The sequence below is a fragment of the Mustela nivalis genome (genome assembly GCF_964662115.1).
Source record: "Mustela nivalis genome assembly, chromosome: 8".
Lineage (NCBI taxonomy): Eukaryota > Metazoa > Chordata > Mammalia > Carnivora > Mustelidae > Mustela > Mustela nivalis.
In genome coordinates, this window is record NC_139027.1 from 80753215 (window position 1) to 80825303 (window position 72089).

A 72089-nucleotide genomic window follows, 5' to 3' on the forward strand; every position below is an offset into this window, starting at 1 on the left:
TATACAAAACCCTCAAGTGCAATATGATCCCATTTGTGCAAAAGGACTGTAAAACTGGAAATTAGGTTATGAGAAATGTTCTTGTTCGGTGACTCGCATTTAAACAGTTTAAAAATCACCAACAGTCACGTATAGATATTGAAAAAACTGTTTAGAATTTAAGACATTCTTCCAGACAATACCGTGGCCCACATTGACTCGGACCGTCGTCCGGTGCCAGGCGGTGCCTGGGGAACACCTAGGCGATCCGCCTTGGGTCGCCGAGGTGCAGACCCCACCCCCAGTGCCGGCAGGTCTCGCGGCGGGACCTCCGCCCCGCGAGGCCAGAACCTCGCAGGCCCCCACCCCACTTCCGGCCGCTTCACCCTGCCCACCCAGCCACTAGAGATTTCCCTAGTCTCGTTCCTGCCGCCTCGCGTACGCTCTGAGCTGCCTCTTCGCTCTGCGGCGGTCTGGCTTCCCCGACGTGTTTTGTTTGCGACGCTGTCGTGTAACAGCGCGCTTTACGGCCGTGGGGACGGGACGAGCAGGCGCCAGGGCTACTGCGGCCGGGAAGCAGGGCAGGCGGGTGAGGTTGATGCCCGGTGGCGGGGTGAGCTCGGCGTCTGGCCGGCTACTCACCGCCGCGGAGCAAAGGGGTGCCCGGGAAGCGGCGGGGTCGGCGTTCAGGAGCGGTGCGGGGGGCTCCGTCGGGGGCGGCGGCAGAAGCGGAGCAGGCGGCCCCGGGCTGGGCAGTGGAGGCCCGGGGGGGCCCACGGGCAGGATGAGCCTGACCCCGAAGGAGCTCTCGAGCCTGCTGAGCATCATTTCGGAGGAGGCGGGCGGCGGCAGCACCTTCGAGGGCCTGTCCACCGCCTTTCACCACTACTTCAGCAAGGCCGACCACTTCCGCCTGGGCTCGGTGCTCGTCATGCTGCTGCAGCAGCCGGACCTGCTGCCCAGCGCGGCGCAACGCCTCACCGCGCTCTACCTGCTCTGGGAGATGTACCGCACGGAGCCGCTCGCCGCCAACCCCTTTGCCGCCAGCTTCGCGCACCTGCTCAACCCGGCGCCACCGGCCCGCGGCGGCCAGGAGCCAGACAGGCCGCCGCTCTCAGGTACGCCGGAGGCGCGCCGCCCCTGGTCCTTGCAGCCCCTCCCTCCCGAAGACAGGTGTGCGCTGTGGATAGACTGGGCACTTAACGCCTGAGCTTGTGCGAGAGTTCATCCCCAAGTGAAATTGTCTCTTTTTGAAATTATCTAACCCCCCCCCCACCCCCGCAAAGTATGGAGAAGGGGTAGCTTAATTACAAAGTATGGAGAAAGGGCACCGCAAATTATTCCTCTCCACTGTACCGGCCGTAAAGTCACGCAGCTGAGTGGAGCTTGACAGCTTTAGCAACTCAGTTTCAGTTAATGTAGAGCCCATCTCAGGTGTGTGACGTTGTAACTAATGACACTCTGCCCGGGTTTTAAGTCTCAGTCGAGTAAGTAGAAGTAAATAGAGTAAATAAAAGTTCAGAACCCGAAGAAGTTGTTGTACAGAAATAGACATTATACGGTGTTTAAGGACTTTGCAGCCACCTTCCTTGGTCTGATGCGTGTTTCTGAATGATGTGATGGGGAGAGGTTATAAGGTAGTCTCAAGTTCATGGCCTAACTCAGGAAAGGCATGACTACTGGACTTTACGTAAAATGTATATTTGTGCAGTATTGGTGAGGTCAGATCAGTGGATTTCATTCGAGGCTGCCTTTTTTTTTTTTTTTTTTTAAACTCAAAGAGATTCTTTGAGACTTGACTTTGGGAGAACAACTGAGCCAGGAAAGGAGAAAGGCACAGAAGGGATGGTGATTAGTGGTAGAGTACATGGAAAACTAAGACAAAGACCAGTGTACTGGGGAAAGTAGGTAGAGGCAGGGAACAGTTTGACCTCATAGTACTAAACCAGTGGGAAAAAGAGCACTGTATAGGTAGGGGCCACTATACAGAGTTAAAAGGTGAAGGCAGTGGATTTTGAGATAATACCAAGTTTTTCATAGCACAGGAGGCTTCTTTGTAAGCTAGTTGGTGTTCATGCTTGGCACCCCTTTTGGATCTAAAGTATCTTCTGGTTGGTTTCCTGCACTGCTCTTATGTAAGAGGGGCAAACTTCATGTTGGATAAGATGCCCTTAGGGTACAAGTACTGAACTAGGCCTTCAGGAAGTTTAAGAATGCCCAGAAAGTAATGGAACATGTCATGGGAAGTCAGAACCCAATCCACCATCCTAGGGGACCCTTAGCAGAGAATGGGGACAGTGTGGGATTTACTCAGAGAGCCTATAGGCAAAGGGAGGATGACTTATGGTAATTCTCCAATGCCATGAGTCTAAACCTCGATTCAGACCATAGATTGCATTGTAAGCAGAAATTTGCCAGGGAAAGACTCCATGGATAGGTTATTTTACCTCTCTTTGCCTCAGTTTCTTTGTTTATAAAATGCAGATAATAATTCCTAGCTTACAGGGTTATTATGAGGAATGAAAGTATTTATAATAATTGCTAACCATTATTAAGTTTCTCAGGTGATTCTGATGCAGAGGTAGGATTGAGACTGAATCCAGATGTAAATAAGATGGCTTCCCTGCACTCAAGTTTGCGGTCTGGTTGGGGAGACATAAATGTAGCCATAAGCTGATGTAGTAAGCTTTGTACTAGATGTCACATACGAAATGCTCAGGGGCACAGATGAACAGCTACCTTTGTGGCTGCAGACATTCTCAGAGGGAGTAATGTTTTTGCTGGGTATTGATTAGAGATGAGGTAGGGGATGTGTGAGCGAAGTGTGTGGTCCTGCCAGGTATTCTTAAAAAACTGGGTATATTGGATGTTTTGAAATCAGGAATATCGAGAAGCTGGGAGATTCTCTGCAACCGGAGTGTAGGATATGTGGGTTGGAATGGAGTTCAAGAGATAAGGAAAGTGGATCAGGACTAGATTATAAAGGGTTTTATAATGGTGCAGAATTTGGGGTTTAATTCTGTTTAAACAAGTTAAGTAACGTGCAGATTTGTACCTAGAAATAGTATAACTAAGTAGTAGTGGAATGTGGACTGTGGGTGATGGATTGGTGGGTAGGAATCAAAACTGGGAGCTGGGGAAATTAGGAAGGCTGGCCTAGAGTCCTGGCCAGAGAGGAGGGGAGGGGATGGAGGTGAGGGAACAGAATCTAGTGACAATGCTGCTGTGGGATGGATGAGGCTTGGTGAGCAACTGAATGTGGGACAGAAGAGAACAGCATTCGGCACTGTGGGAATTTTGTAGCTGCACTGTGCATTGAAGCAGGTATGAGATGCGTATTTGTGCTGCTGAGGCTTCCTTGTCTCTTCTGCTGGTACAGTTGCTCACAGTGTTGGAGGAGAAAGAGAAGCATTTCTGAGCACTAGGTTTTTAATTTGTTTTTGCTTGCATGTTGGAAACAAAGTTTTTTGGTTTGTTTTGTTTTTTAAGATTTTATTTATCTATTTATTTGAGAGAGAGAGTGTGGGAGAGAGCGTCCAAGCAAGGGGAGCAGCAGGCAGGAGAAGCAGGCTCCTCACTGAGCAGGGAGCTGGACCAGGGGCTTGATCCTAGGACTCCAGGATCATGACCCGAGCCAAGGGCAGCCACTCAACCAACTGAGCCACCTAGGCGCCCTTGCAACAAAGTTTTTCACATTTAAAAAAAAAAAACTTAAATATCACTGATATTGCCACAAATCAGAGAATTTCAAATGGCATGTTTACATTTTCATAAATGTATATATTTGATTACCTGAAATTTCATTATAATTTTGTCTTTAAAATATGTGAGTGGAGATGGCAAGTAGCATATGTTAATTTTATCAGAGTCAAATCAATTTTTAAAAAACCATTGGAGAAATTGTTATACGTTTTTGTTTACAGGATTTTTGCCTCCTATAACTCCACCAGAAAAGTTTTTTCTTTCCCAGCTGATGCTGGCACCCCCAAGAGAACTCTTCAAAAAGACACCTCGACAGATTGCACTGATGGATGTTGGAAACATGGGCCAGTCTGTGGATATTAGTGGGCTTCAGCTAGCCTTGGCTGGTAAGGAATTGGTGGGCTTGGGTATTCTTGTGTAGTAACATTAGGCCCTGCTCCCCCCCCCTTTTTAAGGGAGGTTCTCTAGTTAAAATGAAGATCTTTGTAAATGTGCTAAAAGCTTGGTAACTTCCATGAAAAGCTAACTTCAGTACTGGATCCTTGCTAATATGGCATATAAATTCATTTTGAGTTTTCATTTGAATTGATTGCTTTTCCAGTTTAAGAAGAATGCTGGATAAAATTTAGTAGGCTTAAAAAAAATTTCCTGATGTCAAAGTGATCTACAAATTCAATGCAATTTCTATTAAAATCCCAACAATGTGTTTTGCAGACATAGAAAAACCCATCATAAAATTCATACAGAATCCCAAGGGACCCTGAATAGTCAAAATGATTTCTTTTGGTACCCTTGTTGAAAATTATTTGACCATAAATGGAAGGGTTTATTTCTGGGCTCTCTATTCTATGATCATTGCTTTGTCTGTCTGTATTCCACTTCCCCATGTTTTATTACAGTAACTTTGTAGTACCTTTTGAAGTCAGGATGTGTTAAAACTCCCCTGTGTCCTACATTTCAAGATTGCTTTGGCACGTATAAATGAATGAATGGGTTCTCTTGAAGCAGAAGTGTGTTGTGATAGAAAATAGAGGGACTTTCTTGACTTGGATGGCCAGACAGAGCCTCTCTGAGTAGGGAAGGTAAAGAGGCACCTTTCACTTGACTATTCTTTGAGTATAAATATGGATGAATGGGTCTTACCACTTGAGAGTGATTCATTAGGGAAATTCTAATATATAGGCAAATTTGTGAACCCTCGACCTTGTGATTGAGCTGCAGTACTAACTTTGACAGTTCCCCATCCTTCTTAGACTTAATGCATCTGTGGTATTTGGTTTCTTACATAAGGTGACATTGTTCAATAAACTACTCTTTCCTTGGAGCATTCTGAACCTTTGAACCTCACTTTTTAACTCCTGGGTATCAACAATATAACTAACAATGGTTATTATCTGAGACCAAGAAAAAAAGAATTTTTAAGACTTTATTAATTGTCAGGGAGAACGAGAGCAACAGGCAGAGGAAGCCAGCTCCTAGTTGAGCAAGGAGGGGGATGTGGGACTCAGTCCCAGGACCCTGGGATCATCTCCTGAATCAAAGGTAGACAGACACTTAACCAACTCCACCCAGGTGTCCCAAGAGAAATCTTTTTAAGACTTTTAAGATTGAAGGTTTGTAGAAATAATCATTAGTCTCTAGTGCTAGATACAATCTATTCATGGAAATAAAACAGTTTCTTTACAGATTGTATGAAATAAAGAATAAATAAATACAATTCTTTACAGATTGTATGAAGCTGGGTACAGAGGTGACAAGCAGTTTCAGTCACCTTACCCTTGGAAGGGATATATATTCTGAGGGTTCTAGCTTTGTGAGAATCAGGTCTGACCTCCTTGCAACTTACAATGACTTGAGTTAGTCTGTGAGAAAGTTTTTTTTGTTGTTTGTTTTTTTTTTTAAATTTTTTTTTTTAAAGATTTTATTTGTTTATTTGACAGAGAGAGACAGAGAGGTCACAAGTAGGCAGAGAGGCAGGCAGAGAGAGAGAGAGAGACTCTGAGAGGGAGAAGCAGGCTCCCTGCCAAGGAGAGAGCCCGATGTGGGGCTCGATCCCAGGACCCTGGGATCATGACCTGGGCCGAAGGCAGAGGCTTAACCCACTGAGCCACCCAGGCGCCCCAGTCTGTGAGAAAGTTTTAAAGTATATCAAGCCCGGAAAGCAGTATGTGCTAGAGTTTGTCTAGGAAGAGCTTGGCAAAGTGGCTAAGCTTGCTGTTTGCTATTCCCCCAGACCGAAGATGCCCTAATCCATTCATTTTCACAAGTACCAGGGAAAAAAAGTGATAGACCGTTCTTCTCTGGAGCTGGCTACCACAGATCGCCTTTGCAGGGACCTGCAGTTCATATCTTATAGTAGGATCCATGGACCAGAGGTTATTTATGGAGAATGCAATTGCATTTTTAAAAATTTTAAATAAACAAGCAGACAGGTCAAACAAAAGTTAATCACAAAAGGCACTTTTACCCTGTTAATAATGTCAGTATTCATTTCAGAGGTCTTATTAAAAGTTCCTTGGGGCGCCTGGGTGGCTCAGTGGGTTAAACCTCTGCCTGCGGCTCAGGTCATGATCTCAGGATGCTAGGATTGAACCCCGCATCAGGCTGTCTGTGCAGTGGGGAGCCAGGTTCCCCCTCTCTCTCTGCCCACTTGTGATTTTTCTCTGTCAAATAAATAAATAAATAAAATCTTAAAAAAAAAAATCCTGACAAACAACCTGCACTTACTAGTTTACCACTCATTGTGCCAATTTAAACATTCTTCCACATTTTGGTAGAGAGTATGTTAATTTTTTGTATTTTAGCGATCAGAAAACAGCATCTCAGGATAATTTTAATTAGCATTTTTCGTATTAAATGAATGCATCTGAACATGTTATAGTTCTAAGGCATCTTTCATGTCTGGCCATTTTTCCATTGGATTGATGGTTTTTTAATGAACATGGGTAGTTCTTTAAGGAATCAGGAGTCCAGCTGTGTTTTCAGAATTATAAAATCTGAAACATGCAGTTCTAAAACCTGCATGTATTAAGGAATTACAAAGTGGTCCTGGAGCAGCCATCCTCTAGGTTAAGAAGTGGAAAAGTTTAAGGAACCGGAGGCTCCCTGTGTGTTTCTCTTACTAGCTACTTCCCACCTCCTCCATCACTAAGCTCACTTTTGTGGTAATAATCATTCATAATTTACTTTATAGTCCGCCCTCGGTACGTGCCTGTAGTTTGACTTTGGATGTTCTTAAACTTGATGTATATGTGGAATCATACTGTGTTCTTTTGGGTGTTAGTTGTAAGGTGAATCCATGTTGATGAATTGTAGGGCTTGCTTTTCGTTGTTGTGACATTCATACAATGTAATACCAAGTTCTTCATCCATTTTACTTGATGGACATAGTGTTGCTGTGAACATTTTGGTACATTCTCCTGGTGTACATATGTGTTTCTTCTAGAGAGATAAGCCTATGTAAAACTTGACTAGCTAATAGCACACTACTTTTCAGAGTTTCTGTGCCATGTTTCATTCCCATTAGCAGTGTGCAAGTTATATGACATTCTCTGCATCTGATAATTTCAGGCTTGTTAATTTTTGTCATGTAGGGTGTGTAATAGTATCTTATGTTTTGACTGATTCTCCCCTGCTTCCCTTTCTCAGTGAGGTTGAACATCTTTTCAGATGTTTATTGGCCATTCAAGCTTTTTTTTTTTTAAGTAAAGATTTTATTTGTCAGAGAGAGAACACAAGCAGGGGAAGCATTAGGCAGAACAGGCAGAGGGAGAAGCAGACTCCCCACCGAGCAAGAAACCTGATACAGTACTCAATCCCAGGACCCTGGGATCATGACCCGAGGCAAAGGCAGATGCTTTACCGACTGAGCCACCCAGGTGCCCCTTTTTTTTTTTTTAAATAAAATACTTTTTTTTTTTTAAATAAAAGTCAGCCCATTTTTTCTTTATTAAAAAATTGATTTGGGGGCACCTGAGTTGCTCAGTGGGTTAAAGTCTCTGCCTTCCACTCAGGTCACGATCCCAGGGTCCTGGGATCGAGCCCCACATCAGGTTCTCTGCTCAGCGGGGAGCCTGCTTCCTCCTCTCTCTCTCTGCCTGCCTCTCTGCCTACTTGTGATCTCTGTCAAATAAATTAAAAAAAAAAAATTGATTGGTAGGAGCTTTTGTTTTTGTTTTTTAAAAACTGAAGTACAGTCGACAACATTAGTTTCAGGTTTACAACACAGTGATTTGACAGCTCTATGCTTTTATTTAGTGCTCAATCACATTAAGTGTAGTTACCATCTGTCACTATACACAGTTATTGTATTATTAACTATATTACCTATGCTGTACTTTTAATTCTCATGATTTAGTTATAACTACAGGTTTGTACCTCTTAATCCCCTTCACCTATTTTTTTTTTAATATTTTATTTATTTATTTGACAGACAGAGATCACAAGTAGGCAGAGAGGCAGGCAGAGAGAGAGGAGGAAGCAGGCTCCCAGCAGAGTAGAGAGCCCAATGCAGGGCTCGATCCCAGGACCCTGGGATCATGCCCTGAGCGGAAGGCAGAGGCTTTAACCCACTGAGCCACCCCTCCACTTCACCTATTTTAACCATCTTCCTCCTTCTGTCCCCTCTGGCAACCACCAGTGTGTTCTCTATTGAGGAGTCTGTTTTTGTTTTTTGTTGTGCTTATTAGATTCCACATAGATGTGAAATCATATGGTATTTGTCTTTCTGTGTTGAACTTCATTTAGCACAATACCTTCTAGGTCCATCCATATTGTCACAGATGGCAAGATTTCATTCTTTTGTTTTATATTCTTTTTCACAATATTCCATTTTGTGTGTGTGTGTGTGTGTGCGCATATATATGAGATACATACATATATATGTATATATAATACGTAACATATATATATATATCATACATATATGCATACACCTACACACACCACATCTTTATTCATCTATCCATCTATACTTAGGTTGCTTCCATATCTTGGCTGTTGTCTTTTTGAAATAGTATTTTTGTTTTCTTTAGGTAAATATCCAGAAGTAGAATTACTGGATCCTGTGGTACTTCTGTTTTTAGTTTAGAGGAATCTCCATGCTATTTTCCAGTTTGCATTCTCTGCCAACAATGCTTAAGGGCTTCCTTCTCTTCACATCCTCACCAAGACTTGGTATTTTTTTCTGACTGGCGTAAGGTGGTATCTCACTGTGGTTTTGATTTGCATTTCCCTGGTGATTAGTGATGTTGAAAATCTTGTCATGTGTCTGTTGGTCATCTATGTATCTTCTTTGGAGAAATGTCTGTTCTGGTCCTCTGCCCATTTTTAAGTCTAATTTGTGTGTATGTGTTGTAGGAGTTCTTTATTTATTTTGGATAATAACCCCTTATATAAATCACTTGCAACTAGCTTCTCTCATTCAGTAGGTTTTCATTTAATGATTTTCTTTGCCATACAAAAGCTTTTGTTTTGATGTAGCACCAATTGTTTATTTTTGCTTTTGTTTCCCTTGCCTGGGGAGACTTATCCATAAATAAGTTGCTAAGGCCAATCCAAGAGTTTACTGCCTGTGTTTTATTTTAGAAGTTGTACGGTTTTGGGGTGTCTGAGTGACTCAGTCTGTTAAGCATCTGCATTTGACTCAGGTCAAGATCTCCAGGTCCTGGGATCAAGACCCACCTCAGGCCCCCTGCTCATCAGGGAGTCTGCTTCTCCCTCTCCCTCTGTGCACATGCTCACTTCCTCTCTCTAATAAAAAAATCTTAAAAGAAAAGGTTTATGGTATCAAGTCCTAATATGTAGGTTTTTATCCATTTTGAGTTTATTTTTGTGTATGGTATAAGAAAGTGGTCTAGTTTCATTCTTTTGCATGTAGCTACTTAGTTTTCCCAGCACCAGTTATTGAAGAAACTATTCTTTCCTCCAGTTGTACGTTCTTAACTCCTTTATGGTAGATGATTGGTCATTTAAGCATGGGCATATTTCTGGGCATTCTGTTTTGTCCTGATATTACACATTTTGATTATGATAGCTTTGTAGTAGTCTGAAATCCAAGATTGTGATACTTCCAGCTTTGTTCTTTCAGAAGATTGCTTTGGCTATTCAGGGGCCTTTTGTGGTTCCATACTAATTTTAGGATTATCTGTACTAGTTCTGTGAAAAATGCTATCAGCATTTTGATAGGGATTACACTGAATCTGTAGATTGCTTTGGGTAATATGGACATTTTAACAATATTTATCCTTCCAATCCTTGAGCAGGGAAGGTATTTCCATTTCTTTGTGTCGTCTTCACTTTCTTTCCTCAGAGTTTTAGAGTTTACAGATCTTTTAGCTTTTTGGTTAAAATTATTCCTGGGTATGTTACTATTTTTAGTGCAGTTGTAAATGGAATGGCTTTCTTGATTTCTCTTTCCACTGCTTTGTTATTAGTGTATTGAAATGCAGCAGACTTCTGCACATTGATTTTGTATTCTGGAACTTTAGTGAATTACTTTATCAGTTCTAGCAGTTTCTTGGTGGTCCTTCAGGTTTTCTCTATATAGTATCATGTCATTAGCAAATAGTAAAAGTTTTACTTCTTCCTTACCAGTCTTTCTATTTATTTTTTTGTCTGACTGCTCTGGCTAGGACAGGATTGTGCTGAATAAAAATGGGTGACCTTAGTCGGAAAGCTTTCAGCTTTTCACCATTGGGATGTTAGTTATGGATTTGTCATATATGGCCTTTATTAGGCTGGGGTATGTTCCCAATATACCCACATTGTTAAGAGTTTTTATCATGAACAGATGTTGAATTTTGGCATATGCTTTTTCTGCATCTATTGAGATGACTATGTCCATTGTATCCTTTGTTAATGTGGTATTACCATGTTGGATGATTTGTGGATTTGATGATTCCTGGAAACTTTCAATCCAGGAATAAATTCCACCTGATATTTCTGTTCTAATCTTTATTATTTGCTTTCTTCTACTGATTTTAGGTTTTGGTCTTTCTCTAGTTTATTTGGGTGTAGGGGTATGTTGTTTGAGATTTTTTTTTGCTTGAGGTAGGTCTGTATTGCTAAACTTCCCTCTTGGAATCACTTTTGCTGCATCCCAAAGGTTTTGAACTGTTGTGTTTTCATTTTCATTTGTTTCCATGTACTTTTTAATTTCTTTTTATTTCCTGGTTGACCCATTCATTGTTTAGTCGTTTGTTACTTAATCTCCATATGTTTGTCTTTTTTGTTGTTGTTTTATCTTCTTCTAATGTCAGGTATTGTCAGAAAAGATGCATGGTTATGACTTCATGTCTTTTTGAACTTGTTTTATGTATTTGGGTGCTTCTCTGTTGGGTGTGTAAATATTCACAAGTGTTAGATCTTGTTGGATTGTCCCTCTTATGAGTTTATAGTGTCCTTCTTTACCTTTTGTTAGTCTATACACTTATTTAAGGTTTTTGTTTTGTTTTGAGAGAGACATGTGTACTAGTAGAGGGAGGGTCAAAGGGAGAGAGGGAGAAGCAGACTCCCTACTGAGTGCAGTCTGAATCCCAGGACCCTGAGATTATGAGATTATGAGCCCTGAGATCGTTACCTGAGCCAAAGTCAGATGCTTAACCAACTGAGCCACCTAGGTGCCCTTTTTTATGTATGCTTGTAAGTAGGCTCCATGCCCAACATGGGGTTTTAACTCACAACCCTGAGATCAAGAGTCCCATGCTTTACCAACTGGGCCAACCAGATACATCTAGAGTCTTTGTTTTATTTAGTTTGTCCACTATAAATATTGCCACCCAACTTTTTTTTTTCCCCCCATCCATTTGCAGGGAATATCTTTTCCCTACCTTTACTTTCAGTCTGTCCTTGGGGCTGATGTTTTTGTCTCTTGTAGGAAGCATATAAATAACTTTGTCTTTTTATCCATTCAGTCACCCTGTGTCATTTGATTTAAATGTGCACTTAGTTCATTTAAAGTATTCATTGATAGGTACTTTTTGTCATTTTGTTAGTTTCCTGTTTGTTTTTGTAGTTTTCTGTTCTCTTGATCTCTTCCCTTATGATTTGATGACTTTATTTAGTGTTATGCTTCGGTTCACTTCTATTTTTTGTGAATCTGTTATAGGTTTTTGGTTGGTGGTTACTGAGGTTCATATATAATATTCTTTGTATACACTAGTCTAAATTAAGTTGATGGTTGGGTAAGTTTGAATACATTCTGAAAGCACCTTATTTTTATTCTCCCACCCCACATTTTATGTACATATTGTCCTATTTTCTACCTTTTTATTTTGTGCCATTTATTACAGATAAAATTGATTTTACTGCTTTTGTCTTTTAACCTTCATACTAGCTTTATAAGTGATCTACTACCTTTAGTATGTGTTTGTTTTTACCAGCAAATTTTTTTCTTTTCATAGTTTTTCTTCTAATTATGGCTTTTTCTTTCTGCTTATAGAAGTCCTTTAAACATTTCTTGTAAGGCTAGTTTAGTGGTGGCAAACTCCTTAAACTTTTGTCTGTCTGGCAAACTCTATCTGTTCTTCAGTTCTGAGTGATAGCCTTGCTGGGGCAAGTACTATTGTTTTTTTCTCAGCCCTTTGAATAGATCATGCCACTAGCCCTTCTGGCCTGCAGTTCCTGCTCAAAGAACATTTTTATGTTCTTTCAGTAAGGCTATATGATAGCCGTATGAGGTTTCCCATTAACTGTGCTTTTCGCTTGTTTGTAAGATCCCCTTTAATTTTTGATGTTTTCATTATGTATCTTGGTGTGGAGCTTCTTGGGTTCATCTTGTTTAAGGCTCTCTGCTTCCTGGACATGGCTGACTGTTTCCTTCCCTTGGTTAGGGAAGTTTTCAGTGACTCTCTTCAAATAAGTTTTCTGCCCCTTTCTTCTTTTGGGACTCCCTATAATGCAAACATTATGCTTGATTTTGTCACAGAAGTTTAACTTATCCTCATTAAAAATTTTTTTCTTCTTTTTGTCATTCAGCTTGAGTGCTTTCCATTACCCTGTCTTCTAGATCATTGATCCTTTCATCATCTGCTAATTTGCTTTTGATCCTCTAGTGTAGTTTTCATTTCAATTACTGTATTCTTCAACTTCATTCTTAGTTCATTTACTTTTTTCTCAAGTCTAGTGAGGACCTTTATGACTGTCACCCGAACTCTTCATCAGGTGGATTTCTTACCTCGTTTCCTTTAGTTCTTTTTCTGAGGTTTTGTGTTTTTGTTGTGGTGGTGGTTATTCAGAACTTCCTCTGTCTCCTCATTTTGTCTGACTCTCTGTGTTTGTTTCTATACATTAGGTATGTCAGTTGCATCTCCTGGACTTGAAAGTAGTGGCCTTATTTAGAAAAGGACCTGAGGAGCCCAGTACCTCAGCCCTCCCTGGTCTCCAGTACCAGGCACTGCAGGGGTATCCCCTGTGTGGGCTGTATGTACCTTCCTGTTGTGACTGGTCTGTAATGGTGAAGGGTGCTCTGATGGATGGGACTGGACCCCAGCACAACTAGCTGAGAGGCCTGACTGCATATAGCTGCTGCTGGCTTGCTGGTGGGTGATGTTAGCTCGTGGTGGATTTGTAGTTTTTGGAAAAAAAAAACAAAAACAAAAACAAAAACAAAAACAAAAAACAACAAAACATATTTATACTGAATTGCCCTTTGTTTGTATGTGTTGCAGGCAGCTTTTTCCAGTAAGTAGCTTGTCTTTTCTCTCTCCATGTGACACCCTCAATTTAAAAATGTCTCTTACTTTAATCTTTTTACAGAACGCCAGTCTGAATTGCCAACCCAAAGTAAAGCTAGCTTCCCTAGTATTCTCAGTGACCCAGACCCAGACTCTTCTAATTCTGGATTTGACAGCTCGGTTGCCTCTCAAATCACAGAAGCTTTAGTCAGTGGACCAAAGCCACCTATTGAAAGTAGGTATATATTTTATATACTTGGGTTTTATTTTACCAGCATCCTGAGGCTTATTTTTTTAAAACATGGTGTTATTGTTGCTCCTTAAACTTGAATTCAGTAAGAAAGGTCCTAGTGTCTACTAGAACATAGTAGAGGTGGTCAGTTAAGTTAGTTTCTTCTTTAATACAATTACCACCAAGTTTTCTATTATCAGTAGCATTCCTGAAGATATAAATTCTGATTTTACTAAAATGAGTCTTCTGTATATTTTTATAGTGTTTTATTAATCTTATCACTCTCATTACCTTCTCCCTTATAAAATTTTACTGATCTTATAGTTCTTATTTTACTTTAATTCAAAGAAAACACTTGAACTTGAAATAATACAGCTGTATCTTTTGGTTTCACAGGCTTTTATGTTTTAATGATGAAGGCATGCTTTATGCTTAAAAATAAGAAAATGTTCACCAAATTAGTGTTACCAGGAGTTTAAAACTTACATGACTTTACTGTCATTATCAGATCTTTGTCATAAATGGGCTTAATATCTGAAGTCTCAGCCAATGGCACATACTGATTTTTTCTTAATACTTGCTTAGGCACAACTTTGTGTTGCATGAGCCACCAGAAATATATGTGAAAAGCAAATCAGTTAGATACTGAGTCTAGCTAAACATCAGGCTACCTTGTGGGAATGTTTTCCTTATCATATTAGTAGTATTTATGAGGAAGTGTTAATAATTTTGTTTTTTCCTGTAAATGGTCTGAAAAAAGATTGAGATGCTAGTCCTAGTGATGAGAGTGAAGAATGACTGATGATTCTTAGCCAGAAAATCTTATCAATCAACTAATCTCACATTTGGCAGGGGCTAGGATCCATGATCAGAATAGGCCATTTTAGGCCCTGTGAAATTTATTCAGTGAAAATCTCAGCCAGCATTTATTTTAGTGGGTTTATAACTTAGAGATCAATCTTATATCAAAAATAGTTGAGGTATTGAGTCACTGCATTTTCTGATTGTACTTTTATTGTCTCTTATGAAAATGAATATGGGATTTGTGGATTTAGGGATTTATGAAAGTCTCCAGATTCATTTGAAAATGTTAAAAGGCAGCTATGCTTTTCTGTTTCCTGATATTTCATCTCCATTTTGCCACCTCAAGGTTGTAAGATGCAAAGAAAATAATCAGTACAAATAATAGTGGTCTCTGAGTAAAATAGTGGTAAATAAGAGTAGGATGAATAAGATCAAATAGCATTTAATTTTTCCCATCAGAACTTTTACCAGTATGTGAAGATGTATCCTTTGCTTCTGAGTGGTGATCATGCTTGAATTAAAGATGATCAGATCATGGTGTATTGTCTTTCTCTCTTGAAAAATAGATTTGGTCTCTAGCATGGTAACGTTAGGTCAGTGTTTTATTCTGCTGGTATTCTGAATAAAAACCCTGACTTTCTGTATCATCTCTGCTTTGGATTTTGAAGTCTGAGAGTTATATGTAGATGTGTGTAGGTGTTAGCTTACTGATAAAAAAAAAAAAAAAAAAATTTCCTATTCTTATTACAGGCCATTTCCGCCCAGAGTTTATTCGTCCACCACCTCCACTCCACATTTGCGAAGATGAGCTGGCTTGGCTGAATCCAACAGAGCCTGACCATGCAATTCAGTGGGACAAATCAATGTGTGTCAAGAACAGCACTGGTGTGGAGATCAAGCGAATAATGGCCAAAGCCTTCAAAAGCCCCTTATCTTCTCCTCAACAAACACAGGTATATATTTATTGTAAGCATTTTGTCTTTAATATTCCACATGATAAACAATAAATGATCCTGTCAACAGGAGCCAGCAGTAAGAAGTGTTTTAGATCCAAGGAGTCTTGGCTCTCTGGATCTTTGTTCTGCTTTTCCAGCTTTGGTCATTTTACTCTGGAGGGGAAAGACAGATTTCACATTTTTGGCACACTGTATACATTGTTACATTTAAGCTGGACAATAACTCTACTGAGGGTACCTGAGATTATTAACATTCCATTAAGGAGAAAGAAAATTGAGATCCAGGGAATGTAAACTAGCCTCCATCACACATCTGGTTAGTAGTGTTGGATCTGAGATTGAGAGTAGCTCCTGCTGCCCACATGTAAGACTCCCCTTGTGGGGGAAGGCAAGGAAACCTGGTGTGTGCTTTGGTAAATTTTATTATCCATCTTGCATACTTTCACATTAGAACTTGTGAGGATATACTGACACTTCTAATCCAGTTTACACCAAAAAAAAGGTATTTCTCAAAGTCAAGTAATAGCTGTGTTCACAGTTCTTGTTTGCTAGGCCATTCTGAAACACAGTCCACTGTGGTATTTGCAGGTAGGCAGGGGAAACAGTGTAGACAATTTGTAAGCAGAAGCACTTATTTGGCAGAAATGTTTTTGAAGATACCTATTTAGGTTGCAGAGTGTGAGCAGGACCTGAACTGTGCACTGTAACTGTACAGAGAGCAGCTTTCCGTCTTCCTGTCCCACTTCTCTCCTCAAGGATTTGTGTTCTTGTTTCTCATGTCCCTCAGCTGTCTGGTGTGTGCTTTTCTGGAGAGCCGGTTGGCAATTAAACTACTTTAGGTTCTAACAGATGACAAAAAAAGTCTACAGCGATCTTAAGGGTGATATTGTTATAATCCAGACAGTATTCTATCCAACCAGGCAGTACTGAGTCCGGTTTAACGCCCAGGAGGGCTCACTAGTATGTTTATAAACAGTCTTTACAGTTTAGTTATAAATTTGAAAATCAAGACATGATTTTAATGGCTTGAGGGAAGAAATTTATGAAGTTGGTTCAATGCAGACAATTTTATAGCTTGTTTTTATAGGCAGAAAAGAGGGTATTTGACTCAATAACCTCTTTTTAAAAATTTTGTTGTATTTAGCTCTTGGGTGAGCTGGAAAAAGACCCCAAACTCGTTTACCATATTGGCCTCACTCCAGCCAAACTTCCTGACCTGGTGGAAAACAACCCTCTGGTTGCTATAGAAATGCTGCTAAAGTTAATGCAGTCAAGCCAGATCACGGAGTATTTTTCCGTACTGGTCAACATGGACATGTCTTTGCATTCAATGGAAGTTGTAAATCGGTAAGTTTTTATACACTCAGTCGGGTGGGGGAGGGGGGCTTGTAACAAATGTTAAGGGTTGTGGTTTTTTTTTAACCTTCTTGAAATTATACTAAAGACTCTGTGCTTTTAAGCTAATCAGCCAGTGAGAAAAACCCTGGCTTAAAGCCAGGTGATCACAAGTAACATGTCTAAGAGTGTTCTTTCTAGAGTGGGAGAGGGAGGAAGCATGAGGTTTTCAACTTTTTTTTCTGTCACTGGCAAAACTCGTTAGCTGCTTGTTGAAAATATACTACCTCATTTCTGCATTCTCCTGCACAAACCTTTCCCCTCTGTAGACTCCTACTTCCTTCAGGGGCTTCCTTCGACTCCAGTCCTTGGATTGACCTACCTCTGACCTACCACTGCTCCCCCTTCACTACATTCTTAACAGCATTATTGTCTTCACCAGATACTTGGTATTTAGTCCAAGAATAACCACATCTTTTTATCAGTTTATTATTCTTTCTAGGGAATAATTTCAAGGACAAAGTCTGTTCCTTGTGCCCCCCACCCCTATCTTTCCTCCTCTCAAGAGACCACAGCACTATTCCTCAGAGCCATGGTTCCTCAGTGCCTTATGGAAGGTTTTACAGTCAAATTTCACATTTCTTTTGGAAATGCACAGTGTATAGTTAGCATTGCATCTCTTTATCTGAAAATGGAATTCGCATCCCATCTTTTTGTTTTCCTTAAACATTCCACAGAATCCTTTGGAAAATACCAACTTTCCTTTTTAAGACTCCAATATGCTACTATACCTTCTGTCACATTCTCTCCGGCTCTCTACCACTGTGTTCCTAAATACACCATATTAATCGCAGATTCCAAGTTTTTCATCTGATCATTCACTAGGTTATTAGGAACACTTAAAGGTTTCAGTTTAAGCCACTTGACCTCTCAAGGCTTTTCCCATCTTTTCATTTACACTGCTTCTTACAATCCCCCCCCCACTTTTTTTTTAAGCATTTAAGTTAGATAGTATACTATCAACTTACTAAACTATACCTTCTTCTCAGATATGCCACCTTCCATAGCACTTAGGTGTAATTGGGGTTTAGTAAATGTTACTTATGAGAGTGTGAACTCTGATTCAACCAAAATCACATAGAAATGTGGTGTGCAAAAAAAAATGAGTAATTACCATGTATAATGCTAAGTATAGACTTAAAATATGTTAGTGTCCTTTATTAACAACCAGGGTGACAGGCTCAGGCTTATTTGCATAAATATGTTTAAAACTAGGTAACTGATCATAAATCAGAAATTTTCACTAAATAACCATAAAATCTAAAATTTCTCTTTGGTTAACAGTATTTAATAGCCCTAACTTTTTAACTTTATGAAACAGACTAACTACAGCTGTTGATCTACCTCCTGAATTTATTCACCTTTATATATCAAATTGCATCTCTACTTGTGAACAAATTAAGGATAAATATATGCAGGTAAGTAACAGAAATTTTGGTAAATTTTATACATACCTGCCAAGAAAACGGGTACACTAACTTATTTTTTTTCCCCCCAGAATCGTTTGGTGCGTCTTGTGTGTGTCTTTCTCCAGTCCTTGATCCGTAACAAAATTATTAATGTGCAGGACTTGTTTATAGAAGTGCAGGCATTCTGTATTGAATTCAGTAGGATACGAGAAGCTGCTGGCCTTTTTCGTTTGTTGAAGACACTGGATACTGGAGAAACACCTTCTGAGACCAAAATGTCGAAATAATAACCTCATCAGAACCACATTCTTTGTTCAGCTGTATTGTGACTTAATTTTTAAAACTGTTAGAACCTTGAGTGGATCGTTTGGCCTAATGCATATAAACACCCCTTTATCTACTTAAAGCAAAAGTTTCCTTTCCTAGATGACTTTTTCCTTGAGATGGATTTTTGGTAAGAACTTGGAAAAATGTGTCTCTTAGATGTCTTGCTGATAATCAGGAGTAACGGTTATCTACAAGAAGTTACTGCAAACAAGTAGATGAGGTTTAAGCACTGTAGAGCAAAGTGCCTGTTTTTGTTTCAAATACAAGTTACAGGCTACTGATAAATTGAGAATCTAGTTTTCTTAAGAATTTGTCGTACTGCCCTTGAGATGAAATCAGCTGAATGTTTTTGAATCAAGTGGCAAATAGAAGTTTGGTCCTGAAACCCATTTGTGCGTATAGCCCTTAATTTCTCATGAAGGACAGTTTGAACTAAGGAGATGCTTCTAACTTGATCCTTTCTTATCACGGGGACTTAACAGACCACAAAAATACATGCATTTCTTGGGCCTCTTATAAACATGGGAACTCTTAGAAACCTTTTTTTGAGACTACGATAGCTGGTCTAAGTTTTGTTTTTTTCCTCTTGAGATGTTTGTTAGTTCTTCAGTTATAAGTCTAAGATAGTTATTTTTTTTGTTTTAAGGAAAAGTATTAGTCCATGCTTTGGGAGATATCACTACTGAGGTTTTACTCAGGTAAAACCTCCCTGAGTGGGAACTGTACCTGCTGCCTATGGTAGGGCAGATGGCCTGTTTGCAACGTAGAACAAGGTGGCATCGTGTGGGCTGTTACTCCTCACTTAACTTTGGACAACAGTGCCTTACATTAAAGTTTTTTATGAACTGTATCATCTGATGTGTTTTTTTACTTAAAGAAACCGTGAAAAATTCCTAATTTACTGAGGTGCCTCTCTATATTCTTTATAGGGAAATCATCTATTCAACAAGAATTACCTTCCAGTTTAACCCTCAACAAAAGTTAAAACCACTAGGTATGGTGTCCTTTAAAATGAGTAAAAATAAGTTTCAGTCTTTTATTATTGGCAAAAGTGCTTACTCCCACTAGATTTATAAGAAATTTTATGTTAGCTATTCTTATGAAAGTAAGATATTTGTAATACACTTAAAGGAAAAAAGAACCCAAACCAGTGTAACAAGAGGAATGCCTTTAAACATGCAGAATTTTAGCAACCTTGATTTCTGTCCATACCTAAAAGTGGACATCACTGTTTTACATACTTGGTTTGGGAAAAGAAACCGTTCATTATGCAGATAACTTTTTGGAATGGCAAGGTTTGGACCACTGCAGAAGCAACCCAAACTCAAGCTCCAGAACCTACTGATTTTCTGGTAACACTGAATGGGTGGCTAACAGCACTGTAACTCATGCCAGAACAAAGATTATCTAAGATGTATTTTCTCTATAAGGCACTTCACAGCCTCCATGTGCCCAGAACAGTAGATAACACTATACTTGGGTGCCATTTTAAACTGAAATCACCAAGGTACAAAATTTTAGAAAACATGTACTAAACAGACTGTGGAAGAGACACAGTATTGACAGTCTGAGAGCTGAAAGAAGAAGGCAAAGCATCCTCTTCTTCAACCTCCACTGGAAAAGTGTGTTTGGTGCCTCAAAATTTTCACCACACTGTATGGGTATGTGTCCACCACAACTGCCAAAGCACCACACATCACAGAAGCATAGCGTATGTCATACACATCCTGATTTGGGGGTTACAGATAAATTTCAGTAGGCAAATTTACAAACATTGGCTCTGCAAATAAAGAGATGGACTACTACTAATCATTTCAAGATCAGACTATTGGTGTTGAAAGACGGAAGATTTTTAACTCCGGCCTATAAAGAAGAGCTAGTAATATTTAGGGGAACATTTTTTTTAAAAGATTTTATTTATTTATTTCTTAGAGAGAGAGAGAGAGAGAGACCACAAGTAGGCAGAGGCACGCAGAGACAGAGGGGAAGCAGACTCCCTGCTGAGCAGAGAGCTGGATGTGGGGCTTGATCCCAGGACCCTGAGATCATGACCTGAGCGGAAGGCAGACACTTAACCCACTGAGCCACCCAGGCACCCCAGGGGAACAATTTAAAAAGAAAATGTCAGGTTTACATTTACAACACCAGCAAAAGGTTCTTAAACATGTTTAAAGGTAGAAGAAAGTTTACCTGAAATAAATTACAATCCTGGAATTCAGTTAACTGTAATCAGCTTTTAAGTGTAGCTCAAGATACCACCATGTTTAAAACAACACAGCTTGAATTCTCTGGATTTTCTAGCTCCAGTTTCTAGCTGTAAAATCTTCAGATCACCTGTTAAGACAGCACTAAGTTACATCTTAGAGTAGAGATAAAAGATACTTCAAAAAATAATTTAGGGATCCTAAACTATAACTATTTCAAATAATTCTCTTAATAGTGTTTATAATTTAAACAACTTTAAAGAAATGGTTATCACCTTTCTTACAGAGTATACACCCCCACAATCTTTTTTTTCCCCTTAAAGATTTATTTTGAGAGAGATCAGGGGAGGGGCAGAAAGTCTTAAGCAGACTCCCCACTGATAGGGAGCCAGACATGGAGCTAGATTTCACAATCCTGAAATCAAGAGCAAGACACTCAACCGACTGAGCCATACAGGCACCCCCATTTCCACAAACTTTTAAGCAGCATGTACCATTTTAATACATTCTGTAATGATTCATTTCCATGAAAAACAATGGATCCTGTATTTAAATTTTAAAAATTTAAACAATTTTTTAAAAGTAGGCTCCACACCAGGTATGGAGCTTGAACTCACAGCTGTGAGACTGAGACCTGAGCTGAGATCAAGAGTTGGACACTTAACCAACTGAGCCACCCAGGCGCCCCTCATGTACCTATTTTAAATACTTTGAGTAATAGCACTTTAACATTTTAAAGATACCTAGAAAATTAATGCATGGGAAGAACTTTTTACATATTCTTTAAAATTCTTGCACCCTCTACCTACTAAAACATTTTGCTGGTTTCACTTTAATCTTTTTTTTTTTTTTAAATGCAATCACTACTGTTCTTAGCAGAAAATCCCTAAGATGCTTCCAAAAGCACTTAAATCCTGGGATCCAATACCTGTGCAGTCAAGCCCACAGGAAGTACTGGTGTTCCCAGGTTTCTCATTAGCCCATAATATACAAGCTTACACCTCATCAAGAAGAAGGGATTGACTTTTTTATTCTTAATGGGATGCACATATCTTTTTCAATTTATAACTTATTTTATACTTTGCTCTTAGAATAAGAGCAAATCTCTAGCTGCGTGGCTGATAATGATATTGTAGAAACTTCACTTTCATAACAATTACATGTTAGCATTTTTTAAAGTGAAATGCTTGTCTTTTTAAAACTTCAAAAATGAAATTAACTGGGAAAGGCGTAGGTGGCTTTTCTAATTGGTTGTTGCATCACAGAAGCATAACGTATGTCATATACAAGACTCACTTTGGTTCAGGCCAGCATCCTGTGCTTTGTAAATCACAAAATATGGTTTGTGCTGAGCTCAAAGAAACTCCTTTTGACCAAACATGTAATTATCTCAAGTTCTAGTCAGTAACATAGAACATACTGATTTAATCTCAGCCTTCACTGAGCAAATAAACGTTAATGTTCTCAAAGGAAGAGACTTGCCAATTAAGCTATCCTCTTAGGGAGTTTGGTTATACAAGGTATTTCATCCAAGTGGGAACACACCTGTTCTTTATGGTTCCAGCAGTCCTTGATTTAGCAAGTATACTGTAAAGTATGTAGAAAGGTATCTACTACTCATTTAAGGGCTGATGGCTTAGATTCACTGATTATTTTTTCTTAAAACTACCTGAGATTTTGGGGGGGGGGGCGGTGGGGAAAACCCCTCTTGGAAAGCCTGCCCAAGTGCAAAACTTCAATCCTGATGTTACTGAGGTCAGACCAGTGGTTCGCTTCCGGAGATTTTGTCATCGTGCACCCCACAGAGAGCAAACTGCTGATGGGCACACTGCAATTCGGCCTTTTACTGTCATCACTCCTCAGTGACTGCAGGAAACAATCTCTCAGGGAAGGTTTTATATGTTGAAGATCCCCAAAAAGTCACCAAGCAAGGAGGTTTACCTGCTGAAGATGCTCTGTTTTTTTGCACCAATCCTCGCCTTTGTGGTTTTCTAGAGGGAAAACCCAGAAGCAGCACCAGCAGGCAGCAGATGACGGAGTGCTTCAAGTTCACAGCCAAGCTGCTTCCTTCACACACTGCCTATGACTTTGAAAGTTAAAAAAAAAATATGTTGTTTCTACACTATTTGTTAAAAAAAAAAAAAAAAGCTTTTATGACAACTGTTAAAAGGAAAATTACTGCCATAAATAGTATGACTAACCTTAACCAAACCTCTCTGGTTTATTCTTCCTTCCTTACATTCCCCATTATTCTGTAGCATTTCATCAATTTTATGTCTCAGCAAAAATTCTGCTAATATTTTATCTCAGAAGCTAAACTGGGTCAGGCCTGGTTAGTACTTGGATGGGAGACCCTTCTCTATCATTTATTTCTATCTTAAAAAAAAAAAAAGGCTAATGGAACTTTCAAAGTATTGCAGTTTTCTATTTTCTCTTGATAATTCCTTTCTCTGCTATTGAAGACAGATTTCTAGAGATGAGACCAGACCACAATTCCTCCAATCTCTTCTATTTGTAGTTTAGTGTTCAAACTCTTTAATTAAGGAAAGCTATGTCTGATAGCTGCTAACAAAGAAATCTCACTTGGGGGCGCCTGGGTGGCTCAGTGGGTTAAAGCCTCTGCCTGGGATAGAGCCCCACATCGGGCTCTCTGCTCCGCAGGGAGCCTGCTTCCTCCTCTCTCTCACTCTCTGCCTGCCTCTCTGCCTACTTGTGATCTCTGTCAAATAAATAAATAAAATCTTAAAAAAAAAAGAAATCTCACTTGTGTAATTATCAAAAACAATTTACCTTGATCTGTCATAGTATTCTTTTTAGAAGTCTGCTTTATTGGATACTATAGAGAATCATTAATTAAAGCATTTTTCCCAAGTATGTATCTTAAAATACAAAGAGCAAAAAGTCTACTTGGTACAGAATCAAGGATATACCTTCCTATTCTCAAAAAACCACAGAAGGCAGATTTCAAAGATAATGGCTATTATGGAAACCTACTTTGAGGCTGTTAAAATGAGAGCTCAAAGACAAATTTTCTATTTCATCAGCTCCTCAAATTGAACCTGGCCAGAGTTTACTTCAGTAAAATGGAAAAAAAGAAAAAGTAAAACTCACCAAGTGTTTCACTATAGCTAGAATCCAGGTGCAACAAACAGTTTAAAAAAATAAACTATATACAATTAGATGCAGCTTTAAGAATAAATTCTTTAGATTTTTAAAAGTTATATTTTTCTCAACATTTATTTTTTACTCACAAAATAAAGATATACACAGCAACTAGCTTAGAAGGAACAAAGGACAACAGTTAAGAGGTAACTCTCCCTCACCCTCCTCCACTTCCACCTCTAAGAGGGAGAAGACTATGTGTGTGCTTAATCATTTTAGAAAACTTAAAGAGCAGAATCTCCAAAAGCTTTACATTAACCTGACCCTTTCACCTACAAGAACAGCCAAGATTTTAAAAAGGATAGATGACACAAGGTCATCATTAAGTCTGCTTTAAACCAATCAAGAAAACTGGTTGCTTGTTTCTTTTGTAGTGACAATCAAAATTCTCCATCTATTACCTTTTTAGTTGTAAAGATTAAATAGCACTTGGGACCAATACAGTCATCATTTACTAAAAATAATTCTGCCTACTCGATTTCCCTTAAGGCAATGAAAAAAAAATTTTTTTTTTAATTTAAGGCAATGAAAAAGTTATTGCTCAAGTGTGATGCAGACAGAATCTTAGCTTTTTTTATTTGTGGAAAAAATGGACAAATTTCCCTCTCCTTTAAGGTGTCATAAGAAATTAGAAATTAAAAAGGAAAACTGCAAAGCCTAAAGTCCATCTAGTGCTTTTCCTATAATTCCAAGAGAAAATCATGAAGAAGTCTTCTTAGATTTCGAAGTCTCTGGATGATGACATGGCGGTTCAAGAAAGCTATAGATTTCTCTCATCTCATTCACAGGTTTAATGTTCTAGAAAAATCTTTCCTCCAGGGAAAACTCATGATCAATCACTGAATTATACAATTGCATTTCCATTGGTCTAAATTCAGTTGCTCAGTCTAAAATCATCCTTGAGAAGCAAAATTAATCCTGTTTTTACAGTACCGTAGCAGCTAGTCTACTATTCAGAAACATACCCTGACCTTTAGAGTGCCTTCCTAGTGGTCTCTGTAATAGTCCAAAGCAACATACTGTTTATCATAAATGATACATTTTAGTAGATAAATATATTAAAACTAATCAAAACGTCTCTTTAAGAATAAAATAGCCCTTTGGATATCAAATCAGAATCTGAAAGGTAAAAGAATGTACATTATTTTCAAATATACAAACTATGTGCTGAAGTTTAAAAAAAAAAAAAAAAAGTCCTTTGATTCAAGCCAAAGCTCTATCCATGATGTGGTCATCAGGATGTGCGTGAGGAGATGGGTCCTCCACGTTGCAGGTCACTCCTGCCCGCTTCTACAACAAAGCAACAAAACCCAATGTCACTTCACATATTCTAAACTGTAATTACATAAACAGATCCTTTAGAGGCTATAACTCAAGAAACAACAGAAAAATTTAAACAAAACTTACATGTAAAAATGGCAACTCATTTCAGAAAGTCATGAAAAATATACAAGCATCTTCTTCACATATATATTATGAGAGGTTTTCTAGTATTAGTCTAACCAACATTACTCTGATCAGCATGGGGCTATAAAGAAATGACAAGTCTTGGTTGGTGGTATTAGTGTATGTTTTCAAAAGTAAACCAGAGAGCTGTGACAACGACAATGATGACGGTGTCACCACTGCCCATGAAAACAGCGAGCATTTACTGGATTATGTATGTGACCCAATGAGGACTAGGATATTATTATACTCATTTTACAGATGATTAAGCACAGGCACAGTGAGGTTAATCTATCTTGGAAGAGGAACAGGTATTTAACTCTGGACAGACTGTTATTACTAGGAAGAGTAAGACAAAATAATTTAAGCACAAAGGTTTCTTACAGGAACAGAATACTCCTTAAACTCAGAATACTTGAACTCACCTACAGTCAGAGCCAAGAAGGTCAACTGGACAACAGAAGGAGCACTCGCCAGGGAAACACCCTTTGGCAAGTAGTCTACTATTAATAATTTCCATGTTTTATTTCTGGTTGCTCCTAAGACCCCAGCAAATGTTTTCTCAACTTTAAGTGAAGCCATATTTTATTTTGGAAGTACTAATGTCTGCTTAAAAGAACTGATTTCTCCAATTTAACATTTCTCAAATTATATTGGTATGGTGATAAAGTAGAAAGAACATTATCATTTAAAATTACCTGTCAACTTACTGGTTAACAAATACTTGGAAATATTTTTTAAAAGGTGGGGGGGGGGCAAAAAAATAGAAACCAAGTGCACATGCACACACACATGCGTGGCACATATACGTACTCACATACACACACAACATGCACGAGCACATGAAAGTATGAGGGGGCCCAGCTTCTTCAGAAGGCATCTAACATTCTGTTGTTCTATAGCCTAGCTTCTTTTTCCACCTTTATTTCTATGCACTACTTCACATGATATCATCTTAGCTGAGAGGAGAGATGCTGATAAACTAATGCACGACAGGTAACAAGAACACAGGAAACATGGGAGACTGCTTTTGAAAGACATTTTGTCAGGATAAGAGTCCTCAGCAGCATTTAATTATCTCAAGGGTGGTCAAGTACAAGAGAAAGGAAATTTAGTTTCTTTTCTGGAGACTGAAGGCAATGGCAAAAACCACACTGGCATGTACTTGAGCTCAATTTGATGGAATCCCTGAGGTGGTTCAAGCCCAGCAGGAGGCCAGGGAGCTAATTAGGAGAATGCCCTTGCCACCTTCCAGGGTTATGAAATGAATGCTCCCCTTCTCTTTCACAATGTGGTCTTTTCCCTCTGATACCAGTTTAAAACCCCAGTTCTAATACTTCTAGCTATCTTTGCCTGACAGCTTAAATATGTCAAATACAAAAGTGATTCAGTTTGAGTGTCACTGATTTGGAAATTATGTGTCCTCTTCCCGTAATGACAAAATTCAAAATTAGAAGCATTAGTTCTTCCCAGCTAAAGTAATATAAAAATTCTAATGGGATTTTCTTTCACTCAGCAAATAATTTGATTACTTTTTTTTTTTTTTTTAGAAAATGTAGAATACGGGCGCCTGGGTAGCTCAGTCGTTAAGCATCTTCCTTTGGCTCAGATCACAATCCCAGGGTCCTGGGACTGAGCCGCGCATCAGGCTCAGCAGAAAGCCTGCTTCTCCCTTTCCCACTGCCTCCCACTTGTATTCCCTCTCTCGCTGTCTCTGTCAAATAAAGAAATAAAATCTTTTTTAAAAAATGCAGACTAGTACAGACTTTTTTTTAAACTCAAGATGAAGGGATTTGCCTTGGCAATATCAAAACGTTGATATGTATTATTCACTAGATTATTATTTTACAATTCACTAAATATTGGGAGAACTGATTAAGCATTTGGGGAAAAGTAGGTTAAATCTTCTCTTCAACCATGTGGATTAAAGATTTAAAGGTAATAAAATACAGAACCACAAATATTAGTAAGATATGGGTTAATATACTTAGATCCTGAGATGAGGAAGGCCTTCCAAAGTTAGCATGCTATCAAAGGCAGAATCATGAGACAATATGTTGGACTAGAGAAAAATGAAACATTTCTGTCTACAAAATATATCAACCAAAGGATACCAAAATTGGGGGAGAAATATACAATACATTCGACAAAGACATGAAAAAATTAGTTTCTCCAGAGCAAAACAAGGTAAACATGAAACAGGCTACTCCTAAGGGAATAAAAACAACAAACAATTATGAAAAGGTACTCTCTCGGTAATAATAATAAAAAAGGCAATTCACTCTATTTTATCTCTCAGAATGACAAGAAGCAATCGGATAAGTGGTAGGTATACACATGATTTCAAAGTGCTGAAGTCCACCAAAAGGGTGCAGTTTAAAGAAATTTTAGTGAACTGGAGCTGTGACACTACGTACCACACAGAATCACGCACCTACCACATAAAGAGCTTCACATGTTAAGGGGAAAACAGGTTACCTAACAGCACATATGATACTCTTCCCATCCTTAAACACAGAAAACATCTGAAAAGGTATTTACCAAAATGTTAAAATGGTATTCACAGGTGTGGGATTATGGGGTTTTTTGTCCTTTATGCTTTTCTGCATTATTTTCCCCACCTGCTAACATCATTTTGTTTTAGAACGTGCAAGGCACTTACCTAGTAAGGCTGTGTTTTCACCTGCATCTTCTTTGAAACTAGCATCACACGGTGGTGCAGAATCACTAGTGGAAGACGAGGGCAAACTGCTCCCCTCACTTCTGTCATCTTGTAAACTGATACTCAAATTTGCCACCAAAACACTGCCAGGGGTAGGTTCTGGAGCAGACGTCTCAGGCACATCTTCAAGCTCTCCCTTGAGAGAACAAAAGAAAATACCTTGTCTGAATAACACAGTCAAAGCTTGTCTATCATTTCATAATCATTACTCATAATTCCTATAAAGTATTTACTTTTATACACAATATAGGGCAAAAACACTAATGTCTTCTTTATTTAGCAACATCAGAAAATGAATTACTTCTCAATAGGCAGCTTTCCAAGACCTAAACACTGTTCATTTGAAAAACTGCTTTTCCCCTTGATGAAAGGAATGCCACCTTTTAAACTCTAAACCGTTGTCAGACACACTTTCCTTGCTTCCTGAACAGGGGGTGTGAATTAGCCTGGCTGTGGCTGTGATCTTGGATGATTGCCTCAAACTGCCCTACTGTCTTACTGGGCACCAGGGTTTCAGAAGAACACAGTGTCTGACAACAGAGGGCTTCAGACTGCGTTTGATTCACTTTAGAAGAATCCGTTGTGGATTCTATCAGCTCAAGACAGTGTCTATCCGCTGTCAGTGTACCTGCAACTCCCCCATTTGCTGTGTTAAATAAAAAAACAGGGTAAGGAAAGTGACAGCCCAGTCTCAAGAGGTTTATCCAGATACCTTTCTGAGTAATGCCAGAGCCAGAGTCATGCTGTGAGAGGAAACCACTTGTGAGGAGGGGTGGCTGTCTGTTCACATTGAGCCTGAGGCTCACGCCAAGAACATGGTGCTGGTTCCACCTCCCTCCCCAGGCTTCCGGGTGAGGGCACCCCATATGGCTCCTCCCGCTGCCGCCCCACCCAGTTCTAGAACAGCCCTCCTCCTGAACCACATAGTAACGCTGCCTCCTTCTCACTGCTAAGTAACTGAACACCCTCAGAACAGACTCCAGACACATCAAACTACAAATCCTACTGAGTAGCCTTAATGTCCAAAATCCCACCCAGCCTACCCTTATCTGTTTTCCCAGATAGTTACCAAAATACCCGCCAAACCTAACCACCTGCCAGTCTCAAAGCCAAACATGGTCACACCCTCATCTGCAATATACTGATCTGGCAGGCAAATCCTTTAACACCCAGCTCAGACTCCCCTCTTAAAAAAACCACCCTCTTATCTTCCCACTCTACCTGGCGGGGTAATTTCCTTTCTCTGTGCTCCTCGGCACTTCAAACATACCTCCTTTGCAGCGTTGTGCGTGGGTGTATGCCCTGGCCCTCACAGTCCAGAAAGTGAAAGTCCACAACCAGAAGGGCTGCGTCTTACTCATCTTTGTCTCCCCAAGTCAAGGTCCAATCTAGCACCTGAGAGAGCACTCCTTTGATACATGCTGAATGAATGTGCTGAATGAATGAAAACAACAACGACAAATGGCACATCAAGAAGGTTGTAGCTGCTAACACAAGGACCACCTCTCAAGTCCACATGAAGGACTGATGGCAGCCCTCTCACCACAGCTGTTTCCTTGGGAGCAAGAACTAGTTGTCATACGACAGTGTGTCATCACTGTCTACAAAATCCAATGCAGGAGGGGCAAAGGGAGTAAAGAAAATGGCACACTCATCAAAAATTGTAAAAACAATTAAGGGCAAGACAAGTTAATTTCTTAGAGTTTGATTTAAAGTTACTACAGGTTTCTGTTCTTCAAAAAAGAAATCACACTTCTAGGACATAGTCAAGCTTTCTGAAATTACTATTCTAATAAAAAATCAATCCAACCTGATGCAAAATAAATCTTCATTTTTAATGTGTGAAATATATGTATGTATATGTAGCTCCAAAAACAAAACTCATGAGGATTAGTCTCAGTGCTAAGGTTTAGTGAAATACCCTTACAAAAATTTCTAGAAATGAAAAGCAGGTTTAAAACTACTGACCATAAAGAAAATAACTTAAAATGATCTTTAGATCATAAAATATCTTAAAATGATCTACCTAATGAAAGAAAAGAGAAAGGAGAAGAGGAAAAAGGAAAACTTTGGCAAAAAAAACATCTGTCGAGCTCCCTGTATTGTACTGTTTAAAATGCTTCAAATTCCAGGAAGGGGGTCCAAGACAAAGGCTCAGTTCACTAAGTCTCAAATTCACTGTTATGCCCCTGCTAAACAGAGCCATCATTATTAAAAACTACAAATAAATGTTTGAAATTCTAGAGGAAAGACAAATTTTCTAGACATCAAAGCAAGACAGCTTTTTTTTCAGTAAGAGTTCTTGAATGCTGACCTTCCTCCTTTCCTGTACCTATGGTGGAGGCATTCTGGAAATCATAACTTGAGAAATATAATTCACAGGGACGCCTAGCCTAGGTGGCTCAGTTGGTTGAGCACCCTTTAGACTCTTGGGTTTCAGCTTAGGTCATGATCTCATGGGTCATGAGATTGAGCCCTGTGTTGGGCTCTGTGCTCAGTGGGGAGTCTGCTTGAACGTTCTCTCTCTCTCTCTCTCTGTCCCTCTCCCCCACTCGTGCATGCATGTGCGTACTCTAAAATAAATACATCTTACAAAAAAAAAAAAAAAGAACAAAAAAATATGATTCATGGAAAATGACAGTGGTAATCAAGGCAGTTGCTCAACTATCTTTCCAACACCCACCAAGCTAGAATATGAGAGGACTCCTTGAGGGCTACTGGGGCTATAAGGTGCATGAAACACTTTCCACAGAAAAAACTCCTTGAGGTTTCTAACTCTATTGTAATTATTAAAAAAAAACCTAAAAAAATATGTTTAGCAATAAGAAAAGTATGTGACATTTAAATTACTTTTTCTAAAGTAATAAGATCATTAGTTCAAAACTATTTTCTATTTAATCAGGAATCTTTTAAGACGTTAAAAGATTATATGAAAATTCTAAAAAGAATAAAAAATAACAATCTAGAAAAATCAGTTTTTTTTACCTCTATGTCTTCCCCTTTTAGGTGGGACTACTGGTTAAAAGCTTGTACCCTTGAATTAAGCAAACCTGTATCTGAAAATAGATTCCCAAGTACTAGCTGTGTGACCTTCGGTGAGCTACTCGGCTTTTCTAAGCTCAAGTTCCTAATTAGTAAATATAGGGAGAGAAGCAGTACTTACCTCCCAGACTGGCTATGAGGGTATGATGCAATAATGTGTGTAAGGCCCTCAGAACCTGGCTGGCTACTATGAAGAACTCTCTTTCACTCTGCCCTCATGTCTTCATTTTTGGAGGAAGGTCCTATGACCACCTAAGTACCACAAACCAATGGAACAAATTCCATACAGGACCAATTTCCCCAGTACAATATGATTTCCAAACCCAGAAATTTGAGACCTGGTATCGAGAAGTGTTGGCTTCAGTTTCCTCATATGTAAAATATACATCTTGAGCCAGAAAATGTATGAGGCTCCTTTCATTTCAAAGATTTGTAATTCTTGTTTATATGAAACTGAAGAGTATATATACCTTCTACAGGGCAGCATAACAATATACTGCACTAAGCAATTACAAATACTCGGGGGAAACATGACTTATCAGTCTATAATCACAAAAGCAGTAGAGTTCATTAACTTTTTGGGATTTCTTAAATATTCATTTTTAATCAAGAGGAAAATTTCTTCAGGGAACCACAAAGATGTTCGAAGGAGCACTCAGTCCACTCCTCTTGCCTCTGGTCAGTAATGAAACTGAATCACTTAGAAGAATTGGGGCAGAGATTGAATATAAACAAAAATGTAACAAACCCAATATCCCAGGGCTTTGATGACATCAAGTTTACACATTGGACACGTGCGGTGATCCAAAAGCCATGGGTCAATGCATATTCTATGAAAAATATGCCTAAAAAGATTAAGTATGTGTTAATTTTTTAAAATAAATGTTTGTATCTTATAAAGGAAATAACACATTCTGCTAACTCATCTTCTCAGTACAAGTTAAACGACTTCATATCAACATTCTATTCACTTACTCTATGTAATTACCTATTCTACTTTCCAAGTTAAACAGAGTCTGGAACTTAACAGGGAAATTTTCCCTTCTTGCCATGAAAATAGCATGGTTATTTTCACTTCATGCTAGGTTGTATTTTTCTGTGCCTTTGTAACTTACTTAAAAGCTGCTTAGGAATAAATGTGGCATAAATAAACCAACAGCTAACTAATAATAATAAACTGAGAGTATCTTATGTAAGTTCACAAAATGAATCAAATGGAAATACAGCAAAACAGATTATCTCTGGGTCTCAGGCTTAAAAGAAAACACTTATTTTCTGTCTCAACATATTTTTGTATATTCCACATTCTTATATAATGATAACTTTTCAGAATTGAAGAAGAAGTAAAAATTGCCTTTGTATTTTCTTTTTACTGACTTGTCTTAGTCAGCTAACTTTGCCTCCTGTATAGTGAATCTGTTTCCCACAGGATGAAGATAAGGAGTCAGGCAGAGTGGGTATAGGACCCATGGCTCCCACACCAGCTGTGTGACGTGACACTGGAATTCTGAACTAGTTGCTTAACCTCTGCACCTCCACTCCAGTTCTCAGCAGCAAATACGTAACATGCTTACAACGGTGCAGGACACAGTAAACACCCAGCAACTGTTCGCTATTCATGCTGTTGTGTGAAGACCTCTTCTTCATACTTAAATCTGCTAATGCAGTTAAAAATAACACTATTTGGGGTGCCTGGGTGGCTCAGTGGGTTAGGCCGCTGCCTTCGGCTCAGGTCATGATCTCAGGGTTCTGGGATCGAGTCCCGCATCGGGCTCTCTGCTCGGCAGGGAGCCTGCTTCCTCCTCACTCTCTCCCTGCCTGCCTCTCTGCCTCCTTGTGATCTCTCTCTGTCAAATAAATAAATAAAATCTTTAAAAAAAACAAAACACTATTTAATTACGTAACATAGTCTAGCCTAGTTAGTCTTCTGACCTTTCTATCCTCAAACTGAAACTGAAACTGACTAACCCAATTGAATAATGTTAACAAAAATGCACATGTTGGCTTTACTGGGAAATCTGTTAAAGCACAGAAGAAAATTAAGTAAAAACCCTAGATCAGAAGACCATGAAATGTGCACAAGCAACATGTCTGCTTGTGAGGGTGTAGGACAAAACCCAGCTCAGCCATGAGGACGTATCTGGTGTAACAAAGAAGTGAGCCACAGGCCACTCATTTATGCTGCATTCCACGCATCATTTTTAAGTCAGAAAGACTTGCCCTAAACCATCTTAGATGAAAATTCTTTCCTATTTTAATAACTTTCCACAGGAGGGGCGCCTGGGTGGCTCAGTCATTAAGTGTGTCTTTGGCTCAGGTCACCATCCCAGGGTCCTGGGATCAAGCCCCACGTTGGGCTCCCTGCTTGGCAGGAAACCTGCTTTCCCTCTTCTACTCCCATTGCTTGTGTTCCTGCTCTCACTGTCTCTCTCTCTCTGTGCCAAATAAATAAATAAAATCTTAAAAAAAAAAAAAAAAAACTTTCCAAAGGATATATTGACAGTAATTCATTAACTACCCACCACACCAACCTCATATAAATGCCTGTAGACAAAAGTTAGCTATCTTTATTCTGGACACTTTTGTTACTCTGATATTCATTTGTTTTCACTACAGAATTACTGAGAATTTAATCTACTATATTTATATATATACTACTTTGTAAACATAAAGGAAACTGTAATTATATATTATTAATTTCTGACCTTCTAATAGGTGGGAAGCATAATTCAAATTAGTCTGACTGAAAACATATTTTTAGATACACTTCTGGTTACAGCCATTTCTCCTAAACAGTTATCAGTTAAAGTATCTGATTATTTAAAAAAAAAAAGGAAATCACAACTTCCCATTGCTAAAGCAAAGCCCCTAGTGTACCTAAAGTGAGAAATATTTATTTTGTAGTTACCCCAGAAGAACTAAAAGCCAGGGTGCAAACAACAACAAACTACTATCCTCCTTGACTTTCTGCTAACCATTTCTGGCCCTCCCCCCTGGGGCCTTCACCTGTCATGCTTCAGTTTCCCTGCTCCCACATAATGTACGTTTTGAACGGCTAGATGTATGACAGAATGCTCAGGATTCTAATGAAATCTTGCTTAAGATTAAAAGCCAATCTGTGCAAAGATATATAATGGGTCTGCCTTAGGGCCTGAGGTCTGCTAAGCAATTCTAAAGTAATATAATCCAGAAGCCTAGAAGGCTTGAAGCTTGCTTCCTAAAGCTTGATTCACAAGATCATGTGACAGCATCACATCATAAAAGAAACATTAACACTTTTGTCAGAAATCTATCCAGGGGGCGCCTGGGTGGCTCAGTGGGTTAAGCCTCTGCCTTCAGCTCCGGTCATGATCTCAGGGTCCTGGGATTGAGCCCTGCGTCGGACTCTCTGCTCTGCGGGGAGCCTGCTTCTCCCTCTCTCTCTGCCTGCCTCTCTGCCTGCTTGTGATCTCTGTCTGTTAAATAAATAAAATCTTAAAAAAAAAAAAAAAAAAGAAATCTATCCAGTAATTCGTAGCATCTCAGGAAAGAAAAAAAAAACATACTTGCATGGCAGAATTCTGATAACATCCTTTACTTTAAAATTTTCAATACACACTGCACAGTTTTCAGCATCAACATCAATTCCCTATAAAAAGGAAAAGAAAAGAGTTCACTGTATCATTGCTACATGGTCTTGATAAAACTCACAGCATCCTGGGTAAAACAATGACAAATTTAATAATACCAGGGTACAACCAGAAGCTAAACACAATCTCTACTCAGTATTTACTTTTTACCACTATCCAGAGATTTAAGGAATCTGGCTGAAAAGGAAAAAATATCATTGTGTACCTAATCAGACATGAACAGTTTTGATACTAGGGTAGTGTTCATGTTTTAAGGGTTGTAGAAATGCAAATACTTACTTTACTGTAATAAAAATTATTTTTCAAATATAAAACTTGTAATGCATCATTTTTTTTAAAAGATTTGTTTATTTATTTGACAGACAGAGATCACAGGTAGGCAGAGGGGCAGGCAGAGAGAGAGGGGGAAGCAGGCTCCCTGCTGAGCAGAGAGCCCGATGTGGGGATCGATACAGGACCCTGAGATCATGACCTAAGCCAAAGGCAGAGACTTAACCCACTGAGCCACCCAGGTGCCCTCAAATATAAAACTTGTAAAGAGAATATCCAATAAGCTACTTGTTTCTAGAATCATTAAAAACAAAACAGGAGCACTTTCACTAGAATTTGCTAAAGAACATAGTTACAACTTGCAAATGAGAAAACACAAATGGCTAAATATCTGAAAATATTCCCCTCACTAGCAATAAAAGAATTACAGATTAAAATAAATTACTGTTTTTCATCCTTCAAATTAACAAAGGTAAAAGGAAATAAAACTTGCTGGGGAAGTTGTGGCAAAATCTCCACTTCTAAGAAGCTATGGGTCATCAACCTTTTTTTTAAATTTTATTTATTTTTTTAAGATTGTATTTATTTATTTGACAGAAAGAGAGGACAAGCAGGGGGAGTAGCAGAAGAAGAGGGAGAAGCAATCAGCAGGGAACTTGATGCGGGCCTTCATCCCAGGACCCCAGGATCATGACCCAAGCCAAAGGCAGCCACTTAACCGACGAGTGACCCAACACCCAGGGTCATGGACCCTTTTGGTAGTGTCAGCCCTGCCCCATTTCCCTGGGTAACTCCCACATTGATCCACCTGGCCTCATCCCATCAAAGCAGGCACAGCCAGAGGGTCATCTAACCCAAGACAGGTCAATGAGACTCTCTTTGATTCTGGGATGGATTCAAGAACTACCAATCAATGTCTGCATGTAGCTCCAATGTTAGCTACCCTGTCCTTATGTAATTATTTTAAAAAATACACTGAGCCATGGACATTACTTGTTCGCAAGCAAGCAGTAAAAACTGATTACTAGTATCAGGGACTATATTAGAGTTCTGTAACACTTAAAATTATATGTTGCCGCTAAAGTAAATATTATCTCTTATCGTATGCCATACAAAATTGATGAAATAATTTTTAAAGTCCCTGTAAGTGTATACATTATAGTGAATGAGTCTATAAGAAAAGAAAAACTAGAAACCAAACACCTCTCTAGAACTGCACAAGATGTAGATTTAAGAAAACAACATTTTTCTGTACAGACTTAATCAAAATAATCAGAAAATCCATGTGTTGGAACCTGGCTAGCGTTGGTCAAAGGAGCATGGGACTCTTGCTCTCAGGGTTATAAGTCTGAGCCCCATATGGGGTGCAGAGAATACTTAAATAAAACTTAAAAAAAGAAAAGAAAAGAAAAATCCACATATGTATCTCACAGACCATTTAGGGATCTTTTTTTAACCATTATTTTGACAATTTTCAAAAACAGTAGAATCACAGTTTCAAAAATGTTCTGTAAAAAGAAATACTCTGGGGACTCCTGGGAGGCTCAGTTGGTGAAGCGCCTGCTTTCAGCTCAGGCCATGATCCTGGGGTCCTAGGATCGAGCCCCATGTCTGGCTCCCTGCTCAGTGAGGAGTCTGCTTCTCTCTGCCTCTAACTCTCACCCTGCTTGTGCTCTCACTCTCCCTCAGATGAATAATTTTTTTTTTAAAGATTTTATTTATTTATTTATTTGACAGAGAGAGATATAGTGAGAGAGGGAACACAAGCAGCGGGAGTGGGAAAGGAAGAAGCAGGCTCCCGGCCAAGCAGGGAGCCCAGTGCGAAGCTCAATCCTAGGACCCTGGGATCATGACTTGAGCCTAAGGCAGACACTTAACGACTGAGCCATTCAGGCGCCCCTCAAATGAATAAATCTTTAAAAAATCCTAAAAAAAGCAAACGCTCTGAACATGAAGAGGATACTATCAATTTACTTGTGTTCTCAAAGACTTAATTCAGTATATTATACATATAAATCTCTATTCATATTTATAGACTGAGATTTCCTGCTATGGAACAGAAGACATATTCTAAGGGGAACATAAAATTACATGCTTACATCAAGTGACTGGCTATGTGCCATACATGCAGAGTTTGTCACAGGCATTCAGTGGAGACTCTCTCTCCAATGACCCTCAGTGGTTTGTACCTCAAGTGCTAATCTCAAGCCGTAACATGAGAAACTTTGTTTTGTTTCACTTTTTTGTTCACTACATCTGTATGGGAAGAAACCAGTATCCTGCACAAACTGTTAAAATTCAACTGATGGGGCACCTGGGTGGCTCAGTGGGTTAAGCCTCTGCCTTCAGCTCAGGTCGTGATCCCAGGGTCCTGGGATAGAGCCTCACATCAGGCTCTCTGCTCAGTGGGGAGCATGCTTCCTTCTCTCTCTCTCTCTCTACCTGCCTCCTCTCTCTCTCTCTCTCTCTCTCTCTCTCTCTCTCACCTACTTGTGATCCCTGTATGTCAAATAAATAACATCTTAAAAAAAAAAATTCAACTGTTATTTCTATATAAGGCATTAGGGAAAGAATGGAAACCAACAATATAATTCTAAGAGTATCTTAAAAAGAGTATCTTAAACTTTTAAGTATCTAAGATACTTAAAAGAGCATCTTAAAGTACACTTGAAGAATATAATTTAAGAGTATCTTAAAATATTAAAATGATTAATATCAAAATCCAAAGTTTTTAAAAAAAAATCAAAGATCTATAATTTAATGAGTATTATTTCTGCTTTAAAGTTGGTCCAAAGAAGGGATACATAAAATAAGTGCAGTTATTCTCTTTTTTGAATGGGGAGTGGAGGGTGGAATAGATGAAGTCTCAACAATTTGGTGAAAAGAAGTAAAAATAAAAATAACAGAACGAACCTATACCTAACAAGTCAACTCACTTATCAACATCTCAAGACAAAGAAGACAGACCATTTTTAAAAAGTACTATTACTGCATTAGCAACTGTTTTCCTCTTAAAGAATCGATCCTCTAAGATTCTGAGGTTCTGGATTTAGGATATGTCCCATTCCCAAAATGCTTTAAAACTCTGGTATGATTCTGACCTTTTATGTCCCAGGTGGGCCATGTCAAAATGTTTTGTTTTTCCCAAAAGTAGTTTTAAGTACATCTTCCCTCCCCTTCTCTATAAATCCCAGTCCCCCCCCCCCCCCCCCCGTATTTAAGGGAACCAGAGAGAATGGACTTATAGCCTATAGCCTCAAATTTAACAGAAATGAATTTAAAGTATCAAAGGTCTATGGTCCAAGGGAACTTGGAAGTTCTTTACCTTCCTTAGAGTCACCTTGGTCTGACCAACAGGTAGAACCTTCTTAAGTGAGGGACATGTCAGTCCTATCCAGTATGGCAGCAGCCAGCCAATAGGACCCTTTGAGCATTTGGAAGGTAGCTAGTGTGACTCAGGAATGAATTTTAAGGTCAATTTTATCCATTTAAAGTAAAATAACTGTATACAACTAGTGGCTACCTTCTCTGGTGCCAAGGGGTTTAGGTGGCTCTTCACATGTGCAACTGAGTACTTCTGTCAACTCTTCTATGCAAGTTAGTACTAACTCAAACTAGTCAAAACTCCACATGTTCAATGTGCATTTAATAGACTGGAAAGTTTTAGTTAGACATATAAACAGATACATACTTTAGTCTAAAAGAAACAAAAAAACCCATGAAAATGTTACCTTTTCTCCATGCTTTACAGTATGAAGTGGAAGCTGGCCAATGATTTTCTTAGCTTCTTTCCTATGGCTCTTAAATAGGAAAAATATTATTATCACTAAAAATTTTAAGTCATTATTTTAAAAAATTCACCTAAGCTTACAGAAAAAATCTTTAAAAAAGTTAAATTGACTATAATGAAAAAAACAAAAATTACCATTTACATCTTAATGTATAAAACAGCCACATATAACTTAAGAGCTGTTTGATCAAGAATATTTATTTTCAATTCCATGCCTGAAGAAGAAACCAATGCCTATGTGTAAACATTGGCAATAGAGTAGGAAGCTGAGGATGGGAAGAGGGGGTCCCACTGATTCATCTACTAATATCTGTCCCTAAAAAAGAAAGAAGTTTTCACCAAGTCAGCATGTACAAGATGACCAGAAAGGACTACCTACAAAGCCAAAAAGAGTGGCTTTTCAAGACAATAGGTAAGTGTGAAATTCAAAGGCCTATCTGTAGAAGCCTCTGTCTCTTCAAGTGCCCTCTTCTTTGCTTTGACAGAGACACTATCTCTCTGCAGATAAATGGCTTCAAAAGTTGCCCCACAGCAGAAGCCAGGAAGCCCCTCCCATCTTCAGGCCCAGGGTTCTCCTTGTTTTAAACACAGAACCACATCTACTCTACCTCAGGCCTATTTATTATTCCTTTATATCTGAGAAAGAGAAAGAGGGTATTCAGAGGAACAAAACATGCAAAAATGACCCCATTTAAAGATATTTCCCACAGAACAGAAAATTTAATACAGTCTAATTAAAAAATATTTTTAAAAAGTTATATTAATTAAATAGTACGAGTGAAAATGAAACCCAAAACCCCAAAACCCCACAAAACTCTAATATAGTTGCAGGGAATATTTAAGAAATATTTATGAACTATCTTTTCTAAAAAAGCAAATTTAAAAAGAATTACCCATAATTACCTGACTTCCAAACTGTGAGCCAGTATATAGGAAACGCTGTATATAGTAAAATATCAGCCAGGCTAATGAGATAATCATCATGGTGATGAAGGCGATGGCCACAAATACCACAGACTGACCACTGATGAACTCCTGTACATGACGGGTGCCAACCCCTATGGTCATTTTCACTGCAATGCCTTTCTGCACCAGATCCAAAATTTCTCTTCCTTTTGGGTAGCTCACCATAATGACCACTATATTTCCAGTTCCTGTGGGGAAGAACAAAAAAAAGTCAATATGAAGAACAAAAATGAGATACAGAGAAAGTAAGAGAAAAATACGAGAATAGTACAGCTTGTCTATATGTAATATCCAAAAACTTACAAAAAATATTTAATTTTCAAGAAAAACATAAGTTACCAAAACTGGCCCCAAAACAGAAAACAGACTGACTGTATTAGAAGAATAACAGTTCTCTAATAACTATTCCCCCCGCAAGGGTAAGAGCCCCACTCAATTCCACGGTGAATTCTACCACCAAAACTTGAACACTGATGGTACTAAAATTATTCCACAGTAGATTAAAAACTTAAAAAAGAAGTTTAAAAAATTATTTCTAGAAAATAAAGCTAAACATGGGAATAAACCAAAGAACCAGACTAATTTCACTTATGAATATTAATACATAATACCTAGGGACGCCTGGGTGGCATCTGCCTTTGGTTCAGGTCATGATCCTGGGGTCCCGGGATCAAGCCCAGCATGAGGCTCCCCACTCAGCAGGAAGTCTGCTTCTCCCTCTCACGTTCTCTCTCTCTCAAATAAATAAAATCTTTAAAAAAACTCATAATATCTAAAGTATGCTTATTAATCAGAGGGAGGCAATCTGAGAATTTCTTCTATGATCACTATTATTTAACACTAGTCTGAAGGAATGAGCAGACATAATTTTAAAAAATTAGGAAAGGGGCAAAACAGTTTATACAAATCTATCTATAAATTAATATAAAAACCATAAATTATCAATTGAATTCTTTAAACTTTAAAAATACTGTTTCTGAAGTTCACTAGGGGAAAAATAATCACAAATGATCAGGAAAACTTTTTAAAAGTAAAACCTGAACTAACCTTTACAATTAAAGAAATTAAAACAGTGTGGTAGTAGCTAAGGAAGACAACCAGAAAAAAGGGGTAGAATCGAAGTCCAGAAATTAGACCCAAATACAAAAAAAACCTTAGTATATGATAAAACTGTAATCTTAAATCAATGGGATACAGGATAATTTTTTAAAAATAGTATGGGGATAATTGGGTCTTATCTGAGGGAAAATAAAAAAGCTGTATCCCTTTCTCACAATTAATGGCAAAATATGTTCCAAGTAAATCAAAGATTTAAATATATAAAAGAGAGAAAATTAAAAAATGAAAAATTTCCACATGACTGAAAAAGAGCAAAATCAAGGAATCAAGAGCAAAAAAGCAAATGGCCAAAGTGGGGGTGGCGAACACATTAATATAACAAATACAGAAAACAATTTCCTGTAAGAGAAAGAGCAACAGAAAAACAAAGGAAATGAAATCAGTTTCCAGAAAAGACATAAAGTCTTTTTTTACGTATCAGCTTTAGTTAGATAAGAATTCACATGGCATAAAACTCACCCTTTTAAAGTATACAATTCACCGTTTTTTAGTATACTCATAAAGGTTCTGTGACCATCACCACAATCTAATTCAATTAACATTTTCATTGCCCCAAAAAGAAAACCTGTACACCTCTGTGGTCATTCCCCAACAAATAGATTTTAAACTCATGAAAAGTCATGGTACAAATGAAAACATTAAAAAGATCTTCAACTTATGTGCATTGCATCCTGAAAACCTATCCTAAGTTGAAAATATCCTAAGTAGAAAATGCACTTAATATTGAACATCACAGCTTAACCTAGCCTACCTTAAAATGCTCGGAACACTTGTAAGTCTACTGTTGGGCAAAATCTTCTAACACCATGCCTACAGGAAAGTGCTAGCTCAAGTAATTTTCTGAATATAGTACCAAAAGTAAAAAAATTAAATGGTGATCTGGGTAGAGAATGGTTGTTGACCTTTGTGATCATGTCGCAGATTGGGAACTGGGGCTGCCGCTACAACCCAGCATCATGAGAGAGTCCTGTAGGACATATCACTAGCTCTGGAAAGGATCCAAATTCAAAATTTGAAGTATGGTTTCCACTAAATGTGTACTGCTTTTGTACCACCATAAAGTCAAAAAATTCCAAGTCAAACCACAATAAGTCAGGGACCATCTGTACCTATATGACTGGCAAAGGTCAAATAGTTTTGATCCTCCATAATGGCAAGAATGAGCACAAATCTGCATTCTTGCCCACTGCAGGGGGAGTTTAGTATTACAGTCTTGCATGGAGGGCAATGGCTATCAAAAAAATTTTATTTATTTTTCCCAAGAAATTTAATGCACAGCAATTCCATGTCCAAGAACTTATGCACAAATACACTTGCATGTGTATACAGGAGCTATCTGTAAAGATATCTGTTGTCAAATTTATCTTCTCTAAGTTTTTGCCATCACAATCTAAACGTCCATCAATAGGAAAAGGGTTACATACACTATAGTATGTGTACACAGATTGAGGCAGCGACTCCATTAGAATGAACAGTAGGCAAGACTACTGAGGGGAAAGCGCAACATGTCAAACTATGTGGATGAAAGATCTGCATGTCACATCAATTTGGACTGCCTCTGAAAGGCAACCCAGAGCCTAGGGACCCTGACTGCATCTGGGGAGAGGAGCTGGACACAATAAAAATTCTGTACGATGTGCACATATTATCTACTCAAAAACTAATTTTAAAAATACACATAAAGGGGTGCCTGGGTGACTCAGTCGGTTAAGCGCCTGTCTTCAGCTCCTGGGGTCCCAGGATCAAGGCCCACGTCAGGCTCCTCACCGAGCAGGGAGCCCCCGCTTCTCCCTCTCCCTCTACCTGCTGCTGTGTTCTCTCTCAAATAAATAAAATCTTTAAAAAAAATAAATAAAAATAAAATACACATAAAGAATGTTCCCTGGCATCACTTCAAAACTGTGTTTTAACAATTTTATTGCAGAGAGAAACTTTAACCTGCAGCAAATCCACTGTGGCCCCCTGCCATCAGGATTTAGTTACTGAAACACCAGAAAGGCACCCTTCTAAGGTGGCTCCTGCCTGGAAGCCAGTCCTTTGACCAGGGCCAAAAGTGTCACTTAGCAAAAACTGTACTTGTCTCCCTACTCACGCAGTCTGCCATGTCATCAACTGGGGAGACACTATAAGGAGGAAGGCATTTCCTGCCTTCAGGAAAACAAACATCTAGAAGCTGAGAAACACAAGCACAGAAACAATTATTAGGATAATTATACCACTTACAATTACATGCCACTTTATAAGCCGAAAGCCTTTTCTCATAAATCTCTTTTTGTGGAAAACTTCAAGCACATACTCAAGTAGAAAGAACGGTTTAATGAACCCCATGTGTTGGTCTCAGTTAAAAAGTTATACGCAGAAAATAAATGTTTCCATGCCACAGTCACAGCTACATAAAACTTCGGTACTGACATAATGTTCTTTGTGTTAAACGGGGAAAACCAACTTCGGAGCACTTTCACATTTACATCTCACTTGAAGCAGAGAAGCCAAATTACCATTTTACAAATGAGGGCTCAGAAATTGGGAAAGTTGCTGAATGTCATATACCCAGTTCTAGAGGTTGAAAACCCAGTACCCATGCATTATCTCTGTCCTGCCTCCTCATGTGGGACCCAATCTTCAGAACCACACAGACTCGGTCCAGATCTGTCATCCACTGTCTGAGTCTGGAGAAACTACCCTCTGAGAGTATTTCTTCAGCTATAAAATGAGAATGAGAATTTTTCTATTTTGGACTATTTCTTATTTACTAAGAAAGTGGAATACAAAGTGCTGCAGAAATGAAGTGATAATTTTGTCTTAGGAGGAGAGAATGCTTTCCCTAGGAAGCACACTTGAGCTACATGTTGAAGGACAGGAAAAGTTTACCAAGCAAACAAAGGGAGGCTTTTTAGGCTGTGAAATCATCATAAAGACATATTTGGGATAGTGAGGTCCAATCTGGTTAGTGACTAAAATACAGTTGTCCCCCTTATCACAAGGGATACATCCCAAGACCTCCAGGAACTGCCTGAAATTGCAAATAGCAACGGATGCTATATATATGCTGTTTTTTCCTATACAGACCTATGATAAAATTTAACTTATAAATTAGGTATAATAAGAGATTAACAACTAATAATAAAGTAGGGCAAATGTACAACATGCTGCAAAAAGAGTCATGAATGTGGTCTCTCAAAATACTTTGTACTATACTCACCCTTCTTGTGACAATGTGAGATGATAAAATGCCCATGTGATCAGATGAATTGAGGTGAATGACGTAGACATTATGACCTAACGTTAGGTTACTACTAACCTTCTGACTCTAAGTCGGAAGAAAGGTCTACTTCCTGACCGAGGCTGACCTTGGGTAACTGAAACCATGATAAGGGGGGTGACTCTTGTATATGTAAAGGTATCTTGTTTATCTCTTTATCCCTAGTGCCTTACCTAGAACCTGAAGTGTTCCATAAATATTTGTTGAATAAATGAATGAATAAATGAGAGGTGGAAGAGAATTGAGACTAGAGAGGTTCTTGAACACCAAAATTTTCAAAGGAAGGGGCAACTGACACAGTGATTGTCAGAGGGATCCACTGAACTGAAAACACTTGCAATATTAACTTGAAATTTTTCACCTAAGAAACTAAAACAGTTCACTGATTTAAAAGAAATCATAAAAAAAAATTACTGTGTCTAGGATGACAGCTAAACCATTTGCTATACTAATTACAGCAGCAAGATTGCTTCTTTAACTTCTTTAAATTAATAAAATGCAGGATGAAGACTCACTGATATTCTAGAACATCTTTTAGGATGAACTGGAGATACGGCAGCTGAGTAAAAATGCACTAGCTTGGGGTCACCATGTGCATGACCAAGCACAGGCACCTCACCTGGCCCTGCCCTTACTTCATCATGCACTGCCACCTCCCCCGGCCAATCCTGTAGAACCTCAGGTACACATGAGAGCAAATCACAGCTTATTTCCCAACTACACAGCTGAGTTTCTTCAAAGGACACACAGATATGCAAAGACTTGGGAGAGGAGAAAAAGTTCTTAGGATTTTTCTTCCCTAGTCCTTAACACTGTTACCAGTCATGCTTCTGTAAAAATGGTCATCTTGTGCAATCCCCAAAGAATCTATACCTCTCACCATTAGACAGGAAAACTCGAAGGCAGTTTATTTTTGTCTTACTTAGCACAATGTCTGTGTACAGAGTACAGGGTCATAAACCTACTTGTCAAATAATAAATACCAAATATAGTACTCTTTAGCAAGCCAAACTGTCTGTAATATAAAACTCTTCCGTGCCAGAAATAAAACTGCATATATTTCTGTTTCCTTTCAGATGTCAGTGTTTCTCTTCCCACTTGCTCAAAAACAAAGAAGTAAGAAATCCTGTCTTGGTCAATAGGTTCAAAATTCTAGAGGTTACATGTAAGTCTAGTGTACCATTTCTCTCCTCCCAAAAGAAACTATTTAGATTTCAGCATTCTTTGAAGGGAGTGGGAACTACTGAAATATTTAAAGTGGTGGATTAGATTTCTGCTCTAGAAAACTAATTCAGGCAGCAAGAAATACATGTTAAGAGTCCCGGCAAAAGAATCCCATTAAATTTCGGGTTTTCTTTCTTTCTCATAAATTCCATGCCCTCTCCACCTTCTGCCCCCAAACCTGATAAAATTGTGGTCAAATCTTCAAGATTCAGCACAAGCCCAACACAGGGCTTCTCAGCACCACCCACCCCTTTGTGCCTGCAATGCATCAGTTCCTTTTAGTAGGTGTTTTATACACCTACTAGAATTTCTTTATAGGTTTCTCTCCCTCACTAGGCAAGTACTACCTATTCTTATTTTCTTAGTTTTTGTAGCCAAGTATCATGCAGTGGTGACCCATAGAAGAGTTTCTGTATGCATGAATCTATCTGAAAAATTGGCTGTATTCTAGTTGAAATGCCCCAATACAGAGAATATTAATAGAAATGGTACACCCAATATGAATGCAAATGTCTCTGAGATCTGAAGCTATTATGCGAAACAGAAATGTTTTTATGGTTGACTAGGGAGTGTTGGGAGGGCACAAAAAAACAAATGTTTAATTCTTTTCTTGGAAATTTAAATTATGTTTTGGATAATTTGACTTGCTCAAAAATATTTTGTATTTGTTGAATATACAACTCTTTGCAGGGTTCCTAAATGCATTACTTTATCTCAGGGCTTCAGTCTCTTGCAATGCTATTCCCACCACCAAGAATGCATATAGACCAACCCGCCCCTTTCACACTCAGACACACCCTCTCCACCAACATATCCTTCAAAACTCGATCTTTCTGGGAACCATCTTAGTTAAACCTACCTTCTACGTGTGGTTGTGAGGTGCCATTTCTGTTTTCCTACAGCACCAAAATACATAATTAAAATCCACATTTTTAGATCGTTTTGAGTACAGCACATCATCATCATGTTAATACACGTCAAAAATTTATTATTCATAAACTATTTATCATGCTCTGCAAATGCAAAATGCACATCTTCTATAACACTAGGGACTTCTACATTTTTGTCATTTTCCTCCACCCAACTCTGGCCTTCTTCAAACATAGCTCTAAGCCTTGACAGTAGTTGGCACTCAGTAAACAGCTATTAACAGAATGAATGAAGTTAACATATACAGAGTGAATGAATGAATCTATGCTTAAAAGGACATGCCAAGATTTCAGCTAAAGGATCATCCTATTTGTTAACCAACAATAATCAAACTAAGTAAGGCCAAAGGCTCTAAAAAACTTTTATTTTTTTCAAGTTTCTTTTCCTAAAAAGATTTTATTTATTTGTCAGAGACAGAGAGTGCACACAAGCGAGGGAGTGGCAGGGCAGAGGGAGAAGCAGGCTCCCTGCTCAGGAGCAGGGACTCTATCCCAGAACTCGGATCATGACCTGAGCTGAAGGCAGACATTTAACCAACTGAGCCACCCAGGGATCCCTAAGAACTTTTGTTTTAATGATTTGACTTGTATCAATTTTTACTCATCTTGGTCAAACTAACTTCTAGTCATCCCTGCAGTATGTGTTTTAGATGCCCTTCCTTTATGCTTCCTAAGCAACCATGTGTGTTAATTCCATCAATATTCAAACCATATTGTCTGGAAAGTTGTTTATCACTCCCACCAGGTCACAAACTCCTCAAAGGCAGGCATGTATCATGTACTTCTATACCTGAGCAAGCACAATACTTAGCCCAAAGTGGCTACTCATTATTCTGTCTGCTAAAGTAAAGAGAATTAACTAAGCTTAATTAACAGTCCTTATAGTTTTTCTCACAGATTATCTTAAAATCATGATTTTATTTTTAGAAACACAATAAAACACTGATTTATACCCAAAGTATCCTGTACTGGATTTAGTACAGTCAAGCAACAAGCTTAAGAAAAACTGCAGAAATTCTCCCTGAGATTTGGGAAAAGACTCATGATTCAATTTTACAAGGAGCCATCTCTTATCTGTTTTGCAGAACACGAGTGCTACACAGGAACATCAAAACCACTGAAATCTGTGGTTTTTCCTGCCGCCAGCCACATTCTGACAAAATCCAAGAAACCTAACTTGAGCTACATTCAAGGTTCTATGTAACATTTCAAATTCAAGTATGTCAAAGCCAGTTTGTCTTCTGACTTAATTCATTCCAATTCTTAATGCTATTTCATTGTCAAAAAGTCATGATACATCTGTACCTTTTTTCCCAGTTGGGCCAAGTTCTGTGAAGGTCATACCTTTCCATTCCTACAGTCACTGCTATAGTATTGGCCCTTATACAGTTAACCCTTGAACAACACAGGTTTGAAATGTGTGGGTTAAATTATGCAAGGATTTTTCCCCCCAATACAGTACAGTATAGTAAATGTATTTTCTCTTTGATTTTAATATAACATTTCCTTCTCTCTAGCTTATAAGAATCTAGCTTATATTATATTTCCTTCTCTCTAACTTATATTATTATGTGCAATACATAATAACATATAAAACGTGTTTACTGTTTATGTTATTGGTAAAATGCCCAGTCAACAGGAGGCTATCAGTGGTTAAGTTTTGGGGGAGTCAAAAGTTATACAGAAAATCTTTTCCACTGCACAGGGGGTTGGTACCTCTAAGCCTTGTGTTGTTCAAGAGTCATTTTTATTTCTCCGTGGATCAGCCCAATGGACTAGCGTCTCTGCAGGTTTTTCTGTTTAAACTGCTGGTCACAATGCTACCAAATTAATCTCCCTTTAAGTCAGTGGTTCAAAACATTGGATGACTCTGTCATCAGTAACCGCCCCCCCCCAGGTATTATCTGGACACATTTTTGGTTGTCACAATTCGGTAAGTACTGTTGCAATCTAGTAGGCAGAGGCCAGGGATGCTAAACATCCCATTATGCACAGAACAGCCAGCCCCTCCCACAACAAAGAATGATCTGGCAATGCATACTCTCCCCCCTCCCCTTACCATGGACCAGTTTCCTCATTCAAAGAATGGGGTTAAAGCACCTGTGTTAAAAGGCTGTCAGGAGGATTAAGGGAACCACTGCATGGAGAGCATTGAGCACACTGTCTACACACTGGGGAACTTCCACACATTAAAAAAAAATTGCTAAAGCTGTTACTTTTATCTCTTTTCTCAAACAGAATGATTCTCAGGGTAAAAAGACTAGAATGGACGTTGATAACAGAAGAGAAACTCATGAGGATTTAAAATAAACATCAGCGAGGTGTTTTTTGAGGCCTGTCTAAATTATGTCAAATAACATAAGCAAGGTGGCTGACCCATGATTAGTGCAAGTGCTAGTACCCTGGAAAAATGCTAACATCATTATCAAAAAATGCAGTAAACAGATTTAGGAAATTGTAGTCCCTGCGCCAGCCATTCAAAAGAAAAGGTCCAAATGAAGATGTTGTAGACTCAGAAGAGACTGCAAGGACCCAGATTCAGACAATCCTGACACACTAACCTCTTTTCTTTGACAGAACTACTAAAATTGGGGGCACCTGGGTGGCTTGATCAGTTAAGCATCTGCTTCCAGCTCGGATCACGGTCGCAGGGTGCTGGGCATTAACCCTGCATTGGGCTCCCTGCTCTTCAGAGATTCTGCTTCTCCCTCTCTCTCAGCCTGCTTGTGCTCTTTCTCTCTCTTTCGGTCAAATAAATAAATAAAATCTTAAAAAAAAAAAAAAAGAACTACTAAAATTGGGAAAACATCATCAATAGGATGTATCAGGAATGGTTTCTGAAATCTGACAGGGCTTTTCATGGTAGTTTTATGGAAACACGGCTTGGGTACAAAGACAATTTGGTAGACTTGTAATCACTGGAATAGCTGCACCAAAGGTGGCGCCTCACCCAATGCCACCACACAGGCCTCTGCTCCTACTTCCTCTTCCAAAACCACTTCCTTCTGTTGCAACTGAGAATTTCCCTCTACTAAGGCCAACCCCTCCGAAGTATCCTAGACATGGCCTTCTTAAGAGTGGACTCTTGGGGTTACTTCTCCTCACTGCTGGATCTCTACCACATCACTACCATCCAATTTCAATATGCCCTACCATCATCCACCCTAACCCCGCTTTGTCCCATAGTTTCTGCACACTTCTCAGCACATCTTGAGCTGTGCTTGAAAGAACTGAATTCTCTCAATTCTTGAAAGAATTGTTCTAACATTCTCCATTTTCTCACCTCTCAACTGATTTCTATTCCCATCGCAGCTAAAAGAGACCAAATCCAAAGTCTCTTTTCTGTCACCAGAGTTAAGTTCGAACTTGCTTTTGAGAAGTCAAAGCAGAATGAAAAACAAAAGTACAGGAAATAGGATGTCTGACTTGCAGCAGCAGCAACGTTTAAAAAAGACTTTAATCACAATAAATTCAGAATGAGTCATGATCTTAAAAATCGTAACAGAAAAATGTTCACTCTGCTGGGTTCAGGTCCCATAGCACTCGGATTTCAGTTCTGAGGAGGACATCTTGCAAAATTAGATTCTCAAATTGTCACCAGGGCTTGAAGACGCAACCTGTTGCCCTGGAGAATAGGTGTGTGGGAAGCGTCTCCTGGCAAAGAGCAAGACCTTTTCCTGAATGAACACAACCTGAAAAATTTCATCTAAACTCAAGACTCGAGGGCTAGCAGTAGGGCCGGTTATTACAACCTTACATGTAGAAAGTGAGAAAGCATATCCGCACTTAAATCCAGCTTTTCTGACTCAGAAGTTCAGAATACACACACGTTTTATGAAAGTGGAGAAACCAGAGCCCGACCAAACCACCACTTGACATTGGTGAAGGGACTGCCAGACCTTGGGAGTGAGCTAGGAGCGAGCTTCAATTCCTACCTTACTTGACTTTGTGAAAACGATGAATGGAAAGGGACCCCTGATTGAGCAATCATGAGAATTTCCATCACAATCCTCTTCGGGTGGGTGTTTATTTCTTTCGTTCTCCCCTACACCTGAAGGGCCTCCAGAGGGCACCCCCCCTGCACCTGAAGGGCCCAAGGCGAAGATCTAATCAGGCCCGCCTAAGGCCCCAAAAAGCCCCGAGGGTGTCACGGCGCGCCCATCGAGCTTCCCTCCCAGTTCCTGACCTCCAGAAGCCATCAGAGTCGCGCCCCAAGCCCCTTCGCGGCGTCCCCCTGGGAATCAAGGCCGAGGTCGAGAGGGCTGCCGCCCTTGACTAAGCTACAGAGCCCCCCCACCGCCGCCTTCCCGCGTCCCCCGGCTTCCGCTCACCCGCGTGGGACATGGGCGTGGTGAGGTTCCCGTGGCCCTCCCCGTTGTAGAGGACCACGGCCGAGGCGTTCCTCCGCGCCGCCACCAGCACCTTGTCCTTGAAGGTGCAGCCCCCACGCGCCACCAGGGCCACCCAGGGCGCGTCGCCCTGGCCGCCGGGCGCTGGCACGAGGAAGCGAGTGTCTGGCGCGCAGCCCTCGGGGTCGCGGTCCGCCGCGCGCGGGACGCCCACCAGGCCCTGCGCGCCCTCCTTGGGCGAGCTGTCGCCGAAGCGGCCGCTCTCCGAGACGCTCCACACGGTGCGGTTCGTGTGCGGGTCCACGTACTCCGTGCTCACCACGGCCGAGTACCACTCGAGAGCCCGGCCCCTGGCCCCGGGCACGTTCAGAGCCAGCGCCAGCAGCGCCAGCGCGCCGCGGGCCCCGACGCCAGCCTCGGGTCGCCGCCGACACGCCATGGCCCCACCGCCGGCCAGACGAGGAGGAGGCCGGGGCTGGAACCGCGCGCGTGCGAGGCCGCCGAAGGGACTTAAGAACCAGGCGCTTGCCGCCGAGCGGGATAAGAGCCAGGCGGGTCGGCGGGCGGGGCTGCGGCGCACGCGCACCTGGCGGAGCGAGGAAGGGGGCGGAGAGTGGGGCGGGGCCTTCCTTGGCCCCTCCGGCGCTATGTGAGCGGCTGGAGACTGCCCCCTGGCTCTGGTGCCTGTGTTCTACTCGTCGCACGCCGGCAGGCGATCTGCGACCCCGAGGGTCCAGCGGACGCAGAGACCGGGTGCTAGTCGCTCACGCGTCGTTTCGAGCCAGGCAGGGCGCGGTGGCCAGGGGTCGAGCTTGTGTAACCTGACCCACACACCCCCCAAGTAAGGGGAAGTGGCTGTGGGAGAAACGGGAAGCTCCTCGGTGAGCGGGTCGAGAGGCGTGGGAGCACGGTTATGTAAAGTCGCTCAGCCGATCTTTATGAAGAATGTACAGTGCAATTCCAGGCGCATGGCACAGGCCTTGCTTGTTTAGTACCAAGCTACTGCTGTTTTCTGCACACGCTTTGGGACCGATTTTGTAATGCTAATTGATTTCTTGTCACTTCTCTCCAGCACTGTACTCAACAGCAACCTTTTCTATTATGGTATTTTATGTATAATCAGTAGTTTTGAAATACGTGCATCAAACTACCTATTTAGATGAGCGCTTACGTTGTACAGCAATAAATAAATAAAGAGAAAGGGATTTGTTTGGAAATGAATGCTGGGTGGTAGGTAGGCCATTTAAAACTGCCGTGGATACAAAGCCTTACCACTGCAGAAAAAGTTGAGACCATTAATTTCTGACTGACTCATCTTCCTCCTTCTACAAGGATCTATAATTGAAGGAAGTAGAATGTTGCCAGCTCACAGAAAGGGTTTCTGTTGGGCCTTAAACCTTCTCGAATTTCGGGCGCGCTCAGTTGAGGCTCTGCCGAGGCTCAGGTTCCTGGGATCCAGTCAAGTAGCGTGGAGTATGTTTCTCCCTCTCCCTCTGCCCCTCCCCACCGTTTGCTCTCTTTCTCAAAGAAATAAAATCTTAAAAAAATAAAACACCTTCTCATTTTTCCTTTTTGTTAATCAGCCTCTCTTGGACTGCATTTTAAAACTGCTCTAAAATGCAGCCAGGCCCACAATCCATAGCTCCCCTCTAAGTGGGATGTCCTTTCCCTTTCCCAACAGGAAACCAGTTTTAAAAACTTAAAGGAATGCTTAAGGCGGTCCCCTTGTCCCAGGTCTAGAATAAGGGAGATACGTTATCCTCTTCATGGCAGGCTGGAAAACAGGTCCTAGGACACTTACATTGTGCTCCAGCAAAAGAGGCACTTGTAGTTCCCAGAATATGCCTTTGTAGTTTCATGTTATGTCTTGCAAATTCCTTTCCCTCTTTCTGAAATCTGCTTGCTCCTGGCTCTCGTCCTGGCAAACACCAACTTAGTCTTCAAATTTTATCTCAAAAGCTCTATCTTCTGAAGTCTCTGGTTCCTGAAGACAAACTTAGATTCCCCTCCTGTTTTCCATGTTGCTTGTGTATGTTATGCTTCTACCTTAACGTTACACCAGCAATACTGCTTTCCAAACCGAGGGGTTTTTTTAGTCTTCTTACAATATTGGGAGTTTCATGACCACAAGGATGTGTCTTTGCTTTGTCTTTGCTACCTCAGCGAGCACAGTGTCGTGTGTGTAACCCATGTTTATTAAATGAGCAAAACAGCTCTTTTTTTTTCTCTTCTGTTGCAGAGTTAAGGACTTATGATTGTTTACAGGCTTGTTGCTCAAAAAAGTTAAACAGGTTAAGGCCTTGCAGCTTTTAAGCCCCTGAGGCTCAATCCAGCTTCTTGGTTTTCCTTTCTTCATCACCAGCTTCAGGCTGCCGCTGATTCCAAGGCTACTGGGTCAGACCCTTAGGACCTTCATCCCTACACTAGTTCAAGTGCTACTCAGTGTCTTCAATGCCCCTTCCCTACTGCCCTAAGAAGAAAAGCTGACAGGCCTCATCCCCACCACACTTTTTAGAGGGGAGGAGGATAGGGTGCAACTTTCATTATTTTTTCTTTTGTTTTATTACAGAAAATTTTGAATGTTTCCAAAAGTAGAGGGACTAATGTAATGAAGCTCTATGCACTGATAACTTCAATTCAACAATGATCAACCCATGACTAATTTCAAGTATACCCTTAAGCCACTTCCACTGGGCCCTATTGGATTATTGTAAAGGAAATCCTGGACATTGTATTTTATTTGTAAACATTTTCATATATACCTTTAGAAGTAAAACCTTAATCACAGTATTATCACCATACTTTAATGTCAAATATCCAGTTAGTGCATAAATTTCTTCATTGTCTCCCGAATAGTATCTTATATTCAGTCTGTTTGGACCAAAGTTCAAATATTCACACATTGCATTTGCTGGAAATGTCTCTCAAGTTTCCTTTTTTCATCATTTTTTTTTCTTTTACCTTTTTAAAGAATTAGATGATTTGATTTTTCTTTTATTGCAATGTTGGTTGCTGTTAATGTTATCATTACCGAAATCTACTCTTTCATTGTTTGCAAAATGGTGATACTCTATCATTCCTTCTTCATTTTAAAGATTTATTTGTTTGAGAGAGAGAGAGAGCACGCGCCAGCACTGAGCGTGGGCGGAGAGAAGAGGGGCACAGGGATGAGCACAGGGAGGGGCACAGGGAGAGGGACAGGGAGAAGTAAGAGAAAAGCAAACTACCTGCTGAGCTCAGAGCCTGACTCTGAGCTCTAGATGCCAGGAACCTGAGATCATGACCTTGAGCCAAAACCAAGAGTGGGTCACTCAACTGACTGGGCCACAAAGGCACCCCATTCCTTCTTCATTTTATCAACTGAAATACTTCTATAAAGAGACACCTCCCCTCACCAAATAGGGGTTACCCTATTTATTTAGAAGAGCCAGATTAAATGTTTCTTTTACTTATCGGTTTTCAGAATAATGAATCCCTAACTTCCCCTCAAAGAGAATTATTTTTAGAAGTTCAATGTGCTGTCCACTGCATGATAGAGCCAGGCAAGAGAATTCTTTTAAAATCGTCACTAATGGGATGCCTGGGTGGCTCAGTTGGTTGAGCTGCTGCCTTTGGCTCGGGTCATGATCCCACCGTCTTGGGATGGAGTACCACATTGGCCTCCTTGCTCAGCGGGGAGCCTGCTTCTCCCTCTGCCTCTGCCTGCCACTCTGTCTGCCTGTGCTCACTCTCTCTGACAAATAAAAAAAAATCGTCATTAATGCATACTTGATGAGTTTCAATCCTTTGCTGTTATTCTTCTTACTGAAGCCCATATTCATTCTCTTATCGCTAGCCCTCGGGAACCTCTTTAGATCGGCTCCTAAATCCATTTGACTCCTCTGATAGCTATCCTGCTTTCTGTAGTTAGCAGAGCATCAGCCATTTCTCTGAGGACACTTGTTTCCTTTTAGTAGGAAATGCTCTTTAGAGACCACATCTGTGCCCTGGCTTTCCACCCGCCTCCATTAATCATAATAATACATGTTCATTGTTTAAAAAAAGTCAGAAGGTATAGATAAATTGAAAGAAGATTAGAAATACCATAATGATACCAGAGAAATATTGCCAAATGTTGGTAAACCACATTCCAGACTTTTTTTCTATGTCCCTATAATTTTTTTCCTATACATTTTCTTTAAAATGACAAAATACAGTGCTTATTATTTGCCTTTTAAAAACTCAGCAAAGGGGTGCCTGGGTGGCTCAGTGGGTTAAAGCCTCTGCTTTCGGCTCAGGTCATGGTCCCAAGGTCCTGGGATCGAGCCCCGCATCGGACTCTCTACTCAGCAGGGAGCCTGCTTCCCTCTCTCTCTGCCTACTTGTGATCTCTGTCAAATAATAAAAATTAAAAAAAATAATAATAAAAATAAAATAAAATAAAATAAAAACTCAGCAAAGTTTCATCAACATTTTTCTACATCATGAATACATTTCTCCAGGATTTTTTTTTAAAGATTTTATCTATTTATTTGAGAGAAAGAGAGGGAGAGAAAGCATATGAGCAGGGGGAGGGGCAGAGGCAGAAGGAGAGGGAAAAAGAGAATCAGACTCCCTGCACAGCAGGGAGCCTGTCTCGGGTCTTGTCTTAGGACTCAATCCCAGGACTCCAGGATCATGGCCTAAACCAAAGGCAGACGCTTAGTCCACTGAGCTACCCAGGTGCCCCTCTCCAAGATTGTTTAAATGACTATAGAGTATTTCATCATTTGAAAGCAGCACTTTTTTTTTTGTTTTGTTTTAAAGATTTTATTTATTTATTTGACAGAGAGAGAGAGATAGCCAGAGAGGGAACATAAACAGGGGGAGTGGGAGACAGAGAAGCAGGCTTTCCACCAAGCAGGAAGCCCAATGCAGGGCTTGATCCCAGGACCCTGGGATCATGACCTGAGCTGAAGGCAGACACTTAACCACTGAGCCACCCAAGCGCCCCAGTAGCACTGTCTTTATAATCAATCCTGTTTTGGAGCATATAAATTCTTTTCTATTTTTCCATATTATAAATGAAAACATAATATTAAAAAACTTACAAATTTTTCCCTATTGATGTTACAAATATTATAATATTTAAAATATATAATATTTATCATTGAAAATTTACCCAGTCATTTAATGTTTTCCCCATCAGCGCAGTTCCTAAAAGTGAAATTGTTGGACCTGGGGTAGGTATGTTAAAAAAAAATTATTTTTAATGTAATATGTTCTCATGATTCAAAATTCAAAAAGTATAAGAGGATGCTCATTGCAACACTTGACCCAGCTACCCCAAACCAAGGCAACTAACATTACTAGTTTCTTGTAGATTGCTCCAATATAATTCCATACTTACACCACAAGTTAATATATATATTTACTTTCCATCCCTCCTTTTTTCCACAAATGGTGAAATATTATACACTGTTTTGCACCTTACATGTTACGCTTATTTGTTGAAGGTCTTCACATAATAGTTCCTAAAGAGCCTTCTCTTTCTTAGGCTATATAGGGTCTCAATGTATGTTCAGTTTTGTGTTTTTTTTTTAAGATTTTAATTATTTATTTGACAGAGAGAGAGATTATAAATAGGCAGAGAGGCAGGCAGAGAGAGAGAGAGACGGAAGCAGGCTCCTTGCTGAGCAGAGCCCGATGTGGGACTTGATCCCAGGACCCTGAGATCATGGCCTGAACTGAAGGCAGAGGCTTAGCTCACTGACCCACCCAGGAGCCCCAGTTCAGTTTTTCCATAATCTATTTAACCAGCCCTTAACTAACAGAGAGTCAAGTTATTAACAATCTTACGCCATTACAAATAATTTTGCCATAAAGAACCGTTTACACATTATCCATAGGGTAGATTTCTAGAAGTGGAATTGGTGGATGCAAAAGTGAGTGCATTTGTAATTTGGGTTGATATTCCCACAGTGCTCCCCAAAACCCCAGAGGTTTTACCAAATTCCCTTCCACCCGCAGTATCTGAGAATACTTTCCAAAGTAATGTTGTCAAACTTTTTGACCTTTGCCAATCTGACTGGTAAATAATATGAGAGTGGTTTTATTTGGGTATGTTTCTTTGCTGTTTTTTACTCCAAATTGACCCCCTGGTCCCTACTTATCTTGCTGTCGATCGTTATTTGGAACTATTATTAAAATATATTAACTATTATTAAAAATAATAGACATGGCAAAGTACTCAGTTATTTTGTTCCTTGACCTTGATAATTTTTAAATCAGTGGTTCTCAGCTTGGCTGGACCGATGAATCTCTTGGGGTGTCTTTTAAAAATGCCAAGGCTGATGGGGCGCCTGGGTGGCTCAGTGGGTTAAAGCCTCTGCCTTCGGCTCAGGTCATGATCTCAGGGTCCTGGGATCGAGCCGCATGGGGCTCTCTGCTCAGCGGGGAGCCTGCTTCTCTTCCTCTCTCTCTGCCTGCCTCTCTGCCAACCTGTGATCTCTGTCTGTCAAATAAATAAATAAAATCTTATAAAAAAAAAATGCCAAGGCTGGGACGCCTGGGTGGCTCAGTGGGTTGGGCCACTGCCTTCAGCTCTGGTCATGATCCCAGGGTCTTGGGATCGAGTCCCGAGTTGGGCTCCTTGCTCGGCCGGGAGCCTGCTTCTCTCTCTGCCTCTACCTGCCACTCTGCCTCTCTTTTTCTCTCTCTCTCTGACAAGTAAATAAATAAATAAATAAATAAAATCTTTAAAAATGCCAAGGCTGAAACTGTGGTGTGAAATACCCCAATGGCAGATAACTGACAACATGCATTTGGTAAAACCTGAGAACGGTACAACATAAAGGGTGAACCCTGATGTAAACTGTGGACTTTAGTTACTAATAACATACCAATAGTCATCAATTCATCAGCGTTCTTCAGCTGTAGTTAATGCACCACACCAATGCAAGATATGAATAGTAGGGGAACCTTGGGGACAGAGGAGGGGGTATATGGGAACTCTTTGTACTTTCTGCTCAACTTTTCTGTAAACATAAAACTGTTCTAAGAAATAAAAAGTGTATTAATTAAAAACAGAACAACAAAACAACCCAAGGCCTACTGCCCTTGGAGGTTCTGGTAATTGGTCTGGAATGGAGCAAGGCTTAGATGTTCTTTAAAAGGATTTTAGGTGTTGCAACTCTGTACCCATGGTTGAGCCACTACCTTAAATGGTAACTGAAGCCCCAGTAAACGTCTCAGTTTACAAAAAAATTCCCTAGATGGTTGTAATGCACAGCCAGTTCTAGTTTAAAAGCAGATGGATGATGGTGGGTATTAAGGAGGGCACATATTGCATGGAGCACTGGGTGTGGTGCATAAACAATGAATTATGAATTACCGAAAAAAAATTAAATTTAATTTAAAAATAATAATAAAAGCAGATGGAAAATGAGTTCAGCTCTGATCTGAACCCAGAAGACCTTTGCAAATACATCTGGTCAAGGCAAGCAATGAAAGGTAGCCACAGTTGGTTCTAGTAGTTCTCAAAGGGTGATCCTTGAACCAGCATTATTGGCATTACCTGGAATTTGTTAGAAACGCAAATTCTTGAGCTCCATCCCAGACCTACTGATCCTAAATTGAAAAGGGGAGGACACAAGAGGGCCCAGCTGTCCCTGTTTTGACAAGCCTTCCAGGTGATTCTGATGCACAGGCACATTTGAGAAGCCCTACTCTAATTTCATAAAATGATTCTTCCTGGTACCTGGATTTTGACCTTGAGTAGTTGGATTTGGGCCTTGCCCCGTGAGAAATGATAAACTGTAGCATTATGCTTATAGATGTCATATTTTTGCCAGAGCCCCCGTGTTAGCTATAATAAGTTCTTAATGGAGTTCAAAGTTGTAATTAAAAACCAAAGTTATTTGAATGTGTAATATACCAACTTTATTTTATTCACACCAGAGACTTTAATTGTGCTACCAAGACCGACTTTCTCCTTTCCTTCCCTTCCTTCCTTTCTCTTTTGCCTGTGACTGGATAAAGTTTTTTTTTTCACATCTACAGATATTTTTTCAAAATGGTATTTACTAGGAAAGTTGTACTCAAATAACACTGTATAAACAAACACAGTACTACCTATCCGTGTGCTTGAAGATCTTCAGTGTGCAAAAGAATCCCCAATAAAGAAATAGCTTCAAGAATGCGGCTGCTCTGACCGACAGGGTCATTCTTAATCCCCAGTGCAAGAATTTTGAGTGGCTCTTTGCTTCATTTATTGACTTTATAATACAGGCATTGACAAAGAGTCTCATTTACAATTTTACAATCTTATGTATGTGAGAATTCTCCAGTTCTTTGTTCTTTTGGATAGTGGCTTTTTTTTTTTTTTTTTTTTAAGTACAACATGTCATCTGCAAATAGTGACAGTTTTATTTCTTCCTTTCCAGTTCAGATACCTTTTTTTCTTCTCTTACCTAACTGAGCTGGCTGGGACTTCCAAAATTATGTTGAATAAAAGTGGCAATAGTGGATATCTTGTCTAGAGGAAAAGTTTTCAGTTTTTCATCAAGTATGATGTTAGCTGTGGGCTTGTCATATATGACTTTAATATGTTGAGGAATGTTCCCTCTACACCCACTTTGTTGAGAGTTTTCATCATAAATGGACATTGAATTTTATCAAATGCTTTTTCTATATCCATTAAGAGGATCATATGATTTTTAATACCTCATTTTGTTATTGTGGTGTATCATACTAACTTGCAGATGTTGAGCCAGCCTGACGTTCCTGGAATAAATCCCATTCAGTCATGGTGTATGAATTTTTAAAAGATTTATTTACTCATTTATTTGTTTGGTGGGGGAGGGGCAGAGGGAGAGACCCCTGCTGAGTGCAGAGCCCTATGCGGAGCTCAATCCCATGACCCATGAGATCACAACCTAATCCAAAATCAAGAGCCAGATGCTCAACCAACTGAGCCACTGAGGCACCCCAGTGTATGATCCTTTTACTGTATTGTTGAATTCAATTTGCTAATATTTCGTTAAGGATTTTTAAATCTATGTTCATCAGGGATATTGGCTTGTAATTTTCTTTTCCTGTGGCACCCTTGTCTGGTTTTGCTATCAGGGTAATGCAGGCTTCATAAAATGGGTTTGGAAGAGTTCCCTCCTCTTCTTTTTTTAGGAAGAGTTTGAGAAAGATTGGTGTTCATTTTTCTTTGAATGTTTGGTAGAATTTACCAATGGAGACATCTGGTCTGGGGCCTTTTTTTTTTTTTTAATTAACATATAATGTATTATTTGTTTCAGCGATACAGGTCTGTGATTCATCAGTCTTACACAAGTCACAGTGGTCACTATAGCACGTACCCTCCCCAGTGTCCATCCCCAGCCACCCCATCCTTCCCACCCCTCTCCACTCCAGCAACCCTCAGTTTGTTTCCTGAAATTAAGAGTCTCTTATGGTTTGTCTCTCTCTCTGGTTTCATTTTGTTTCATTTTTCCTTCCCTTCCCCAATGACCCTCTGTCTTGTTTCTCAAATTCCTTGTATCAGTGAGATTATACGATAATTGTTTTTCTCTGATTGACTTATTTCGCTCAGCATAATACCATCTAGTCCCAGCCATGTCATTGCAAATGGCAAGATTTCATTTTTTTTGATGGCTACATGTGGGCCTTTTGTTTTGGGAAGGTTTTAGATTACTGATTCAATTTCCTTACTAGTATTCAGGTTTTCCATTTATTCATAACTTAGTCTTGGTAGGCTGTATGTTTCTAGGAATTTATCCATTTCTTCTAGATTGTCAAATTGTTGGAGTATAATTGTTCACAATTATTGCTTATGATCCTTTGTATTTCTGTGATGTCAGCTGTAATAGCTCCTCTTACATAGAAAACCCTAAAGACTCCATCAAAAAACTGTTTGACTTATATACAAATTTGGTAATGTTGCAGGATACAAACAATACACAAAACCTTTGCATTTTTATGCACTAATAATGAACTATCAGAAAGAGAAATTAAGGAAACAACCCCATTTACAATTGCAGCAAAAAATAATAAAAGACCTAGGAATAAATATAACCAAGGAGATAAAAAAACCCTCTATACTGAAAACTATAAGACATTAAGGAAAGAAACCAAAGATAACAAAAATTAATGGAAAGATATTCTGTGCTCATGGATTGGAAGAATTTACTACCCAAAGCAATCTACAGATATAGTGACATCCCTATCAAAATTCTAATGGCATTTTTCACAGAAATAGAACAAACAATCCTAAAGTTTGGAGCCGGAAAAGAACCTGAACAGCCAAAACAATCTTGAGAAGCAACAAAAAAGCTGGATGTCTCATATTCCCTGATTTTGACTGTAACTGTAACTGTATTACAAAACTATAGTTATTAAAGCAGTATGGTGTTGGCATAAAAACAGACACAGGGATCAATGGTTTGGAATAGATAGTCTAGAAATAAACCCAACCATATATGGCCAATTAATTTATGATTAAAGAAGGCAAGAATATACAATGGGAAAGGGGTAGTTTCTTCAGTAAATGGTGGTGGGAAAACTGGACAGCCATATGCAAAAAAATTCAACTAGATGATAACCTTATACCATATACAAAAATTAACTCAAAATGTATTAAAAACTTGAATGTAAGACCTGAAACCATAAAACTTGTAAGTTCCCTGACATAGGTCTTGGTGTTGATTTTTTTTATTAATTATTTTCATTAACATAAAATGTATTATTTGCCGGAGGGGTACAGGTCTGTGAATCGTCAGGCTTACATACTTCACAGCATGGTGATGATTTTTTAAATCTGAGATCAGAAGTAAAAGCAACAAAAACAAGAATAAACAAGTGAGACTACATCAAACTAAAAAGCTCCTGCACAGCAAAGGAAATCATCAACAAGGCAACCTACTGAATGAGAGAAAATATTTGCAAGTCATATATCTGATAAAGGGTTAATATCCAAAATATATAATTATACAACTCAACAGCAAAAATAAAAAATATGATTTTAAAATGGGCAGAATATCTGAATAGTCATTTTTCCAAAGAAGACAGATGGCCAATAGGTACATTAAATGGATGCTCAACATCACTAGTGATCAGGGAAATGCTAATCAAACCACAATGAGATACCAGCTCACCCCTGTTAGAATGTCTACTATCAAAAAAGCAAAAAATAGCAAGTATTGGGAGGATGCAGAGAAAGGAAACCCTCATGCACTGTAGGTGGGAATGTAAACTGGTACAGCCACTCTGGAAAACAGTATGAAGGTTCCTCAAAAAATTAAAAATAGAACTACCACACGATCCATCAGTTCCATTTCTGGGTATTTATGTGAAGAAAACAAAACACACATTTGAAAAGATGTGTGTATTTCCCATGTTCACTGCAGCATTATTTACAATAGGCAGGATATGGAAACAACCTAAGTGTCCATCAATGGATGAATGGATAAAGAAATTATAGCGCACACACACACACACACACACACACACGAATATTATTCAACCATAAAAAAAGAAAATTTATCATTCATGACAACATGGATGGACCTCAAAGCCATTATACTAAATGAACTTAGGTTAGGTGATGGGAGAAATGGGTGAAGGGATTAAAAGTTCTAAAAAATTTTAAAATTAAGAAAATACATAAGGTTAACTACTCAGCATTTCTACTTCTAGGTAGTTATCCCATAGATAAAATTCCACATGGGTGAGTGGCAAAAAAAAAAAAAAAAAACCCCAAAACCAAAAAACACATCTCAAGGTTTGCTTGCAGGTAAGCAACCTAAGGCATACGTTTTCTCTGCACACCCAAGTTATGTTATGACTTAACACTTTTAAGTGTTACTTGGGGCACATCATTAATTTGGCACATCACTGGTGGCTAGTGATGATGAACATTTTTTCATGTGTCTGATAGCCATTTGTATGTCTTTATTGGAGAAGTGTCTGTCCATATCTTCTGCCCATTTTTTGATATGATTGTCAATTATCATATGGTTTCACTTATTTGTGGAGCATAACAAATAGCATGGAGGACATGGGGAGTTAGAGAGGAGAAGGGAGTTGGGGGAAATTGGAGAGACTATGGACTCTGAAAAACAATCTGAGGGTTTTGAAGGGGCGGGGTAGGAGGTCAGGGCACCAGGTGGTAGGTATTATAGAGGGCACGGATTGCATGGAGCATTGGGTGTGGTGCAAAAATAATGAATACTGTTATGCTGAAAATAAAAAATAAATTAATTAAAAAAAGAAAGTATCTGAGTCTGCCGCCCCTTTTCTAGGCATTCTGCCTTGCTTATAGGAAGCCCTGTGCCAGGTGTGTGGGAGGAGGTTGGTAGAGAGGGAGATTTTGAGCAAGATCCCAGAGGTCGACCCCTACTCCTTCCTCTTCACTGTAGCCACACCCACTCCAAACTCCAATTCTGCATCTCTGTGTTGGATTCTAGGCAGCTGTAATGGCTGCAGCGGTCCAAGTCTAGTTTTCCAAAGTGAGTCATAGCAGGGCCTGACCTTAAAAAAATGAAGATTAAAAAAATATATTAAATGAAATAAATAAATAAGATGCGACTTCATTTGGCCCTATATCACGATGAGTATCTCAGTCAGCATAAGGGCTTTCGGAGTGCAGTAGGCTCCGACAGGATCCAGCTCCTGTGGACATGTGAACCCCTCACTGTCAAGGTCTCTGGTGGTGCCATGAATTCTGTTTCCATACTGTTTCCCACCTATCATCGGGGGGCAGGAGAAGGCTTTGCAGGGCTAGACCCACAGGGAACCTCACCTGAGATCTCAACACCTTCCTGGTAGAGCTTTGAAGGCTTGTGTTTCCTAGGGACTGGGACTGGCTCCCTGTCTTCCTCCTTACTCTTAAGAGCGTGAGGCACACTATTCTGCCCTGGAATCCTTCCCCTAATCCCTAACCCAGCTTCTCTCAGTTAGTGTGTACACTCATTACCCAAGAACTTGTTGAAAGAGTGTCTGGGCTTTACCCTTAGAAATTCTGTTTCCAGAGGCGGGGTGGGGCCCATGAACTCACTTTCTGACTTCAAAAGGTGAAAGTGCTTGAGAACAACTTCTCCTGTCTGCTTGGCAAAACCTCCCCGGGCAAAGAGACATCCAGCTCTGCGCCTGCTTGGACTGGGGAGAGGTGTTGGGGGATGTGGGCATAGAGAGGAGAATAAACAAATTCATATTTTGAAATAAATATTACCAACTAGAAACCATGAAATTAGGTTCTGCTACTAAAACATCACTTCTTTGATTTATATGTGACTACATGCATACTGAGACTCTTTTGAGATTGAAAAAAAAAAGTTTCAAAAGAAGCTTAAAATCCCTTTTTCCTAGAAAAAGGACCTTTATGATGGCAGGGACTGTGGCTGTGTATATCCAGATAAGCACAGTGCTGAATGAATGAATGAATAATCACTTGATAAAAATATAAAACACACGTATTCACCTTTATGCAAGTTTATCCAAAGAAGGACCAGAATGGATATTATGTAATTGTTAATAGGGTTGTTTTTGGTGTTGGTACTACTCTGGGTGAATAAGTATGTTCTTAATTTAGTTTTATTTCTCTATGAATTAAAAAAATATTTTCTCTATTTTATTTTTTATTTGTATTTATTTTCTTTTTTTTAAGAGAGTGAGAGAGAGTGCATGTGAGAGGAGGGGGCGGGGGCAGAGGACAAGGGCAAGACTCACAAGCAGACTCCATGCTCAGCAGAGAGTCCAACGCAGGCTTGATCTCACAACCCTAAGACCATGACCTGAGCCCAAATCAAGAGTCGGACACTTAACCAACTAAGCCACCAGGTACTCCTCTTTTCTCTATTTTAAATATTTTCTTCAATGCACTTGAATGGTTTTATTTGTAAAACAATAAATATTATAAGCTTGAATAAAATCAGGGTTACCAAGTCTACACAATCTTCCTAATTCTGCCTGGGGTGTGTAAGTGCATGTTGGGTGAGTATAGGGCAGAGGGCACCTAGAGGTACAAAGAACAAAACTTTGCTAGTTTCCCTGGTGACTGTGTCAAAGGTAGTGCCCATTTGATCTTCCAGGTGGATCACAGAGTCCCTGGAGTACCTGCCCCAGGGTGAACTTCTACTGGACTCCACTCAAACCAGAAAACTCAGGGAAGCTCCTGAGAAGAAATCTCCTTAGGCTCATCTTAGTCTAAATCTAGGCAATGATGGCTCCAGAATATGGGTCTAAGATGGGTCAGGGGTGCAAAAGTCCTCTCTTAACTTTTCAGTCACTAAAAGAACTCGTAAATATAGCACCAAGGCACAGAAGGGGTAATTTAGTAATGTTGGTCATTAGGCCGTAAACTGGAACACTATCAAACATACTTTCCAGGAGTTGAATCAGACTATAATCACACCCAGACTTGGGCGCTCCTTTACACAATAGCCTATTTGTTTGTTTGGTTTTTGTTTTTTAACCATTTACTTACCTCTTTGGTCTTCTGAACATTGCCAGCTTTAAGAAATGATGGAAAAACCTGACTCCGTTTTCCTAAAATTCTCTATAATGAATTTTCAGGAAGAAAATTTCTGCAGGCCTTTCTGGCATTCCTGCTTATTTGCGATGCCAAATCCAGCATCCTCCCTTTGGACAGGTCAAGTTATCCATAATACACCAGATTATCACTGTCCAAGAGAAGTACAATAGGAGCTACATATATGTAAACTTAAATTATTTAGTAACCACATTAAAAAGGTAAAAAGAAAAAAAGTAAAAAGAAACAGGTGAAATTAATTTTAATAATGTTTGACTCAGTTGAATATACTCAAAATATTTCAATATATACTCAGTATAAAATAATTGAGGTTGTTTATTTTTTTTTCTACTGTCTTTGGAGTATAGGGTGTTTTACACTTCCAATACATCTTAATTAGGACTAGCCACATTTCAAGTGCTCAGTAGCCAAATGTGGCTAGCACTATTTTACTGGACAGTGCAGGACCAGGTGAATACAGGTAGATTCCCTGAGACATTGCTGTGCATCTAGCAAGAACATATTACTTATTAATGGACTCAAAATACAACTGTGTTTTGATGTCACCTACAGGTTCTTAAAATATCTGCCAAACAATTCACTCAATCTGGCTTCTTTCTCAAGTACCAAAGATCTTTTAGTTTCTAGGATTTTTATGCGCCTAGTATCTCCTGTTTTCAAAAATATGATTCTCTAACAAATATTTCTAAATAGATCAATGGAAACTTTGTCTTACTGCCATTTGCAAATTTAACTCCAGTATCTGAAATAACTAATTCAATTGCTTCTCGGCCTTTTGGCTAAGATCAAGTGTGAAATAACTAATTCTCCAGATGATGAAAATTATGAAGTTGGGTACTTACCCAAACACTTGTATAAAACTTTTATTCTTGTGAAATAAGCAGGCTATGATTTCCTACAAACTCCATAAATATATAGAGTTGTAAATGATTGCTAAAAGCCCATAAACAAGAGGTGGGTAAGGCTGCAAGGTGCTGGCTGTGATTTGTAAGTTCCTAAGTGCATCCCTGGGACTGGGTCACCTCAGTGATTATGGCTTGTGTTAGCAGAGCCGGTTAGACAAAGTAATAGTTCACCATGGCGAGAAAGTCTTCCATTTCCCCCAGTTTGTGGATTTCACTGTTCTTTTGGAAATAAGTGAAACACTTACTCCTTTATACCCATAAAATGAGCTAGTCTTCTGAGTACATTTATGAGAAAAGTCAAGGTTCTTCATTAACCCTATTTAGATAATCAGAGAGGAACCTAACAACAAAATAAATGAAAGAAGGCATGTGACCGTCTCATCTGCCTATGGGCAAATGCACTATTTCCTTCCTGAATTTTTGGTTAGTCTTCAGAAATATTTGTTTATAGTAAGAAAACATAACTCCATTTTGTAGATAACTGTTATATTTGTTTTTAGGGGAATTTTTCTGTTTCTTCTAGGTCCTTTTTATTGCTGTAAGGTCAGTTGAAATGTCCCAACTTTCATTCCCAATTTACTAATTTGAGCTCTTTTTTCTTTGTAAGTTTAACTAAAGGACTATCTGTTTTGTATTTTGTTTGTATTTTCAAGGAGCCAGCTTTTGGTTGCATTGACTTTTCTCTATTTTTTTCCCCCCCTGTTCTCTATTTTATTTATTTCTAACATAAGCTTTACTAAATTATTTCTTTTACTTGCTTTGGGTGACATTTGCTTGTCTTTTCCTAGATTCTTTTTTTAAAAAAGATTTTATTTATTGACAGAGAGAGAGGTCGATCACAAGCAGGCAGAGAGGCAAGTAGAGAGAGAGGGGGAAGCAGGCTCTCTGCTGAACAGAGAGCTCCATGTGGGGCTGGATCCCAGGACCTGGGATCATGACCTGAGCTAAAGGCAGAGGCTTAACCCACTGAGCCATCTACGGGCCCCGTTTTCTTAGTTTCTTAAGGGGAAAGTTTAGGTTATTGATTTTAGACCTTTCTTCTTTTTCACTAAAAGCATTTACAGCTATAAATTTCCCTTTAAGCATTGCATTAGCTCCATCCCATAAATTGGCATATGTTTCTCATTTTCATTCATTTCAAAATATTTTTGAATTTTTCCTCATTTTATATTTGACTCATAGGTTACTTATGAGTGAGTTGTCTAATTTCTACGTATTTGTGTATTTCCCACATTTCTGTTGCAATTTTTAATTTAATTCCATGGTGGCTAGAGAATATACTTTACACTAATTTAGTCATTTAACATTTCCTGGGAATTGTTTTGTGGGCCAAGGTATGGTCTGTTTTGGGGAATGTTGTATGTGTACCTGACAGGAATATATATTCTGTTGTTGTCGAATATAGTCTTCTATAGCTGTCTCTTAGTTGACTTACAGTGTTACTCAGATCTTCATTTCCTTGTTCATCTTTTGTCTAGTTTTTCCATTCATTATTTGAAGTAGGGTAATGAAGTCCATAATTATTACGGTTGAACTCTTTGTTTCTCCCATTAGCTCGGTCAGATTTTGCTAAGTGTATTTTAGGGCTCCCTTGTGAGGTGCATGTATGTTTATAATTGTTATGCCTTTTTGATTGATTGATCTTTTTATTATTATAAAATGTGCTTTGTTTCTGGTAACAATTTTTGCCTTAGAGTCTATCATGTCTGATATTACTACAGCCACTCCAGCTTTCTTTGGTTACTGTTTGCATGGTATAGATTCTTCCATTCTTTTAATTTCAACTTATTTGTGTCTTTGGCTCAAAAGTATGTATCTTGTAGAAGTACATAGTTGGATCTGATTGCTTGTTTAAGAAATGCCTTCTGCCATTCTCTGCCTTCTAAATGGGATGCTAATTTAATTTATATTTAATGTAATTATTGATAAAGTAATAACATTACTTTAATGAAGTACAATTTACATCTGCCAATTTGCTATTTGTTTTTTATATATCTTAAATCTTTTCTGTTTTCCATTTCATTAATCCTATTTAGATAATCAGCCTATGTGTTATGACCAGCTTTTGTGTTAAATAGACATTTTTCTAGTTTACCATTTTAATTCATCTGTCATTTATTTTAGAATATTTTATAAGTGATTTTCTTACTGGCTGCCCTATGGATGAAAATAAACATCTTGTAACAATCTAATATGATTAATACTAACTAAATTTCAAAAGAATATAAAAACCTTGCTCCAGTATAGCTTTGTTCTCTCCTCCCTCCTTTTCTGCAGTTATTCTCATACAAATTATATCTCTGTAATTATAAGCCATCAACAGAGTTTTATAATTATTGCTTTATGCACTTGTGCTTTGGATCATGGAGAAGAAAAAATGTAATAAACAAAGAGCATAATTAAATTGTCTTTTTATATGTATCTCTGTAGTTACCTTTACCAGGGTTTTTTATTTCTCTTTTTTTAAATTTATTTTTTATTTATTTTCAGCATAACAGTATTCATTATTTTTGCACCACACCCAGTGCTCCATGCAATCTGTGCCCTCTATAATACCCACCACCTCATACCCCAACCTCCCACCCCCACCCCTTCAAAACCCTCAGATTGTTTTTCAGAGTCCATAGTCTCTCATGGTTCACCTCCCCTTCCAATTTCTCCCAAGTCCCTTCTCCTCTCTAACTCCCCATGTCCTCCATGCTATTTGTTATGCTCCACAAATAAGTTAAACCATATGATAATTGACTCTCTCTGCTTGACTTATTTCACTCAGCATAATCTCTTCCAGTCCTGTCCATGTTGCTACAAAAGTTGGGTATTCGTCCTTTCTGATGGAGGCATAATACTCCATAGTGTATGTGGACCACATCTTCCTTATCCATTTGTCTGTTGAAGGGCATCTTGGTTCTTTCCACAGTTTGGTGACTGTGGCCATTGCTGCTATAAACATTGGGGTACAGATGGCCCTTCTTTTCACTACATCTGTATCTTTGGGGTAAATACCCAGTAGTGCAATTGCAGGGTCATAGGGAAGTTCTATTTTTAATTTCTTGAGGAATCTCCACACTGTTCTCCAAAGAGGCTGCACCAACTTGCATTCCCACCAACAGTGGAAGAGGGTTCCCCTTACTCCACATCCCCTCCAACACATGTTGTTTCCTGTCTTGCTAATTTTGGCCATTCTAACTGGTGTAAGGTGATATCTCAATGTGGTTTTAATTTGAATCTCCCTGAGGGCTAGTGATGATGAACATTTTTTCATGTGTCTGATAGCCATTTGTATGTCTTCATTGGAGAAGTGTCTGTTCATATCTTCTGCCCATTTTTTGATATGATTGTCTGTTTTGTGTGTGTGTTGAGTTTGAGGAGTTCTTTATAGATCCTGGATATCAACCTTTTGTCTGTACTGTCATTTGCAAATATCTTCTCCCATTCCGTGGGTTGCCTCTTTGTTTTCTTGACTGTTTCCTTTGCTGTGCAGAAGTTTTTGATTTTGATGAGGTCCCAAAAGCTTATTTTCGCTTTTGTTTCCTTTGTCTTTGGAGACATATCTTGAAAGAAGTTGCTGTGGCTGATATCGAAGAGATTACTGCCTATGTTCTCCTCTAGGATTCTGATGGATTCCTGTCTCACGTTGAAGTCTTTTATCCATTTTGAGTTGATCTTTGTGTATGGTGTAAGAGAATGGTCGAGTTTCATTCTTCTACATATAGCTGCCCAGTTATCCAACAGCACATTAAAAAGATTATCCACCATGACTAGGTGGGCTTCATCCCTGGGCTACAAGGATGGTTCAACATTCGCAAATCAATCAATGTGATAGAACAAATTAATACGAGAAGAGAGAAGAACCACATGGTCCTCTCAATCGATGCAGAAAAAGCATTTGACAAAATCCAGTGTCTGTTCCTGATTAAAATGCTTCAAAGTATAGGGATAGTGGGAACACTCCTGAACTTCATAAAATATATCTATGAAAGACCCACAGCAAATATCATCCTCAATGGGAAAACGCTTGCAGCCTTCCCGTTGAGATCAGGAACACGACAAGGATGCCCACTCTCACCACTCTTGTTCAACATAGTATTAGAAGTCCTAGCAACAGCAATCTGACAACAAAGAGAAATAAAAGGTATCCAAATTGGCAGTGAAGAAGTCAAACCCTCTCTCTTCGCAGATGACATGATTCTTTATATGGAAAACCCAAAAGACTCCACCCCCAAACTACTAGAACTCATACAGCAATTCAGCAATGTGGCAGGATACAAAATCAATGTACAGAAATCAGTGGCTTTCTTATACACTAACAATGAAAATACAGAAAGGGAAATTAGAGAATCGATTCCATTTACTATAGCACCAAGAACCATAAGATACCTGGGAATAAACCTAACCAAAGAGGTAAAGGATCTGTATTCGAGGAACTACAGAACACTCATGAAAGAAATTGAAGAAGACACAAAAAGAATGCTCTTGGATCAGAAGAATAAACATTGTTAAAATGTCTATACTGCCTAGAGCAATCTATACTTTTTAATGCCATTCCAATCAAAATTCCACCAGTATTTTTCAAAGAGCTGGAGCAAATAATCCAAAAATTTGTATGGGACCAGAAGAGACCCCGAATTGCTAAGGAAATGTTGAAAAACAAAAATAAAACTGGGGACATCACGTTACCTGATTTCAAGCTTTACTACAAAGCTGTGATCACCAAGACAGCATGGTACTGGCATAAAAACAGACACATAGACCAGTGGAACAGAGTAGAGAGCCCAGATATGGACCCTCAACTCTATGGGCAAATAATCTTTGACAAAGTAGGAAAAAATAGACAGTGGAAAAAAGACAGTCTCTTCAATAAATGGTGCTGGGAAAATTGGGCAGCTATATGTAGAAGAATGAAACTCAACCATTCTTTTTTTTTTTTTTTAAAGATTTTATTTATTTATTTTGACAGAGAGAAATCACAAGTAGATGGAGAGGCAGGCAGAGAGAGGGAAGCAGGCTCTCTGCTCAGCAGGGAGCCTGATGCGGGACTCGATCCCAGGACCCTGAGATCATGACCTGAGCTGAAGGCAGCGGCTTAACCCACTGAGCCACCCAGGCGTCCCTCAACCATTCTTTTATACCGCACACAAAGATAAACTCAAAATGGATAAAAGACCTCAACGTGAGACAGGAATCCATCAGAATCCTAGAGGAGAACATAGGCAGTAATCTCTTCGATATCAGCCACAGCAACTTCCTCCAAGGGTTTTTTTATTTCTTTGTGTGGATTCAAGTTACTGTCTAGAGCTCTTTCATTTCAGTCTGAAGAACCTCCTTGAATATTTCTTGTAGTGCAGGTTTGCTAGCAGTGTGGGTTATCCTAATTTTTTGTTTATCTGGGAATGTCTTGATTTCTTCCACATTTTTGGAAGTGTAGTTTTTGCAGATATAGAATCCATGGTTGACAGTATTTTAATTTTAGCATTTTAAATATGTCATCACACTGCCTTCAGGCCTTGGTGGTTGCTGATTAGAAATAAGCTGTTGGGGCGCCTGGGTGGTTCAGTGGATTAAGGTCTCTGTCTCTGGCTCAGGTCATGATCTTAGGGTCCTGAGATCGAGCACAGCATCGGGCGCTCTGCTCAGCGGGAAGCCTGCTTCCCTTCCTCCCTCTCTCTGCCTGCCTCTCTGCCTACTTGTGATCTCTGTCGGATGAATGGAATCTTTTAAAAAAAGAGAGAAAAAAAAGAAAGAAGCTGTTAATATTATTGAGGATCACTTTGATAGAATGAGTCACTTTTCTCTTACTGCTTTTAAGATTCATTCTGTCTTTCGACAGTTTGATTATGAAATGTCTAAATGTAAATCTCTTTGAGTTTGTCTTACTTGGAATTTGTCGAGCTTCTTGCAGACATGCAGAAAAATATTTTTAACCAAAGTGAGCAGTTTTTAGCCATTATTATTATTATTATTATTATTATTATTATTATTATTTTCAAGCATTCTTCTTTCTTATCTTCTCTGGGATTTCCATTATGTGCACACTGGAATGCTGGTGGTGTCCCAGTTGTTTTGTTTCTTGTTTTTTT

General features: G+C 39.3%; 2 protein-coding genes and 1 long non-coding RNA gene across 4 annotated transcripts; 1 reads left to right on the forward strand and 2 right to left on the reverse strand.

Moving 5' to 3' along the window:
• Positions 1 to 498: 498 nt before the first annotated feature.
• Positions 499 to 19328, forward strand: CNOT11 (CCR4-NOT transcription complex subunit 11). Its single transcript, XM_082747080.1, has 7 exons — positions 499 to 1097; positions 3903 to 4067; positions 13438 to 13590; positions 15142 to 15344; positions 16492 to 16694; positions 18064 to 18160; positions 18241 to 19328. Exons 1-7 carry the CDS (start codon positions 578 to 580, stop codon positions 18436 to 18438), a joined length of 1539 nt encoding a protein of 512 aa, XP_082603206.1. The 5' UTR covers positions 499 to 577; the 3' UTR covers positions 18439 to 19328.
• LOC309872646 lies at positions 15352 to 22611 on the reverse strand. Its single transcript, XR_014316035.1, has 4 exons — positions 22228 to 22611; positions 20669 to 20812; positions 18197 to 18415; positions 15352 to 15500 (listed from the first exon to the last, which is right to left on the reverse strand). It is a non-coding gene; the product is annotated as an uncharacterized lncRNA (long non-coding RNA).
• A 1289-nt stretch (positions 22612 to 23900) lies between these two features.
• On the reverse strand, positions 23901 to 52090 carry RNF149 (ring finger protein 149). Of its 2 annotated transcripts, XM_082747081.1 has the most exons (7): positions 50575 to 52090; positions 39647 to 39897; positions 38685 to 38753; positions 34600 to 34682; positions 31803 to 31899; positions 27953 to 28148; positions 23901 to 25134 (listed from the first exon to the last, which is right to left on the reverse strand). In XM_082747081.1, the coding sequence occupies exons 1-7, from the start codon at positions 51029 to 51031 to the stop codon at positions 25079 to 25081; spliced, it is 1209 nt and encodes a 402-aa protein (XP_082603207.1). In that variant the 5' UTR covers positions 51032 to 52090; the 3' UTR covers positions 23901 to 25078. The 2 variants fall into 2 exon arrangements, with proteins under 2 accessions (XP_082603207.1, XP_082603208.1); XM_082747082.1 differs by lacking the exons at positions 31803 to 31899; positions 34600 to 34682.
• Positions 52091 to 72089: the final 19999 nt, after the last annotated feature.

Excerpts from the sequence above, each read along its gene's own strand:
- CNOT11 (XM_082747080.1), top strand. The coding sequence starts at position 578 with ATGCCCGGTGGCGGGGTGAGCTCGGCGTCTGGCCGGCTACTCACCGCC. Across the intron at positions 1,098-3,902 it reads AGACAGGCCGCCGCTCTCAG|GATTTTTGCCTCCTATAACT; the intron begins GTACGCCGGAGG and ends TTTTGTTTACAG. Across the intron at positions 4,068-13,437 it reads GCTTCAGCTAGCCTTGGCTG|AACGCCAGTCTGAATTGCCA; the intron begins GTAAGGAATTGG and ends ATCTTTTTACAG.
- RNF149 (XM_082747081.1), bottom strand. The coding sequence starts at position 51,031 with ATGGCGTGTCGGCGGCGACCCGAGGCTGGCGTCGGGGCCCGCGGCGCG. Across the intron at positions 31,900-34,599 it reads ATCAGAATTCTGCCATGCAA|GCATATTTTTCATAGAATAT; the intron begins GTATGTTTTTTT and ends TAATCTTTTTAG. Across the intron at positions 28,149-31,802 it reads TCAAAGCCCTGGGATATTGG|GGAGAGCTTGAAGATGTGCC; the intron begins GTTTGTTACATT and ends TGTTCTCTCAAG.